The sequence below is a fragment of the Podarcis raffonei genome, chromosome 12 (genome assembly GCF_027172205.1).
Source record: "Podarcis raffonei isolate rPodRaf1 chromosome 12, rPodRaf1.pri, whole genome shotgun sequence".
Lineage (NCBI taxonomy): Eukaryota > Metazoa > Chordata > Lepidosauria > Squamata > Lacertidae > Podarcis > Podarcis raffonei.
The window spans coordinates 12,557,685-12,628,952 of record NC_070613.1 but is presented as its reverse complement, the minus strand read 5'-3'; the positions used below and the strand labels follow the sequence as shown (position 1 = coordinate 12,628,952).

At 46.2% G+C, this 71,268-nt stretch overlaps 1 protein-coding gene and 2 long non-coding RNA genes across 3 annotated transcripts in view; 1 reads left to right on the top strand and 2 right to left on the bottom strand.

Annotated features, from left to right (window-relative positions):
- Positions 1–2,279, bottom strand: part of LOC128398271 (uncharacterized) — a 2,612-nt gene extending 333 nt beyond the window's left edge. Inside the window, exons 1-2 of the long non-coding RNA XR_008327082.1 lie at positions 1,945–2,279; positions 1–627 (exon numbers count right to left, since the gene is read on the bottom strand). The exon at positions 1–627 is cut by the window's left edge and continues 333 nt beyond it. This is a non-coding gene — a long non-coding RNA (uncharacterized LOC128398271). The remainder of the gene's footprint in view (positions 628–1,944) is intronic.
- Positions 2,280–35,708: 33,429 nt separating this feature from the next.
- Positions 35,709–40,341, bottom strand: LOC128398270 (uncharacterized). The gene is made up of 2 exons (XR_008327081.1): positions 39,584–40,341; positions 35,709–36,178 (listed from the first exon to the last, which is right to left on the bottom strand). It is a non-coding gene; the product is annotated as an uncharacterized LOC128398270 (long non-coding RNA).
- Positions 37,234–69,954, top strand: SHH (sonic hedgehog signaling molecule). Its single transcript, XM_053359131.1, has 3 exons — positions 37,234–37,648; positions 45,916–46,177; positions 68,010–69,954. The coding sequence occupies exons 1-3, from the start codon at positions 37,346–37,348 to the stop codon at positions 68,711–68,713; spliced, it is 1,269 nt and encodes a 422-aa protein (XP_053215106.1). The 5' UTR covers positions 37,234–37,345; the 3' UTR covers positions 68,714–69,954.
- The last annotated feature ends 1,314 nt before the right edge of the window (positions 69,955–71,268 follow it).

Here is a 71,268-nt window from a genome sequence, read left to right as displayed (position 1 = left end):
TCTTAATGACAAGGAGAGGGGAACAACTGAAATGCATATAAAAAAATGAAACCAAATATTCTTCATGTGTTCAATGCATTTAAAATATGTCATTTCCTCAATCGGCAGGGGACTGGGCTGGATGAATGCTGGAGTCCCTTCAAACTCATAGGATTCCATGAAATTAATATTTTGTAAATGGCAAGACAGCAGACAAAGCAGTACAGGAAACACCACAAATGCAAAATATTTCCCACAGCTTGGTCCCCAAATCCTTTTTTTTTTTTTAATAATAAAAAAATCTTCCTCATGAGCCGAACTGGAACAAACTCCACTATTAAGTTCCTCTGGTTTTTTCAGATGTGAGCACAGTGGAAAGCCATTTGTTACAAGTCTCACACCCCTGCTCCATCCAAGCAAACAAACGTCCTCTTAATATTGCATGAAATCAACTTATATAAAAGTTTTACAGCTCTGAGTGAAGGGAGATGAAAGAGACTTTCTCAGCTATCAGAAGATGAAAGCTGGAGGTGGAGTGTCATGGGGACTTCCTGCCCAATTGCCTATCCTTCTGTTCTTCAGACATTACTAACTGGACATCTCTGTAAGCACCTGCTGAGGGCGATGAGTCACAGAACAAGCCAAGAGCTGAAACAAGTAATAATCAGGAAATATAATCATTACGCAAGCAAAGTTCCAGGTTGAAGAGGCGGCCTTTTTGCCCTTCTTGTTGAAATGGACCAATAACTAGCCTGGGTGAGCAGTTGGCCAGCCCAGTACCTGGAACCCATCCCCTGCTCTAGCCCTGCCTTTCTCAACCTGTGGATCCCCAGATGTTGTTGAACTACAACTCCCATTATCCCTGAGCTCTGGCCTTGCTAGCTAGGGGTGATGGGAGTTGTAGTTCAATAACATCTGGGGACCCACAGGTTGAGAAAGGCTGCTCTAGCCCAACCTTCCTCCACCTGATGTCCTCTAGGTTTTATCAACCTCAGCTCCTATCAGTTCCAGCTGTTGTGGCCAATAGTCAGGGATTGTGGGTGTTGCAGTCCAACAACATCTGATTGCACTGAGTTTGGGGAGGTTGCTCTTATGTGGTGGCTCACAATTTGGGGCACCTGCACAAAGAGCTTGGGGTTCTTGGAAAGCTGGTGAGATGGGAGCCAGCTTTAAGGAAATGGTAAGTATACTTCACCAGTAACTGGGCCTCGCTGTCCTGATTGATAGACTGTGTACCTAACACAGAACATCACAGCTGCTTTTCTAAAGAAGATAGGGCCAGCCCTAACATTAGGCAGAGTGAAGTGGCTGCCTCAAACAGCAGATGCTGGAGACAATGGTGAGGTGATGGAGGGCAGGGCAGTGTGTGCCATTTGGCCTGTCCTAAGCTAGCCTGCTAGGGATGTGGGTGGCGCTGTGGTCTAAACCACAGAGCCTAGGACTTGCCGATCAGAAGGTCGGCGGTTCAAATCCCTACGACGGGGTGAGCTCCCGTTGCTCGGTCCCTGCTCCTGCCCACCTAGCAGTTCGAAAGCATGTCAAAGTGCAAGTAGATAAATAGGTACTGCTCCAGCAGGAAGGTAAATCGTGTTTATGTGCGCTGCTCTGGTTCACCAGAAGCGGCTTAGTCATGCTGGCCACAGGACCTGGCTCCCTCGTCCAGTAAAGTGAGATGAGCGCCGCAACCCCAGAGCCGTTTGCAACTGGATTTAGCAGTCAGGGGTCCCAGCGTGGTGTAGTGATTAAGAATGGTAGACTTGTAATCTGGTGAACTGGGTTCGATTCCCCGCTCCTCCACCTGCAGCTGCTGAGTGACCTTGGGCCAGTCACACTTCTCTGAAGTCTCTCAGCCTCACTCACCTCACAGAGTGTTCGTTGTGGGGGAGGAAGGGAAAGGAGATTGTTAGCCGCTTTGAGACTCCTTAAGGGGAGTGAAAGGCGGGATATCAAGGCCAAAACTCTTACCTTTACCTTTAAGCTAAACTGTTATCCTTGGGTGCAATGGAGTAAGCTGTCTTGTCACTAACTTTGAAGACTTGGCGGTCAGTCTGGTCAGCTTCTGGGTGTGGAACAGCTGGAAATCTTGTCCATCTCAAAGTTGGTGTTGATAAAAGGAAGGATCCAAAGCTCTTCCTAGAGTGAAATGTAAAGTGAGATGAAATTCACTATTGCTCAAGGACAGTAATAAAACGCAGCAGGAAGGAGGGTTTCAGAAATGCTCTCATGCTTAAATCTTCACAGGGAAAGTCCACCAGAGCTAAGTAACCAAATACAGGGAAGTTTTCCACTGCTGAAACCCACACAACCCTGTCTGTCCTGGGAAATGCAGCATTCCAATCTTTTGTGCTTTAACCACAGTGAACAAACAGAGGCTGTGCTTTCAAGTTGAAGGTTTCTTTTTTAACTGTTTTTAATTGCAAAGAGAAGTTTATAGTCTGGTAATATATAGCCCCGTAAATCATCATTAAAATGCTTTGAGTCATGAAACAATAATAGGAACAAAAATCAATGTGTATATCAAAAGCAAGAGATTTATACATGACCTGGGATGATAGGACAGGAAAGCCAATGTTTACCATCTTTAAGAATAGCTGTGTCATTTGGAGGGGGTTGTTTGGGGGGAAAGCATGACTAATAGAATCAATACAGACAATATTTAGAAATTCCTGGGTGGGATTTGTGTTCTTAGACTTCAGGTGAATTTGCAAGATAAGAATGAGACTTTCAGTAAATATAAATCCACTGCCCAGAATTCTAACTTTTTAAGCTGTTTTAAGAATACACAGTTATGTTGATGTTTCCATGGTTGGTGCCAGAGACCAGACAAATCCAGCAGATTCTGCTTCAGTCTTGGTTTCTGCATTGTTGGAGGGGTCTTGTAGGCATCTTGTCCAATCCCTTGCTTGAGGCAATGAATCCTGAGCTACAGCCGGCTCTACCGTGAACCAAAATGAGGCAACTGCTTCAAGCAGCTTTCAACTATTTTTTCAATAATTTCTGATTGCCATGACACAAGCAATTTCCTTTGCTGCTTTGCCCATAATGCCTTGCTTTGAAGCACACCTAGGCCTTCCTCAGAGCAAGACAGAGGGGAAAGGCTATCAGCATGGCCAGTGCTGACACCATATTAGCAATTGACAAGTAAGTGGAGGGGGGAGCAAATAGGGCAGTTGAACAGTGGGGGGCTGCCTCAGGAGGTGCAATGTATTTGTTGTTGTTGTTGTTGTTGTTGTTGTTATTTAGTCATTTAGTCATGTCCAACTCTTCGTGACCCCATGGACCAGAGCACGCCAGGCACTCCTGTCTTCCACTGCCTCCCGCAGTTTGGTCAAACTCATGCTAGTAGCTTTGAGAACGCTGCCCAACCATCTCGTCCTCTGTCGTCCCCTTCTCCTTGTGCCCTCCATCTTTCCCAACATCAGGGTCTTTTCCAGGGAGTCTTCTCTTCTCATGAGGTGGACAAAGTATTGGAGCCTCAGCTTCAGGATCTGTCCTTCCATTGAGCACTCAGGGCTGATTTCCTTCAGAATGGATAGGTTTGATCTTCTTGCAGTCCATGGGACTCTCAAGAGTCTTACACTGGCCTTATAGAGCATCTCCTCTGCCTGAAAAGGAAGGGCTGTGTTGGGTATCTGCAAGATGTATAAAGCTGCTCCATCAGGTTTTATGTATCCCCATGCCCTTCGGCTGAGGAAGACCGCAGATCTCTCTGCCTCCTGAGGTACCCCAAAACCTTGGAGCTTCCTTTTACAAATATCTAATTTTATGGGAATGGCCTTTGTCCAATGCAGACCCTCCAAGTGTCCCTATTTTCCAGGGACAGTCCCAGATTTAAAGAAGCCATCCTGGTTTTTTATTTGATCCTGGAATGCCCTGTTTTTCCTTAGGACATCCCTATTTTCATTGAAGAAATGTATGGAGTTATGAGACCCCCAAGCCAAGGAGATAACTAAATTACAACCTTTAGAAGACATCTGAAGACAGCCCTGTAGAGCGAAGTTTTTTAATGTTACATATTTTATTCTATGTTTATATATGTTGGAAGCCACTGGGCAACCCAGTCAGGGGGGGTATAAATATTAGTATTAGTATTGTGGATTAGGACGTCCCTATTTTCACTGAAGAAATGTTGGAAGGGTATGTTTGTCCAATGTACAGAATTTTCACTTCTCTGTCTCATTAGGCCTTCAAATCTTTCCTTTTCTTTTGGCAATAAATAATATATAGGCCAGTATCTGATGAGATGGATGAAGCTGTCTGTTTTATATATATATTTATATATTTTTCTTGCGTATGTGCCTAGCATCGCAATCATTCCTGTGTGTTGAGAGAGCTGAGTGACACTTTTTAGCAGCTCACTATTTATAGGGTTGTGGAAAGGATGTCTATTCCAGAGGCTTTTACCTTAACCTAAACCAGGAAGGCACTTATAAAATTGAATTGGCTGCTTAGAGAGCTCATATTCTATTGTAAATTACAATCTATAGTTCTGTCTACTGCCGGACCATCAGGAGATCACAAAACTGCACTGATTCTTGTTTTCTGATTAAATTTAGGCTACTATCCTTCTGTGCCAGATTTCTTTAAAAAGAAAAGAAATAGGCAGAAACATTATCAGGAAATATATTTTTATAGGAACAAAATTCTATACATAACGCTAGAAACATATCTCAAATTCAGCCTGCTATAATTTGGGACTAAGTGTTATGGAGATAATGCAAATTTATTTTTGGTTTAAAGAGAAGGATATTTGGTCTGGCATCCTTCCTATGAAAGTTGATCATGCTGCTCAAATGTCATTTGTCAGGAACCTGCGGTCACCTTGTTTGTCAATACTCTTGCAATGTTCCTGATCTTAAAGACATAAACTGTTCTATTGCTGGATTTGACTGCAGATACTTGCCTCCAGAGATCATTACAATGATTTCTAAACAAGCACTGAAATGCTAAGTACCTCAAATTACCCAACATTTCCTACAGAATGTGTGATTCTTAGGAAATACCATACATCTTATTTGTATTGGAAGTACAAAAGCCGAGATCATTCAGTTAGTAACCTAAGAATTAATTCTGTTAATAGTCAACCAACAAAGGGGTGGTGGTGGATGTGCTGCCTAGCAACTGGTCAGAATGGCATGATCCTTGCTGAGGTAAACTGAGTTCTGATTGGCTAATTAGTGTTGAGGGAGTTTTCATTTGAATGTTAGTTGTATGGACTGACAACTAGGCCTGAATTACTAAGGACAAACACTCCTCTGTTTATTTCTCCTCATATGATGTACCATACTTTTATTCTTCCATTTACCCAGTAAAGTATTATGCATTTCTCTTCTCTCTGTATTCCATCAGTGTTATTTAAGGGACTTTGCTAACAAGTGGGGTTTATGTCTCTCTCACTGTACTTCCCTCATTTCGTGACATCCGTCCCCGCCATTTAGGACAAATGCTTGAGATCTTTGTCCCATTTCTGTAAGTCACACGTGCTATATACTGGCCTCAAAGGAACGGCTGTGAGGAAGAGACCTGAGATAATCACTGAACAATATTAGCTTTGAAGTACAGTATGGTGAGGGGTCCTTTTGTGATACATCATATCTTCCTTTTCAAGTGACTCCCGCCCTCAATTTTGTCCCTGTGTTCCTTTTTTCCTTCCCAAAAGCAGAAGAAAAGAGGCATGCCCCAAGGCACAATAATGTTTTTGCACGATAACAGCTCGTTCACATTTGCTGAGCAGAATCCATATATCTCCCCCTAAGTTTGCACTTCCTTAATGGAGAATATTGCACTCCAAGCACTCTTTGGTATAAAAGGCAGTACTTCCTCCAGACAACACATACTTGGCAGATGAGATTGTTGGGTGGAATTGCTGTGCGAGAATCACAGGCATGTATTGGACGTTATCTGTGATGTCATGGTACAGATAATGAGCGGTGCAACTTCCTCCCTCAAACGTGTTCAGTTTTGCGAAACCTAGCCAGCTATTGGCTATGTACACCCCTGCTGTTCCAACCCTGAACACTATAGTGATCAAAGCTGCTTTGAAGCAGAAAACAAAACCCAACGGGGCTTTGTGAGTGCAGTCCTATGCATGTTGATATGGGGGAGGGATAAACCCTGTTGGACACAGTGTGTCTTCCCCCTGGAATTCAGTTGCAAATGGATCTATTTGTTCATCCAGCCTGGTACTGTCTACTTTGACTGGCAGTGGCTCTCCAGAGATTCAGGAGGGGCTGTGTCACTCACCTTACCTCTGTCTCCCTGAGTTTCACACAGAGCTCTAGTGTACAGCACAGACCTACCATGCCATCCACTGCTGACAGGAACATAAGGAGAGCCGCTGGATCAGGTTAATGGCCCATCTAGTGCCACATCCTGTTCTAACAGTGGCCAACCAGGTGCCTGTAGGAAATCTGCAAGCAGGATTCAAGCACAAAGGCACTTTCCCTTCCTGCAGTTACCAGTAACTGTTATTTGGAGGTATTGCTGCCTACAGCTGTAGAGCTAGAAAAATGCAACCTGTGCTGCTGATAGAAGTAGTACGACTCATGCAACACATTGGCGACTAATATACACACAATAATTACCAAAATGATTATACATTCTTTATCAATCTTCCGAGAAAAATACAAAAACCTTATGCAAAGCCACAGAGACTTGTGAACTACACAACCTAAGATGAACTTATAATGTCTGATTTCAATGGATTTTTCAAGTGCTTTTTAGGTAAGTTCATGAAGATACCAACAAAAGGTAAGTTTGGGGTTGTTCACAATACCGAGAGATGCTAGTGAAGTTGTAGATGGATGTGAATGAAGTTGTACCTGTTTTGCACCTGTTTGGCCCTGGTAGTCTTCGTGAACTTACCTAAAAAGATAAAGAAAACAAAAGACAGAGTTAAGCCCTTGAAAAGTCCACTGAAATAAGACATTCATATAAGTTCATCTTAGGTTGGGTAGTTTGCAAGTCTCTGTGGCTATGCATAAGGTTTTGTATTTTTCTCAGAAGATTGATAAAGAATGTATAATCATTTTGGTAATTATTGTGTGTATATTAGTCGCCTACAGCTGTAGAGGCAGAGCCTAGCCATCATGGCTAGTAACCATCAATATCCCTCCCCATGAATTTGCCAGATCCCTTTTTTAAAGGTTGTTGGCCATTACTGGCTCCTATGAGAGTATGATCCACAGCTTAACTATGCTCTGTGTGAAAAAGAGCTTTCTTTTATCTATCCCGACACTTCCAACATTCAGCTTCCTTGACTGTCCATGAGTTCTAGCGTCATGAGATCGGGGGAAAGCTTATCTCTACCCACTTCCTCCATGCAATGCATAATTCTATAAACTTCTTTCATGTCCCCTCTTGCTTGTCTTTTCTCCAAACTCCAAAGTCCCCTTTCTTCATAAGGGACTCACCCCGTCCCCTTGATCATTTTGGTTGCCATATTCTGAACCTTTTCCAACTCTACAATATCCTTTTTAAGGTGAGGCAATAGGGTTGCTTATGCCCGAGTCTCCAGAGAGCCTCTGCCAGTCAGTGCTGGATATGGACAAATAGTCGGCTTCCTGTGACCTCTACACAGACTTGACCTCCCTTGAGAACCTAGACTTTGGTTTTTACTCATGCCTGAAAGAGAAAAGAACACAGTGCTGTGCCTTTAATCATGAACTTCCTGATCTTTCACCTGTTTGTATGGTGAGGTCACACTAGAATTCACTGGGTGTAACACTTGTTTTGCTTGAACTTATCTACAGTAAAGAGTCTGGCAATGATCTACTACTTGGAAGCCTTTTTATTGTTGGAGATTATCCAACACAACACTTTATTTTTATATTTTATACTTTTTGAAGAGAAGGAAGAGGAGGAGGAGGAAGAAGAAGAAGAAATCAACCACCTCATCTAGATGGGCTGCAAATGGAGCTGAAGATTCAATCCTACTTTTTGCCTTGAATTGCAATGGTTGCTTTCCCAGCAAAGACAGAGACCAGCTTCAGATGCTGCACATAGTCACCACTTCATGCAAGCACTGAATTGCTTTGCCCTTGTAGGTTTGATGTGAACCACCAGAACACTGATGTGCTCCGTTCTATCCTGTTGCTACAATGGATCTCTTGTCCCTCTCACAGCTTCTCCTACCCTGGTCCTCCCTTTGGTCTATCTTCTGATGGAACAAGCAGGGCCCAACAGCAGCCAGCCCTACCATTAGGCAGAATGAGGCAACTGCCTCAGGCAGCATATACTTGGATGGGAGTAGCATTCCCCTAAACATAGTGCGAAGATCAAGTGACTAGATTTACTGTCTAGGTGCTGTTGATGGGTAACTCCAGGTGCCCTCTGCTTTTCATCTTTAAGCCAGACTTGGATCAGACAACCCATGAAATAGACAATATCTTCAGACATAGAGGAATGTCCTCCAACAGCCCTTCAAATAGAGGGCTGGCCTCTGTAAAGTTGGACACAATGACACCCTAAATGGTAGAGACTGCCCATATCGTCTTACCTTTAAAACGTGTGTTTGGAACAAGTGCATTAAGATGATATCAGCTATCAGAAATCCAGGTATTTGTTTTGTGGTGTTCTGTTGGTTTTTTTCCTAGACAAATGATTTAGAAAAATAAAATCAATGCAGTGCTTTTCAGCTTGCTGGAATCTTAGGGAAAGATGGTGCTCCTGTTTATACAATAAAAACCACTGTGAACCTTTTAGACCTCGACATAGCAATGAGCTGTTTAAAAATAAAATGCTGTGGAGCTATCCATTCTGCAAGCAGACATGCAGTTTTCAAGAACCGGTTTCATCCTGATGAGATGGCATGAGGCTCTGCTCATGTTCAGCAAACCAGGAAGGCAAGAGACTAGAAACATGAAAGGCACACAGGAGTGGCCCACCAGATAGAACAGACGTACTATACCAGCAACTGGGTTGCTATTGTTTACTAGGAAGCAGGAGACAGGTGAGGCGGTAAGTAGGTCGGCATGGTGCAAATGCACTGATGGATACAATCTAGCCCTTCTGCTGGTGTGCTTACAGCATGCCGGTCTCCCCACCACCTCATGCCTCTCCTTCCCAGTAAGCAATTGGGCAGAAATTGGAATTCACCCAAGTAACCTCCAGGTCTTTCGTTTTTACACCTAAAGTTACATATGTCATGGACTGGCTGGATGCAGACCAGTGGTGTGGGGAACCAGCTGGGGAAGCCCAAAGGGAATCTGCAGGGGAAGAAGGCTCAGAGCCAGGGGATTGGTGGTGGAATGACAATGAGTAGTCAGAGGGAGAAGAGGAAGCACTCAGGGAGGAGGAGGTGTCGGAAGCTGAAGAGGTAACTGGGTTTTGTGAGCAGGAAGAGGCTGTGGCAGAGGGCAGTCCAGAACCAGAGGCAACAGAGGAGGGGCCAAGAGAAAGAGATGAGGCAGGCTGCTGAAGAAGCCAGGGAATCTTCCCCTCCTGCTGCGACCAGCTCCCCTCCCTGCTGATCTCCCAGAACACGAAGAGGAATGAAGAAGGTGGAGCAAAGAGAGACAAGGTGAAGGAGCCTTAGGCTGCAGTGGAAGGAATCAGGGGAGGAGCCTTAGAGAGCAGTGGGAAGGCAGGAACCTTCAGTCCTCGCAATTGCCTCATTGGGGCAAAGGCCTCCTGGGAAGAGTTGCTATGATCACTAGGCCTGATCTGTTTTGGTTTCTTTGAAAAAAAAAAAAGAATTAACTTCACTGACACTGGGTGTTTTCTTGTTGACTTGCCCCTGACAAGTTACAAAGGTAACCTCATCACTGCGAAGTAAGAATCTCATACATACAATTCTCAAGGGAAAGTGGGATAAGTGAAATAGACTTTAATCCCTGCTTGTATAGTTGGCACACATATATATATATATATATATATATATATATATATATATATATGTATAGTGGGCTTGTATAGTTGGTATAGTTGTGGATACGCCTGGAAGCGAAAGGAAAGTCCAATGCTATGAAGAAAAATATTGCATAGTTGGCATTCATTTTAGTTTTATTATGTCTGCTGTCTTGTCTTTTTATTGCTATTTTTGAAATAATATTTTATGTATGTGTATATTCTTATTTCTTGAATTTATATACCACTCTTTCTCCCAAAGGAGCCCACTGATTATCATTTTTGATTAAGCAGTATGTAGATCTAAATAACATACATACATACATACATACATACATGCTGGCCTTGGGCCAGATAGCCATTCAAATAGAGGATTTATTTGAAATAGGGTATTGTCCTCTAGAAACCAAAAAACATGGCCAGACTACTCCCTGGTCACCATCAGCTGAATCTCCAAAGGCAAGGGAGACCAGTTATTGATGTATCTTAAATACCAAGCAGCTTCATGCAGGAGAAGGTGGGCCTTCAGGTACCTAGGTTCCCAGCCATGCAGGATTTTAAAGGTTAACACCAGCCCTGTGAATTGTGCTTAGAGTCATACTGGCAGCCAAAGCACCTGCCAAGGTGAAATGGGTTCCATGTACCTGTTGTGGCCAAGAACCTTATAGCACCAGTAATTTGAATCCACTGGAATATCTGGGAAGTCGTCAAAGGCAGCCCCAAACAGAATACATCACAACAGTGTGACATGGATGTTTCTAGAGGATGGCAAAGAATGGGCTGGACATCTGGTCTGCTGGACTGAGTTGGACATTCAAAGCTAGGGCCCAATGTAAGAGCATCCGCAAGTTGCAAACTTGAACTTTCTACCTTTAGGTACTGGTTCTAACACCACTTCTCCCTCCATCAAAACACCACCTACCAACAGTACTTCCATCATGTTGAGATGGCACTTCAGTTTGCACTCATTCAACCCATTACCGATTCCAGCGCTGATTCCATACATGTTCCAGTCCATAGTTTCTCATCGCAGGCATTGCCTCAAACTTCCTTGTTATGACACTGAAACACAGACATGGGCCAAGCAAACCTCTCCATATAAGCAAAGCATAGGCAACAGGAGGTTCGTTTCAAACAGGAACATTATTTAGAGAGCTGTAGAGGGCAAATTCAGTCATATCCATTCATGCCACCAGGTTTCCCTTAGGGAAGATGCAAATCATTTATCCCCAGACAACCCAACCAAACAAAAGAGCAGAAATAGGAAAGCATCGCAATTTGTAGCTTTAAAAACCACACATGATGAGGGCAAAAGATTCAGCACTGAGTTTCACAATAAGGACAGCAACCGTTATTATGTCCCCATAATTAAATATGCATCTGAAGTCTTTTTAGCATAATCTAACGAAGGACGCGGGTGGCGCTGTGGGTAAAAGCCTCAGCGCCTAGGGCTTGCTGATTGAAAGGTCGGCGGTTCGAATCCCCGTGGCGGGGTGCGCTCCTGTTGCTCGGTCCCAGCGCCTGCCAACCTAGCAGTTCGAAAGCACCCCCAGGTGCAAGTAGATAAATAGGGACCGCTTACTGGCGGGAAGGTAAACGGCGTTTCCGTGTGCTGCGCTGGCTCGCCAGATGCAGCTTTGTCACGCTGGCCACGTGACCCGGAAGTGTCTCCGGACAGCGCTGGCCCCTGGCCTCTTAAGTGAGATGGGTGCACAACCCCAGAGTCTGTCAAGACTGGCCCGTTCGGGCAGGGGTACCTTTACCTTTACCTTTAACGAAGAGTTTGCCCTCTAGCTCCCTCTGGGGAATTGCCACATGTTGTTGATTACAGCCACAGGACAACCGAGAACAACAACAAAAAATCAGAATCCACCTGGAATGGCCATGCTGATGTCATAATTCACAAGAGCTGACTTTTGAGCAAATAAGTTAGTGAGGTGTTTTTGAACTTGGAGAATCTGGGAACTAATGGTTTACAAAAACCAAGTTTCTAGTTCTCATTGTAGTACAGAAAATCATGAAATACAAAAAGTAGACTTGGATAAAGGCTCCGAAAAAGTTCTTTTCATTCTTTCTCTACTATTATCCAAAATCTGGACAAAGAAAACCAATTAGGAGTTTTCTAATAACAGAATTTTAACTCTGCATTCCACATGCTCTGGGAATAATAAAGATTTTACATGCATATTTAGATATCAAAGCAAATGTGTTCCTATCTTGCTGATGGACTTGACTTCAGAAGGGTTTAGAGGAGTTTAGCAAAGATGGTAGAGAATTTAGGCCCCAGTGTGGTGAAGTGAATCAAATTGGGATTCAAGTCTTGGAAGCTCACTGCATTACTTAGGGCAAGTAAGCACTGCTTGGCCTCACAAGGTTGTTGCATGGATAAAATGGGATAAGCAGCACCATGTCTGGGCAACTTGGAAGAAAATGGAGCATGAATGTGATAAACTGCCAAGGCTGAAGCAACTGGGAAAAGTAAGAACTAGGGAGGTGGAAAGGAATTAGAGATCAGAGCTGTATGGTTATCAGGCCCAGGCAGACGTATGTAGACTTCTGAAGGCCTCATCTGCTCTGCTACAGAACGTTCACAAGAGAGCATATACTTGTATTCCTGTATATTTTGAATTGTTTTCTTAAAAAGGAAGTTTTCTTTTAAGAAAATTAAAAGGTCTTAAATTTTCAATCTCTTCCATTGGTAGAGAAGTTATTTGGAACATTAATCAGGAGGAGAGCAGGGAACACCTAGAAAGTTATTGTTTAACCCAAGATAGTCAACAGCGCTTCAGAGCAATCATACCTGGGCATAGCAGACTCCTTAACTTATAGCCTTACAATAGCTTCTTGGCAACAGACATTGCAAATGTGAAAGGTGAGCCAGGCTCTGGATATTATTATTATTATTATTATTATTATTATTATTATTATTATCCTGCCATAGGGTAATGGGCACAACAGCATTCTCCCATCCCACAGTTTTCATTTTTTTTTAATATAAATATTTATTGGAATTTTCAAAAAATAAAGAAAAAACAGAAAAAAAACAATTAAAAACACATAAAATTTACATTTCTTACTGTCAATGACCAATTTCCTTGACTTCCCCACACCTCCCCCTCTTGTATTCCAGTTCCAATTTTTAGCTCAGCAAGTTCTTGTCCCCAAACTTTACCTTATTTTCTCTAATTCATTTTAGTTAACCAATTTTAACTTATAAACCTCAATCTTTATACATCAATACTTATTCTTAAAAATCTTTTTCTAAGGTCGGCCCCAATTCCCTTCCCCGAATTCCCCATTTTTATGTTAGTGGCAAAACAAAATTAAATGAAACAGAATATAATTGTACACCCTTTGGATTCCCAAAGCCCCACCACCCCCTTTCCCGGTTTCGAACCCCAACAAAAGTCCATCAGTCCATCTGCAGTCAGCCTGGCGACGTCACGTCCGAGGCTCTTAATTCTCTCTCAATTCCTCTCTGCCGGTTTTTTTGATAGTCCTTTATATTGAACTCCAAATCTCGAAGAAGCTCTGTCTCAGTAAGGTCCATGTTTCTTCCAGCCAGGCCTCCATATTTAAAAGTGGAGCCAAAATCTTGTTTCTTACTTCTCTTAAGTCCAAATGTCCCAAAAGCTCCAGTTTCCACTTTAGCCAGGTTTGTATTCCATAGGTCTTCAGATCTCCACATAGGGAGATCTCTCCATTCTCCATTCTTCAATTCAAACCAGATTTTCATCATCCTGATCTTATTTTCCTTTATATCCATCTTAACCAGCCTCTGGCTCTCCTCAATCATCTGTGGCATTATAGCTCCTCCTTCTTTTTCCTTCAAATCATCATGTTCCTCTTTCATCACATTCTCAGATTTCTCAAATTTCTTTTCTTGTTCAGCTGCAAAAATTTTTAGTTCAACTGCAAAACTTTCCTGTTCAGCTGCAAAGACTTGAGTCAAGTCCCTCCCAGGCTCAGTAACTTTATTTACTGTTCCATTCAATATTGTAACATTTGTTGCCAAAACATCACTCTGTTCCTGCAACTTTCCCAAGAGAAAAAAAGTCCTCTCCAGTTCAGCCAGTGTTTTTCCACTTACAGCCATTTTTGTAATGTCCTAAACCCCCTCTAGAGGGATTCTGGTTTCTTAGTATCTTCCAGTTCCAACCCAAAAGTCAAGTTAGCCTTTTCTTCTTTATTTTTAACAATTTGTTACCAAATTGTAACGAATATAACCAGCAAAGACAACAGAAACAAAGTTCTCCTTTTCCCCCAACTTTGACAGCTAGTTTGACAGCTGTCAAAGTCTTTATATCTCTTTCGCAGGCTCTCTCACCGATCGCTCCCGGGTCTTGGGGGAGGGGTGAATTCCGCTCTCAATGTTAGCTCTTATCCTCCAGCACAATCACTTATATTGCCAAAACGTGGAGTTAATTGCTTTTATCCACAAAAAAGAAAGGTATTCTCTCAACCTTAGTTATAAAATCCTTGCTTTAAGATGTTTACAAGGCGGGTAGGCGGACTTCCTCTTTACACCTTACCCGGTCGTGCCTAATTCCCAAGAAATTTTTTTCCTTTTTAAGTCCAATTTCTGTATTACTCACGGGTTGTTGCTTTTAATCCAAATGTTCAGAGAAAGAAGTCAGCGCTCTCCGTCCATGGCATGCGGCTTCACTCAGTAGGGGAAGCAGTCGACTCACAGCACCGCACCGCTCTCCGTCCCCCGTTCCGGAGCCTTTAAAAAGGCTCCTTTGCGGGTCGGGGGGGCGCAAATGGTGCCCGCCGAGTCACCAGGTCCACAGGCTTCAGCGCCTGTGGTTTCTGAGGGTCCCTGCGTCGCCGCCGCGGCAGGACCCGACTCCTACTAAGCCGATTCCCTCCGGAGCTCGGAGGGAATCCGCCATTAGGCGATGGCACTAACCCGGAAGTCCCCCCATCCCACAGTTTTCAGCACCTGGCTTTCAGAGGCACGCCGCTCCCACAGTGAGAGTAGAACACAGCCATCAGATTTAGTACCTACTGATAACTTTATCCTCCAAGAATTTGTATAATCCTCTTTTAAAGCTGTTCCAAGATGGTGGCCACCACTGCCTCCCCTGGAAACAAGTTCCATAGTTCAACCCAGCAGCTTTGTGATTGGGTCTTTAGAGCAGTTTGGATGGGTGAAGCACCACTTTAGCTAATGGGGCCTCCTGCTGCTGCTGCGCCTCCGGAGCACGATTTCTGTTCTCATCCTGAAGCAAAGTTCTTAACCTGAAGCACTATTTCTGGGTTAGCGGAGTCTGTAACCTGAAGCGTATGTAACCCAAGATACCACTGTACTAGGGACGTGGGTGGCACTGTGGGTTAAACCACAGAGCCTAGGACTTGCTGATCAGAAGGTTGGCGGTTCAAATCCCCGCGACAGGGTGAGCTCCCGTTGCTCGGTCCCTGCTCCTGCCAACCTAGCAGTTCGAAAGCATGTCAAAGTGCAAGTAGATAAATAGGTACCACTCCAGAGGGAAGGTAAATGGCATTTCCGTGCGCTGCTCTGGTTCGCCAGAAGCGGCTTAGTCATGCTGGCCACATGACTCAGAAGCTGTACACCGGCTCCCTCGGCCAATAAAGCGAGATGAGCGCTGCAACCCCAGAGTCGGTCACGAGTGGACCTAATGGTCAGGGGTCCCTTTACCCTTTACCTTTTACTAATACTACTATAAGTGTTCGGTGTTATGTAAAGCACAATCATAGAAGTGTACAACAAAGTCATTGGTAGCCTTATCCTCCGAACAATGGCTAATGGTCAGGAATGATTACAGCTGTAGTCGAGCAGGTTCTGGAGGGATTCTCCATCCTTGTGCTAGAAGATATTGCAGATTGGATGTCATCTGATTCCCAGATTTGAGTCACTGACACAACATAAGCCGAAATAAGTTGGTGACTAAGGCTGCAACCCAGTGTATGCTTACCTGGGAGGAATCCCATTTGAATGCTGTGGGACTTACTTCTGAGTACATATGCACAGGATCAGACTGGAAGAGTCTCACTTGGCAGCCTTAGAGTCTTGGCAAAACCTTGGCTTTTCATCTGCAGTATAAGGCTAATGACATGAGCTTATATTGCAGAGGTGTTGTGAGGGTCAGGGTGGCCAGCTGAAAAAGAGGACACTTTTAACAGGTGTGTTGAAGAGGTTAGTTTGTCAGACTAGGGCCTAGGAGACCAAGGTTCAAATCCCCACTCGACCATGAAGCTCACTGGGAAATTCTGGGTCAGCCTAACTTATTTCACAGGGTTGTTGTGGGGCAAAATGAGGGGGGTGAGAACCAGGTACGTCACCTTGAGCTCCTTGGAGGAAGGATGAGCTATAAATGCAATAAATAAAATAAATAGATTCAACAGGTATCACTTCTCTTGCCTCTTGCCCTCTTTTTTGGTCCATTTGTTCGTTCTGTGTAAGGCAGCCCTCCAGGTGTCTTGGACTACAAATCCCATCAGTCCCAGGCAGCATGATGGGAGCTGTAGTCCAAAGCAACTGGAGGGCACCAGGTTGATGAAGGCTAATGTAACAGCTTCCTAAGGCTAGAGAACAAGAACCATTCCTCCATCCCCGCCACCCATCCTCTGGAGGGTTTAAGGCATCTTGAGAGAGAAATAACTAACAACATAGTCTTCCCACTTTTGCTCCTGGACATGCAGGTTTGCCAGGTTTTTTTCATGGTCCCATAAACCTGCAAAACCTGTTTCACCAGAAGCAACAGTGCGCCAAAAGAAGTGTGTGTGTGTGTGTGTACACAATGAGAAGCAAAGCGTCTCTCAAAGCTCTTTCAACTCTCTTAAAAACCATTGTTTGCCTCCCACATCAGATAATGTGTGGGGAGCACTTTCAACTCGCAGCACACTCCATAAATGCAAAGTATTATTAAACTTCATTCCACCCTCCCCTCCCCTCCCCTCCAATTTCCCTTTCCAAAGCAGACCCCCACCCTCCCCACCCCACCCCATGCAATTCAGAGCGCACCCTGGCTTATAAACTCAAGCAGCTTAAAGATTTTAAAAGCTGAATCTATCTCTGCAAACAGCTGTAAATGAACTTTATCAAAGCTCAGGCAGAGCTCAAGCCTTCAGGTAAACAGGAGCATTTGCCAAGTGGAAATCCCAGCCCTTTGTATATTTAGTAATGAGTGAAGATAAGATTTCATTTTTGACAGCGTGACGGATACAATCATAAAAGGAATCACACCGTTACAGCAGCCCATAGACATGAAGAGTGAATTTGATGGTTACAGCTTTATACCTGGACGTGTCTTACCTTTCCTTTATTTAATACACATGAAAGCCATTTTTTCCTAGTATGTGAGCTTTTCAAGGGATGTGTGTATGCGTGTGTTGTTGTTGTTTAAGAATGCAAACAAGAGAGATCTGACATCAGGTGCAAAACTGCTGCCCTCCTCAATAGTCACTTAAAGGATATTCATTTCATATATTTTACAGACACTAGGATACAGTAAACAATGGTTTGCCAGTTCTTGGAAGAACATTGGGATTTTGTTGTTCTCCTTGTTTAAGAAGAATATGACCATTACTGCAGTTTAAAACAGACTGATGAGGTGCACTGTTGAGAACAACTCATAAACCAGGAGACTGAATTAGATGTAGGCTAAACTGACTTTATACAGCAGGGACTGGGAATATTAGGCCCAGGGGCCAAATGCAGCTTCCCTTTCTGGCCCTTAGCACTCCCCCAGGCCACTCCCCTTACCAGCCCGGCTTCACCCCCTCCTGGAATGTATTTGTCTGGCTGGAATGTGTCCTCGAACTCTGATGGTGCCTCCTGCTTGCCTGAATAGAGGATCAAGAGCAATTTGTGAGTGTGGGTTGTTAAACTAGCCTCCTTGTACAAAGGTAAAATGAACAGCAGCTCAATTGCTCACTACCAACCAGGCATCGGGGATAAATTTATTTCAATTCACATTTGGAGGTGAATTTGTCTAATTAGTACTTTCTGAAACAATATGCAGGCTGAAACACAATTTTGCAACACAATTCTCTAGCCAAGTAGGATGTACAAAAATGCATATGATAGGGTAAAGTGCGAATATAAATTAGGGTTGCCATATTTCAAAAAGTGAAAATCCGGACAGAAAAGTTGTTGAAATTTTTTGGCAAAGTTGAAAAAAAAAAGTATTTAAAAGCAATTTTTAAGGAAAATCGACAAAAACAACATGGGTTGCCATACGTCCAAATTTTCCCGGACATTTTTGCGATTTCCGCCTGGACACTGCTTCCAACTACAGTATTCCATATATGTCCAGGAGATTCTGGATGTATGGCAAACCTATAAATGTATATATTATTGAATATAACATAGAAAATGCTTGCAAAAGTGTATATATTTGTCAAACCTGCATTTCAAAAATTTGGTTTTTTGAGAAGGTCCACTGTCTCCTTATCTGTGCTGTGTATACTTTTGATATTTTCAGCTTAATGGCACTCTGCAGCACATTATGAAACCATTACTCCACTGAATGTTGTTGTTGTTATTATCATCATCATCATCATCATCATCACCATCAGGTTCCAGGGTGTATTACAACAATGTACAAATGCAATAGTTAGTCAGGCTGATGTAAGTTGTCTTCTCAAACATCTGGAGTGCAACAGGTTGGTGAAGACTAGTGGAGGCAATATTTGGCTAGATGAACCAATGCGTACATTTGTGCAACTATTGAATGGACAACGTAGTGGCTCTCCAAGGTTCCAAGTAGAGAGCTCTTTCCCAGTTGTTCTACCCTAAGATCCTTAAGTCAAGATCAATCCAGAAATGCCAGAGACTGAACCTGAGGCCTTCTGCAGGCGAGGCAGATCATCTGCCACTGAGCTTTGAGTGGGAACTTGAACCTTGGAAGAAATCCAGGCACTAGCTGATCCACAGCTGAAGTGGGAAAGTAGGGTTCATGACTTCAACATGATTCACTACAGTGAGGAGAACTACTGCCGCTGAAAGCCACTGCAATGTATCATCAAGAGAAGCAGTATGAGGACCTTGTCAGGCAGCGATTTCGTCTCATTAGACCCTGTCAATGCCTTTTGTCAATATATGCCTGGGCAGAACTTTGCAGTGATAGATGATATGAATGTGCCAGGTTTGGAACATCGCTCTTAATAATTATTGGTATGAGCCGTTAAAGATGGCTTCTTTGAGATCATTAACCATGCAAGCTGTCAATCCACAAGGCTTTTTCAGGCACCTAAGCAAAGTTCCTCCAAAGGGACACTGCAAAAAGCATAGTAAAGGAAGAGAAGCCAAGTCAGTTTTCAGATTTTGCCCCAACTATGTCCCAAAGGCACAGGCTGGGTTACAATGAGGACATAAAGAGAGCCCTGCTGGATTAAACTGAAGTCCACTATCCCGATTTCTACAGTGGTCAGTCAGGGCTTGAAGGAAATAGCCCTCACCCACTGTTGCTCTACAGCAGGCTTCCAGATATTTTGAGACTACAATTCCCATCATTCCTGACCACTGGTCCTGCTAGCTAGGGATCATGGGAGTTGTAGGCCAAAAACATCTGGAGGGCCGAGGTTGAGGAAGCCTGCTCTACACCAGTTGGCATTCTAGGAGCAAACAGTGGCTGAATACAGATGTTATGACTAATAGCCACTGGTGGAGGTGTCTAAACTGTATTTATTTGTTCAAATCAGCATGAATCTTGGAAAGCGGGCATCAGCAAAAAGGGTTCGTTGTTGAAGGCAACCTGATGAGCATCCTAAGAACATAGCAAATGACCTTATGCTGAGTGAGGCCATTGGTCAATCTAGCTCACTGCTGAGCCTCTTGGGCCTGCTGATCAGAAGGTCAGCAGTTCAAATGACGGGGTGAGCGCCTGTTGCTCTCTTCCAGCTTCTGCCAACCTAGCAGTTCGAAAGCATGCCAGTGCAAGTAGATAAACAGGTACCGCTGTGGCGTGAAGGTAAATGGCGTTTCCGTGCGCTCTGGTTTCCGTCATGGTATTCCGTTGTGCCAGAAGCGGTTTAGTCATGCTGGCCACATGACCCAGAAAGCAACCTTTATTCTGCTTCCTGCACTGCAGGGGGTTGGACTTGATGACATTTTGGGTCCCTTTCACACTCTACAATTGTATGATGCTATGAACCTCTGAGCCCCTCCCATGCATTCTAGACATGTAGCTCTTGATGAGAGCAGTGGACCTCTAGAGGTGTGGCTTCAATAAACATCATCTATGCAAGTATTGACCATATTGCATTGCAGTGGTAGTATGGTATCATGTTGCCCAAAAGACTTTTTTGGATAGTATAATAATAATAATACTTGGAGCAAGAAAAGATGAGGGCATTTCTGAATTGCTGCCTAAATGCAATTACCGATTAAAATTGACTAAACTTTCCAAACAAATCTGAGCAATGCATTAGTTGTCACATTACCCTAGATTTGAGCCACACTGCTGTAATTACTCAAAAGGTATCACTGCCTCAAAAAGTTAATGTAATTTGTGGCGATCCCTGCTATCCACTTGCTGTGACTGGATGCTTTTGCTGAGGTTCTCGAACAGCTCTCTGCTTGCATTAAGGTATCACATTCTATTCCCTTAGAGCAAATATAAGAAAAAAGAGAAAATTTCAAGACCAAACCTGGGACATATCTCATGCCCAGCTGCTTCTGAACAAAACAAAGGGAACCCTTCTGTGGTCAGTCTGAGGATAATCTCCTCTTAATATTAAGAGATTTTAATATTTTTAGGATGCCTGCAACAAGCATTAATCAATAGTCAAATCAATGAAATCACTTTAGTTGGATAATTGCAGAAAGGCCCATTTTCATTGACGGACCTTGAGACAGTTAAGGACACACTTGTTTAATGTTGACATTATTATGAATCTTTTAGGCTGGTGAGGGGGAACCTGCAGCCCTCCACAAATTGCTAGATTACAGCTCCCATCATCCCTGACCATTGGCCATTCTGGCTGGGGCTGATGGGAGTTGGAGTGCCATTTTTGGAGGGCTATAGGTTCCCCGTAAGAAGATCAAACCTATCCATTCTGAAGGAAATCAGCCCTGAGTGCTCACTGGAAGGACAGATCCTGAAGCTGAGACTCCAATACTTTGTCCACCTCATGAGAAGGGAAGACTCCCTGGAAAAGACCCTGATGTTGGGAAAGATGGAGGGCACAAGGAGAAGGGGATGACAGAGGATGAGATGGTTGGATAGTGTTCTCGGAGCTACAAACATGAGTTTGACAAAGCTGCGGGAGGCAGTGGAAGACAGGAGTGCCTGGCGTGCTCTGGTCCATGGGGTCACGAAGAGTCGGACACGACTAAACGACTAAAGAACAACAAGGTTCCTCCATCCCATTTTTGTGCTATCGCACTAGGGAATAAAAAAGGCAACATAACAGAGAGCCTCTCCCACTAACAGTGAACAGAAACTTTTTTAAAAGGGGAATTACCTCCTACTTTCTTCCTACTCTCAAATGCCCCCTCAAATTGGCAGGGGGCTGTTTCTAGGACCAATGCAAAACTGTTAAGCTCCCTTGTGCTTTTTGCTATATTTATAGTACTGAGATGTTCTTTTTCGCATGCTGCCATATTTGCTGTTGTGCTGTTGTTTTATTATGTTATTATGAAATTGTTCTCGCAATGGCTGGTTTTCAGACGATACATGCTTGTTTTCTTTTCGCCAGCTTGAACGTTATTCTTTCTTGTGGAAAAGCAGAGTACAAATACAGTGGACCCTCGGGTTGCAAACGTGATCCGTGCGGGAGGTACGTTCGCAACCCACAGCATCCGCAACCCGCAGTGCTGCATCTGCACACACGCGGGTTGCGATTTGGTTCTTCTGAGCATGCACGAGCGCCAAAACCCTGAAGTAACCCATTCCGGTACAGTGGTACCTCAGGTTAAGTATTTAATTCATTCTGGAGGTCTGTTCTTAACCTGAAACTGTTCTTAACCTGAAGCACCACTTTAGCTAATGGGGGCTCCTGCTGCCCCTGCACCATTGTTGTGTGATTTCTGTTCTCATCCTGAAGCAAAGTTATTAACCCGAGGTACTATTTCTGGGTTAGCAGAGTCTGTAACCTGAAGCATATGTAACCTGAAGCGTATGTAACCCGAGGTACCACTGTACTTCCGGGTTTCGGTGTGTCTGTATCCCAAAAATGCGCAACCTGAAGCATCTGTAACCTGAGGTATGACTGTATAATTATGAAGGAGTGAGTGAGTGCAGGGGGCATAGGAAGGAGGGGTGGGGGGGTGGTCTGCCCCAGGTGTCATCCCTGGGGGGGTGACAACCCCCCCCAGGCGCGATCACCCCACCCCCTGGGCAGATCGCCCTGCCTCCGGGTGCAGTGCCTGTGTGCCACTCTGGGTGCCTGAGCAGCTAGTTCTGCCACTGAGTGAGTGAGTGAGTGAATACCTCTCTGAGTACCATGTTGGAAATGTAAGGAAACTGAAGGTACTTTCTATCACCTTTGGTGGACATGCCCAAGGATTAAGGTCTTCTGGGAGATGATCTATAATGAAATTAAGAAGGTTCTTAAGTGTACCTTTCATAAGAAACCAGAGGCTTTTCTCCTGGGCATGGTAGGCCAATTGGTGTCAAGGAAAGATAGGACGTTTTTTATGTATGCTACAACAGCAGCAAGAGTTCTTTTAGCAAAGTACTGGAAGACACAAGAACTACCCACGCTGGAAGAGTGGCAGACGAAGGTGATTGACTATATGGGACTGGCTGAGATGAGGGGCAGAATCCGTGACCAAGGAAAAGAGACGGTGGAAGAAGACTGGAAGAAATTTAAACTTTATCTTAAGAACTGTTGTAAAATTAATGAGTGCTAAAATGTCATAGGTGATGTAAAACAGATTTGCAGCGGCAAATGATTGGGTAAGAGAAAAACGATTAAAGAAAGTGAATCATAAGTAATTGAGATCAGGGGTTGCTGAAAAAGTTTGAAATAGGGATGCAGAAAAGGGAGGCATGGGGAAGTCATCGAAATTTGGCTCAAGAAAAAGAGGTTATGAAGTTATACGCGTTTATATGTTTGTTTGTTTATGTATTGTGTGTTGTGATGTGTCTCATTTTATGTTGGAAAACCAATAAAAAATTATTAAAAAAAAAAAAGAATACCTCTCTGAGTACCAACGTCTGGGAATCAGAAATGGGGGGTGTGGAGTTGCAGGCAGGATTTGCTTGTGGCTTTCCCACAAGCATCCAGTTGGCCACTGTGAGAACTGATGCTGGATAATGTGGTCCTTTGTCCTGATCCAGCCCAACACTTCTTATGTTCTTATTAGATGTAGATCTATTAAATGAGTAGCATTCAGATGAATAGCATTCAAAGTGATCTACTATGCTACCATGGATGAACCGTGTTCTCATCAGTCTTGCAATGTAGATAAAATATTCCTTGCAGTCAGCTGTCTTGGGCCACTGATCATTACAACCCCTCACATGCTAATCCACTCATTGCCGCAGTTAATATATACCAACAAATTAGGATCAAGGCTGGCTCACACTGGGGCTAGTCAGAATTCATGTATTCATAGCAAAGCATCGGGATGCGTATGCCTACCATCAAACATGTGAGACAGTGTTAAAATTTACAGCACACTATGGTATAAGAGATAATTATATGAAAATGTTATATATATGGTACCTAACACCTAGTAGATTGGCAGAAATGTATAAATCAAAATCAGATAAGTATTGGAAATGTAGAGAGAAAGAAGGTACCTTTTTCCATATGTGGTGGTCTTGCAATAAGGTTATATCTTACTGGGAAATGATATATAATGAACTGAAAAAGATGTTTAAGATAACATTTGTTTTAAAAAAAGGAGCTTTTCTCTTGGGATAATGGGATCAGAGCCCCATAAACAATATAGAAACTTATTTATGTATGCAACTACAGCCGCAAGAATGATATTTGCATAAAAATGGAAAGAAGTAGTCCCGGCGAGAGAAGAATGGCTGCAGAAATTAATAGAATATGCAGAAATGGCAAAACTTACCGGAAGAATAAGAAATCAAGATAACAAACTTTTTATTAAGAAATGGAAATGGTTTATTGAATACCTACAAACAGATCAAGACATTAGCAGGACTATTGTAAAAACTTGCAGTTTTTAAAAAAGATATAATAACAGATTTATTTATTTTTTTAAAAAGAATAGGTTGAGACAATTTGGGATATGCAGGGAAAGACAAAAACAAGTTTAAGGAACCCCAGAAAGCAGGGAGGGAAGTCGAGATTCAAAATGACTGAATTACTGTTGATAGATGTGTGAAATGTTTTCCTTTTTGTTATAATTGAAAATTATAAATAAATATAAAAAGACACTAAACTAAGTAGAATTATCACATTATTATTTTTTTTAAAAAGTGAGACAGTGTGGTAGCTGAGGCATGCATACATCTGCATCTGCCTGCCCCCCCCAATAATTCCCTCTAAAAGTGGGGTGGATTAGGCATATGTGCATTCAACTGAGATTAAACTGTATCTTGCATACGTGGAAGAGATGTGTGTGGAAACATGTATTTGTCAAATGCTGCCAAGACTCAGGTTGGGGTTTGTTCTCCCACCCACCTGCAGTAATAAAGTAAACCAAAACTTCTTGCAAAACGCAGAAATTGCTCCATTATCCAATTTCTTACTCCACAAACCCACCCAGTGTGTGGTTCTAGCAACTTCCAGCCCAGCTGTTGGGCTTTCAAAAGCACAGTCACATGGGAACACCCTCCGTTAAAAAGCCATTCCCATTCACATCCCCACATAGGAAAAGGCAACTTTCACACAAACAGGTTGCTAACCTCTCCGCTGAATCCGGCAAAGTATCTTGAAATGCAAGGGTGTAAATATGTCAAGAGGTGAAAGAAATCATGGAAGCCAGGTTCAGAAATGGTCTGCAAACATACGGGAAGAAGAAAACCCCAAGACAATCCTGCACATACCTCGCCTGCTACCATGGGCCAGTGAATACAGTGGTTACCATGGCTGAGTGATGGACTTCAGAGAGCAGGCTTTGTTCCTCCTCCTTACCCAAACAGTAAGTCTTGATCCAGTCTGCAGGTTTGTGTACTTTAGGCAAGCCAACTTTGCCCTGCTAGAGCTAAGAAGATTGTTTCAGGCTGAATGTAACTCATGCCTTCGGGCTTCTCATAGCATCTCCCTTTGAGAGATTGTGTGCTGAAGACGTGGTAACATCTCATCGTTCAGAAAATCCAAAATGTGACCCGGAAAACTTTTTTTTTTTTTTTTGCCTAATCGAAAGCAACTGGAAGCATGACCTGCATGCTAAGCCCACCGTTGCTTCCCTCACCAAAGAAGACAAAGAAGTTAAAATGTAGATCCTAATAATAAACAAACCCTGCTACCATCTATGCTGGGAGGGCTTTTGCCGTTTAGCATGCAGGGGAAGCAGTGGTTTCCTTGAATGTGCATATTGTTACCAGCCAAGGTGCCAACGCCATAGAACCTTGTGCTTGAGAACGTCTTGCAGATGGAGTTGTCAGGGGAAGCAGTGTCTATAGGTGGACTCAGATCATAAACCTTCCAGGGTGTTAGCTGAGCCATTGTATCTCTTTGGGAAAGTATAATAGGCTTCTTGGGCCCAAGTAGTTTTCATGTCTCTGTGCTTTGCTCCATCCTTCCTCATTGTGACTGGCCTTCTCCTAGCCCTCTATAACTCCCCAAACCTCTTAGCAGACTTTTTCTCTGAAACAAAGCACTCCACTTGTAGGGCTCACAGACTCCATTCCTCACTCTGGCCCTGGTCCTGCTTAGCTGTACTCTTTGAAGAGAAGAAGAAGAAGAGTTTGGATTTGATATCCCTCTTTATCACTACTCGAAGGAGTCTCAAAGCGGCTAACATTCTCCTTTCCCTTCCTCCCCCACAACAAACACTCTGTGAGGTGAGTGGGGCTGAGAGACTTCAAAGAAGTGTGACTAACCCAAGGTCACCCAGCAGCTGCATGTGGAGGAGCGGAGACGCGAACCCAGTTCACCAGATTACGAGTCTACTGCTCCTAACCACTACACCACACTGACTCTTACCTGTGGAGGTGCTAAATGTTGGCCTCACACAGGGTATGGTTGAAAGCCCAAAGTCTGCTCCTATCTTGGCTACATGCTCCAGTCTATCCTTTTGCTTCCCTTCTTGGTTAGACACCTGCAGAGATCCATAACAACCTCCTCTTCTCTTAACAACCCCTGTTGATAAGGTGGAGCACAGGAAGTCAATCAAAACATCAAAATGTTCACAATTGTGAAACTTCTCTAATCATCCCTAGATCCTCTCAAATCTTGCCCAACTCACTTCCCCAAACCCAAACCACCAAAAAGGATCCCAAGCATGGACTTGCTTCTCTAAATCCTACACAGTTACATGCCATCACATCCTACGTTTCCTCCACATCCACACACACACCAATATCTTTCCCAGGGTCTGAACTCTACATAAGCCACTCATCCTCAAGCTTCCTTCAAGTGGCTATTGTTGTGTGGTGAAGTCAACATGAGTGTCGTCATGGGAGAGGGCATGTCTTGTGAACATATTAAGGGTACTTTGCGACTTGCTGAGCCTACATATTTATGGGGGGGGGGAACGTTGAGTGAAGATATCGAGGAACAACAGCTAACTACTGTATCATGTGTTGTACAACTGTTGGCACATTTCAGAGGTGCACCCAGCACAGCTAAAAGCTATAGCTTTCATTTTTGCTAGTCTTCTGCAAAAGTTATTACCTGACGTTTTGTATTAGTCACTCTAATTAATATCCTGAAATAATGTAATATTTTAAGTCAGGAATGTTAAAGAGCAAATGTTGTACAGTGGGTAGCATATTGGAATTGGACCAAGGAGAAGGCGTGTGAAGATCACTGGGAAACCTTGGTCCAGTTACTTTCTCTTTTTCTAACTTCCCAGGGTTATTGTGAGGATAAAATGGGTTGTGTCTGTGGATGTCTCTTTTATCACTGTTATGAAAGAACCATTTGGCTACCGTCAGTAAGGATAGCACATTAATACTTACTATGACTCCGCTGAATAGTCTCCCTTTTCAGTTTTCAAAAACAGAAATTTCAGTTGAATAGAAATATATCCTGAAGAAGACTTCAATTATTTGAATAGCCATCTCTCTCTCTCTCTCTCTCTCTCTCTCTCTCTCTCTCTCTCTCTCTCCTCTTGAACAGTGTTGTTGCCTTTTCCTCTTGCTGTTCTATATTCCTCGTCTCTTGGGTCATCGTAGCCAAGCAAGGATCACATAGGCCAAAAGAGGAAGACACGTTTTGAAACTCTCAAAAAATATTGTGAAAAAATTGTGAATAGTGAGTATTAAAACTAATCTTTAAGATTAAACCACAAAGCCAAGGACTTGCCGATCAGAAGGTCGGCGGTTCGAATCTCTGCGACAGGGTGAGCTCCTGTTGCTCAGTCCCTGCTCCTGCCAACCTAGCAGTCCGAAAGCATGTGAAAGTGCAAGTAGATAAATAGGTACCGCTCCGGCGGGAAGGTAAATGGCGTTTCCATGCGCTGCTCTGGTTTGCCAGAAGTGACTTAGTCATGCTGGCCACATGACTCGGAAGCTGTACGCCGGCTCCCTCATCCAATAAAGCGAGATGAGCACCGCAACCCCAGAGTCTTCCGCGACTGGACCTTAAAACTAATCTTGTTGGTGGAAAAAAAAATTTGTAGATTAAGCTTCTGGCATGGTTCTTTCGTGCTAAATTTTACACAGCTGGGCACAACTCATTTAGAAATGATCGCACTCATGTCCCATTGAAATAAATAAGAGCTGCTCAAGGCCATTCATGTGCCCCTTTCACAAATCCCATTCACTTCAATGGAGCATGTACTGGAGACATTCCCAAAGGATTGTGCCTAGTGTTAATACATTGCTTTCACTTCAAATGAGAGAAGAATCTGGCCCAAGCTCTTTTCATGATAAATATCACAGTTTTTTAAAGGTTCCAAAAATCCAGCTTTAACACTCACTTAAAGTGATAATTGTTATCTATAGGAGGTGAGTGCAGAAGGCGTGTTTGTTAGGAGAGCAATTAAACTCCAGTCTTAGAACTACACAAATATAGTGTCTGGGGTTGCCCCCCTCCCTCTGCAGAGAAACCATCTTCATCCACCGTGTTGCCACTGCATTCATAAAAGCAAATTAAATCAAGGCATTGAACCTTAGAGAGTTTAAAAATAAGACTTTTGCAAACTCCACTACAAGGGAAGATGCTCCAGCGCCTCTCCCTGCCCTTAAATAATGCAAAGTAATAGGCTACCAGTTCAGTTATTTTAAACTAAAACAGATAAAAATAGATGAGATCTCTCATCTTTTTTTATTACCGAATCATGATGTGGAATAATGAAGACAAAGTATAGCTGCTGAGGTCTTTCACAGTTGGGCTTACCCAAGGGGCGGGGTGGGGAGACTCTTGCAATGATGCAGTCAGGCTAGCAGTGGAAATTCACTGGGAAAATGAGCAATGAGGTTTGATGGGGCAACCTGTTGAGTTCCACCAAAGCCACCAGGTTCAGTTCAGATGAACCTTTCTATAAGGTCTTTCCACCTTATTCCACCATGTGCCGTGGGCTGAGGCTACAGAGAGGAAAGAGATACCAGCTTTCCAGAAGTATTGCACAGCAGTAGCCCAGAAATGTGGATTGTTCCATAGTATATGTGTTTCGTACCCATTTCTCTTTAATTTCAGAAAACTCATTTGACTGACTATAGGTAGGCTGCAAAGGGTGAAGAACTAAGTTGAGTTCTTCAACTTTAGAAGCAGGTGGTCCATAGGAAAGGTGGTCTTGTTTCCATTGTTCTCAATCACTCTAAAGCGCTCTGGAGGCATCATAGCCCAAGATGGTTGCCAATATGGTACCCTTCAGATGGTGCTTGACGACAACTCCCCTGAGCCCCAGCCAACATATGAAGGACACCACATTGGTGAACCCTGTCCTAGCCAATCAAGAAATACAAAGAAAACAGGGTGATATCACATGGTTGCGTAAGCCTGCTGTGGACCTCCAGAAACAAAAGAAGTCCAGGTTGCCAAATGCCTGAGCAGAGCTTCCTTCCAGAGTCCTAATGCTCAGAGAACAGCAAGTTCATTTGGAGAACAGCAGAGATCACATGGACTTAAGAGTACCACAAGGTCATGTGACTCAAGTCTCTTCCTTATCACTGGTGGAGAATGGCTGCTGCTACCATTTCCATGACCATCTTCACCCTCGTAAAAATCTTGATGTCTTCATAGCATACAGACTGCTTCATCTGAGGTGGTGCCACCTCATGTTGCCTTGTGCTAATAGGAGAGTCAGTGTGATATAGTGCTGGACTAAGAACTAAGGAGACCCAGCTTCACTTTCTACCTAGACATCCAGTTCACTGAATGAGCTTGGGCCAGCCACTGTCTCTCAGCATAATCTCTTTCACAAGGTTGTTGGGTGAGGAAAGAACAAGGCAAATCCACCTGGTTAAACGTGATAAGGCCGCCTCCAGATAACGCTCAGCATTTTGAAGACCCAACAATTATCAGGTCTTGCAGAGCATCTTTCAAAGCACCCTCTTGCACAGTGCTTTGGAGGCACCACTAATCAGCTGATCTGCAGTATCTGCAAACCCCGCCCCCTGCTTTTGGCTCAAGCAGATTTTTTACCTGTAGGGCAGATGGGCTTGGCTTGGCCAAAATACCCCACCCCCAATGGGCCCTGATAAGCCCTGCAGCCTGGAGGTCTCCCACCACTGTCTTGATAATACACAGAAAGAAACGCTGCACTGGAGAAAGAGAAAATGGAGAACTTTTCAAATACCTGAAGGATTGTTATTTGTTGTTGTTGTTTAGTCGTTTAGTCGTGTCCGACTCTTCGTGACCCCATGGACCAGAGCACGCCAGGCACCTCTGTCCTCCACTACCTCCCGCAGTTTGGTCAGACTCATGTTTGTGGCTTCGAGAACACTATCCATCCATCTCGTCCTCTGTCGTCCCCTTCTCCTTGTGCCCTCCATCTTTCCCAGCATCAGTGTCTTCTCCAGGGAGTCTTCTCTTCTCATGAGGTGGCCAAAGTACTGGAGCCTCAGCTTCAGGATCTGTCCTTCCAGTGAGCACTCACGGCTGATTTCCTTAAGAATGGAGAGGTTTGATCTTCTTGCAGTCCATGGGACTCTCAAGAGTCTCCTCCAGCACCATAATTCAAAAGCATCAATTCTTCGGCGATCAGCCTTCTTTATGGTCCAGCTCTCACTTCCATACATCACTACTGGGAAAACCATGGCTTTAACTATACGGACCTTTGTTGGCAAAGTGACGTCTCTGCTTTTTAAGATGCTGTCTAGGTTTGTCATTGCTTTTCTCCCAAGAAGCAGGCGTCTTTTAATTTCGTGGCTGCTGTCACCATCTGCAGTGATCATGGAGCCCAAGAAAGTAAAATCTCTCACTGCCTCCATTTCTTCCCCTTCTATTTGCCAGGAGGTGATGGGACCAGTGGCCATGATCTTCGTTTTTTTGATGTTGAGCCTCAGACCATATTTTGCGCTCTCCTCTTTCACCCTCATTAAAAGGTTCTTTAATTCCTCCTCACTTTCTGCCATCAAGGTTGTGTCATCTGCATATCTGAGGTTGTTGATATTTCTTCCGGCAAGAAGAAGGCAGCAAAGCAGGTTTGTTATTTAGAAGGCAGCAAAGCAGGTTTGGGAAGTGGGTTGTTATCCAAGAAGACTATTCATTTTGTCCTGGGTACCTGGGAAGGTGGTTCCAGGAAATTGTATTAAGGCACGTGATTATTCTTTTTCCTTTTTTTCCTTTTGGGGCTTTTTTAGGTTCCTGAAACTCAGTAGTTCTGGGTCTAGTCAATGCCTGGACAAGAGAAACTCATAGTAGGTTGGTTAGTTATAATGTGGTCTCCAGCTGAGTATTCTCCGTTTAATTAAGCTCCATCCCTATGTACAGAAGGCAGGCAGTACATCTGTACACATTCCAGTGCTTCTTGAAAACTCTGAGTTCTCTCGCTTCTGATCCTGCTGGCCATGACTGCGATCCAGCGAAGCCCTTCCCGACAGCCCTACCAGAGAGGACGAGGAAGCGCATCCTTCGCGCATCCCCTGCTGGAGAGGGAATCTCCTTGCGCACCAAGAGGAGGGAAAGGCGGACCTCGCGGGGGAGGATGGCCAAGGTGCCACTCTCCTCGCCCCGAGCGTAGAAAGGACCCGGCTGTGCGCAACGGAGAGGGAATCTTTTGTTTTCTGTTCGTATGGCCGTCCGGCCCAGGATGTCGTGCTGCCTGAGGAAATGCTACCCAGTCAAGGTGCAACCAAGAGCCATTTGATTACAGGGGACTTGCGTGCAGCAAAGCAAATTGAACAGGGAAGGAAAGGCACTCTGCACATTCCCCAAAGCACGCACATCTGCTTGTCCATTGCGCCATCGATCGGGCTTGGGAATGTCTACACGGACTGGCGGCGGCTCTCCAGGGTTTCAGGCAGGGATCATTTCCAAGCCGCCCTGAATATATTATTATTATTATTATTATTATTATTATTATTATTATTATTATTATTATTCTTCCCTTCCGCTCGCAAGGCAGGAGCTGTGCCACTGAGCTAAGGCCCTTCCCGGCGGATTTCCCCATAGATTGGAAAGGGTAGCCTGGCAGCGCCGCTGTGCGCCATAAGGGCGCTTAAGAGCGCACGCTTTTGGAAGCGGAACCTCTCGGAGGGCGCTGCTGTAAACTCCCGGGCCTGATTGCCAAGGAGAGACCCGGGCATGGGAGGGACGAGGGAGCTTCCCGGGACGAGTATGCTCTGCCCAGGCCCCGGGAGAAACTTCGCAGGTCACCAGACTAGCCCCCGCGCCCCGCGCCATCCTGCTACGGCTTCTCCAAATAAAAGGCGCGCCGTGGCCAGGGAGCCTCCTACCGTTTCGGGAAGGAACTGGCAGGCAGGGACCTGGGAGAAAGCGAGGGGTCGGAGTGCTGGGAGTTGGGAGACCCCCCCCCCCAACTTCCTCGACTTAATAGAGGAGAGAAGAACCCGAAGCGACTCCGAGCTTGGCCGTTTCCCCACCAAGGTGGATTCAGCAGTGGAAATGAAAGCGATGCTGGGGATAGTGGAAGGGATTCTGAGAGAGGAAGAAAGGTAGAGATGCGGAGTGCGTGGCTGGCTGGGAGAAACACTGAGGACCAGTAACTTTCCTTTTTAATGAGGGCACGCCCCTACCTGCGGACAAAGGGGAGACCAGATAAACAGCCTTGGCACCAGATAAGAGAGACGGGAAGACCTTTTCAAGCTCAAATGGTTAAAATGCTGCGTTCCCCACCACGACATTGGGATGTCTGTGCAACTTTAAATCAGTGCAACTCACTTCTGAGAGAACTCGTTTTTATTCAGCGCAAAAGTGCCTTGCAATAAAAGGGGAATAATAAAACAAAGGTCGGGGAACATAAATGCAAATGTCTGGGCGGAGGGGTTTTCAGAAGCCTCCGGGATGTGGATATCGGGACAGAGAGGTTCCAGATTTGCTAGCTAGGATCTGCGCCGCTATTACGGGATGCTAGAAATTTCACAGGCAAGGAAACGTTCGGTGGTACTGCGATGGGGTGGGAGGAAGGGGGCGGTAGGTCTTGCGTGGTGTAATAAAGAGAAGAACTATCGCCTGCCTGTGGAAAAGAGGAAGCAGCTGTATACTGACCATTTGTCCATTTAGCTCAGTAATGCCCACACTGACGGGCAGTGGCTCTCCAGGGTTTGAGGCAGCGGTCTCTCTCAGCCCTACCTCGAAGTGTCGGGCCTTGAACCTTGGGCCTTCTGCAGGCAAGCCAGATGCCACGCGAGGAAAGGCCTGAGAAGAGAGCGAGCCTGGTGGACTTTTACGAGTCTCTAAGGCAAATTCAGAGGGACAGGGTTATATGCATAGTGAAGAAGCGCAGGAGTCGGCCTTATACCGGGTGAGACCACTGGTCCGCCTAGCTCCCCCACTCCTACCCCCACCCCCTTTCTTCATCTTGACTGTCCTAAATGGAATAACTATTTGCTGTTATTCACATTTTGAAAGTGCAGGTTAGCAACAGCTACTGAGCTGCAAGCAACCATAAAAAAATCTGACTGGGTAGGGAATTTAATAAGGGTTCAAGTCCAGAACTATGTGTAGCCTGAACAGACAGGTGGGCAGGGAAAGGAAGGGAGGGTCATATTCTTTGCTTGGTTGGGGGGAGAACTCAGGTATGGAGCACCCCATAAAGAGAGAGGGGCAGTCCGCCTTGTGAGGGATTTTCCTGCCTTCAAGACGCCGAGACCAAAGAAAGTGGTGTCAAAACATCTATCTCTTTAACTGCCTCTCTGTATACATAAATATCTACCTCGCTATCTATCTCGCTATATACATAAACATATATGCATATATATCAATGGAAGGTTAAGTGGTGACACGTGCCCCCCCATCCTGGGTCTTATGAGTGGGGAGCCGTTCATCTGAACAATTGGGTCTCTATGGTATATTTTTCATCTCTTCATTCGACAGATATGAGGGCAGCTTTCTTGGGCTTTTTCAGAAGACAGAGCAAACCATAGGGTGAGTTTCAGATCTCAAAGGCAACTGGTTTCCCATTGATTTTCTTTCTTTTTTAATTCAAGCGGCTAAGAGATTAATCCTCACACAGAGTTCATCTAGGCCCAGGATCTATTGGTTAGAGTTGCTTGGACACAGGCAGGCACACACGTTGTGTGTATGGCTGTGGGTATTACATATGCACAGACGTTTTCCCCTACCTTATGGGAAACATCAGCAATTACCTGCTTCAGGTGCCCTTTGAAGGCAAATCCCAACACCACCGCCAGGCCTTCCCTCATCATTCAGCTGCACCCTGTCATTTTTGTACATTTTGCCTCCTTTTTTACTGCTCTTCTGATTGTTTTGCTGCATATTGGTAATTTTTCAGGTTTTTTTAGTCTTTGCACACCTATCAGAGGATTTTCTTGTACCATAAAGCTGTACAGAAATGGTCTTGAACAAAGACATAAATCAGGCTGAATATTCAAAAACTCCAAATATCTCTCCCCCCCGCCCGACTTGAGATGTTTAGCCTTCAGAAGCCTGCAATGAATATTGGGGTCATTGAAGCCAACAGTATTGCAGTGTAGGCCAGAACTCAACATTCACGCCTCGCTTCTGCGATGTCCCCTCTGAAAAAGGAAAAGCGTTCTTCACGCCACCGCTCCTACGTAGGACAACATGAAGGAGGCATATGGGACGGGGAAAAGTTTTATTCAAGTAGCACGCTGTCTTATAAAGTTCCCGTGTAGAAGCAGTTTTAAAAAGTGACATTTACGCACAATCGCTCCTTCGTTGGGTGGCTCTCAAGAATGACTGGGCACGCACCCCTCAATTGTGTGTGTACGGAATGTCCCCTTTCAGGAGAAAGTCCTGGGATAAAGGACACCTTGGGGCTCCGTCTGCGCTTCTCTCTTCCACCTTCCTTTGCATCATTTCTAAGAGATGGGGGGGGGGAGAGAAAGAAGGAGGGTGGAACAGCTGCAGCCCCAGAGCTTAGGTGAAGCTGACTAGACCCAGCCCTAGCGAAGAGCAGCTCTGTTTTCTTTCATCTCCCCTTTGATAGCGGAGCTGATCTGAACTTCCTACCTCGTTACAACTTTTCTTCCTCCTTCCCTCCCCCCGGCCCCCCCGCCCCCACCCACTTTTTATTACTCGCGCGTAGTAATTAATTCCTCCTTGGCGCGTTTCCTCTCCTGCAGTGATCTTTGGGTCACTGGTTTGTACATATGGCGAGCTGATAATGAAAAGGAGGCGACCGCGGGGTGGGGGGGAGGAGGGCGAGGCCGGGATGGAGCCCCCGCTTCCTTGTTCCTGCAGGAGACGCGCTTGGCTGGGCGCGCAACCTCCGCGCCTTCCCGCGCCCCCAGACCTATGGCTCGAGCCCCGTTGTACGTTAAAGAGGAGGGCGGGGTGGAGAGCGGGGGGGGGAGCGATCCAAGTTTTGCAATAGCCCCGATCCTCCTCGCCAGTCAGGAGCTGCTCCTTTTGACTCCTGGCCCCGTTTCATCGACGAGCTCCAAGAAAAGCCACATCAAAAGGCCATACCCGTCTTTCTTGTCTAATAAGGTTCTGTAGACGGAGATGCTTCGGATCTGTTTTCACACACAGGGAGCATATATAAGACGTGTGATTATTATTATTTTTTTTAAAAAAAATGTCAAGCCAGTTTCCAGCCCTCGTGTTTCTCTTTGAAAAGTTAGACGGGACGTCACAAACTTTTAAAGGCTGTCCATTCTAGCTAGGAACCACAACAAGACGTCGAGAGTTGGGGTTGGGTGGTTGTTGACAGAAAATCAATGATGACGCATTAAAATAAATTAATGTAAAGGCAGGGGGGGTTGTGTCTGACTTCTATTTTTGAATTTTCGGGTGAGCGTGATGCATCTGGTTGCAACAGGTTCGATTGGCAACCCAGCGTTCGCCCTGGAAAGCGCCGGTCCCCAAACTGGTTAAGCTGATGCAGTAAAATGATAAAGGAGAGTCATTTCACTCTGGGGCTCACGACTCCAGTAAATACGTTTGGTTTACTTAGGAGTAAGTCCCTTGATTCCCGCCGAGTTTACTTTCTAAGGAAGTACGGGAAGGATCGGGGCTTCGCCCTAGAGCAACTTTACTTGCAAGTAAAAGTCGACATGACGTTTCTCACGGGTAAACATCTGGAAAGAAACAAAGTTCAAAACCAACCTGGGACTTGGGGCTCAACGTGGCAATTCCTGTAGGGATCTGTGCTTTAAAATATACACAATCTTGTTACACCAATGGGACTACTCCAGAGTAAGTAGGGGGAAACCTATGCTTGCTGCAGATTGTTATAATTTTGCAGAATGACCCACTTCTTTCGAAACTTGGGGTCTGTTTGAGATTTTATGATAATTCACTTTTCCCCAAGCAAGGCTTGCAAGTAACGAGAGTCTTGTGAAAAGTCTGGAGACATTCTGTAGATCGTAGTGGGTAGCTTGATAAATAGGTGGTAACTTTTTGATACCCCCCTCCACAGAAAAAAAAGTCCTTATTTATTTCAGTGAGTTGCTGAATTCCTGTGAGATGCTTTCTTTGGAAACCTCAAAAGCGAACAACAGGCACGACCAACCTGTTTGCTCATGGTTGGGACTCGGCAAAGGCCGTTGAAGCTGCTCTTATCTCCAGGCCCATCTCTCCACGATTTTGCTCGTCTCTCAACACCTTTGTCCGACCAGGAGCTTTCTGCAGCCCGGGATAAAGGCGACCGTTGCCAGCCAGCGGGAGACAACCATTAATTTCACATTAAACTTAGCCCCATCCGCGCCGTTCACTTGATGACGCGTGAGGAGTCCCACGGCAACTGGAGGGAGAAATAAACTTGGATAAAGCAAAAACTTATTTTCAAAACTTTCGGATTCCGCCCCCCATCCGTATTTTATATTACTTGCATATATCATAACCTCATCCGCAAAGTTATTTCAACAGAAGCAGCTTTGGTCAACCTTATTATGTAAAAATAAATCCTTTAAAAAATACCCCCCTTCCTTGTCTTCGAGGCCAGGGTGCCGGAGATGCTAAGTCTAACTTTCTTGGGAAGTTGCCCCCCTTAAGTTCTCTTCCCCCCCGCCGCCCCCCCCCAGCGATTTCAAAAGGTCCTTTCCATTGTGCTTCTGTCTAGATGGGCAGATATCAAGGTGTCTCGCTTCCACTCCGCTCTATATATTCCACGGCAGCATCTGTTACTCTTCCTAACAAAATTTACCACTCTGCCAAAAAAAAAAAAAAAAGTTTAAGAGGAGTGGAAGCAGAAAAAAGAAAGGAAAGAAAAGAAAACATGTAATTGATGTTATCCCAAGAAAGCTCAGTCTCCACCCCCTTTCATTTCCAAGCCCTTCAGGTACAAGGAGAAGAGCGAGGGAACGAGAGATGTTCCAAGATTTTTTTTTGTTGTTGATGGTGTTTTTTTTTTTTTTGCCTTCTTCAGGGTTAATACATCAGAAGGCGAGCTTCTCCCGCCTCGGCCAATCAGAACTCAGCCCTGGCAGCTATAATATAGAACTAAAGGCAGGCTCCACTCACAAGCGTTTGTAGCTGAGCTCCCATTAGAATCCAGACCTTTTTTCCCCTCCCCCTTCCTTCCGCCTTCATTCTTGCTTTCCCGAACGTTTTTTGGGGGGGTCTCTGCCTCCCGGTGCCACGATCCAAACTCCGATGAGTTCCGTTATCACAAGCGACCTCCTCGAAGCTGCCATTCCAGCACCTGTCTGGCTAGGGATCGGGGGAGAGTATCCGAAGGAGCAGGCAGCGAAAAGGCGATAGGAGGCTCTGAAAGAACCGCAGATCTCCAGAGACAGAGAGAGAGAGAGGGAGAGGGAGACAGATAGACCGAAAGAGGCAGAGAGGAGACACACACACACATACACACACACACACACACCCAGCAGCCAGGCAGGGAGCCGTGTGCGCGCGTGTGTGTGTGTGCGTGCGTGCGCGCGCGTGGAAAGTGGCCGTTTCCTCCACGGACGGAATGCTGCTCTTGCGGAGAATTGGTCTCCTGCTGGTCTTCGTGGGCGCTCTGCTGCTCTCCTGCGGGCTGGCTTGTGGACCGGGCAGGGGCTTCGGCAAGAGGCGGCACCCGAAGAAGCTGACCCCTTTAGCCTACAAGCAGTTCATTCCCAACGTGGCAGAGAAGACGCTGGGCGCCAGTGGAAGGTACGAAGGCAAGATCAGCCGCAACTCGGAGCGCTTTAAAGAGCTCACCCCCAATTACAACCCTGACATTATTTTTAAGGATGAAGAGAACACGGGAGCCGACAGGCTGATGACACAGGTCAGGAAAAAAATAATACACCCTTCCGCTTCTTCTCGTTCAGACGTTCGCGCTTTGTGTGTGCGTGTATGCGGGGCGGGGTGGGGAGAGGTGGGGAGGGGGGACCCCCTGAGTTTAAGCGGCAGTCGCGGTGGGAGCGTCCTCTCCTTCAAGGCATCCCGGCATCTTCCTCCCATCCTCCCCTTTCCCCGTCCCTAGCTCTGTTTTCTCAATGGGTCTCCATAAGTTTGCAAGAGAAAGGTGGGCGGGTGGGCGCCTCTACCTGTCCGCCTATCTGCGTGCATTTATTCCTTCTCCTGGGCTGTGACCAGGGAGGCTGGAGAGAGGGGGAGCGCGCGCGTGTGACTGGTGTGATAGTTGCAGGGAGAACCACGCTATGCCCTTCCTTGGGAGTTGGTTGGTTAGCTGGTTCTGAGTGCCCCCTGCCCCCTCCCCACCCCCCAAGGGACCTACTTGGATCTAACGAATAGGGTGGCGCTAATGGGGCCCTTAAGTGCATATCGACTGTGCCAAACCCCTTCTTTCCCTTGGGCATATATTTTATTTTTATTTTTTAAATTTAGAGACATACAGTTTAAATTAACCACCTTTCCCTAATTGCACCTTGCAAGCTTCTGCTAGTAAGGTTGGGATCTTGCACTTCCGAAAGGCTAGCTTGAAGTTCAGTGGCAATCATAGTAATAAATAATAATAATAATAATAATAATAATAATAATAATAATAACAGCGTGATCACCGTTATTATGCGCGTTCGACTTATCGCCGTGCTGCAAAACCATCTTTTGCAACTGTGCCAAACAGAGCGTTAATCTATCGATTTTCCTTTAAGGATGCTCACCACCAGAGCTATATTCCTTCCCCGTCCCCGCCCCCACCGCAAGAGGGGGAGGGACAAGTAACTTAACCAGCATTGCATCACTTGTTTGAGAGAAAGGGAGAATATCCGATGTATGGCTGGCGCATCTATCTATCTATCTATATAGCTACATGCATATATAGATATATGTACATATTCAGAAGGCACCCGATTCCATAAATATTGGATATGGGCTAAAAATTGGATCCTGGATCTATTATCCATTAACCATCAACCTTTTACTAGGTGAAGAATTCTTCTGATCATCCTGAATCATAGCTAATGATCGCTATTTGCTCAGGGGTGGTGGTGCTATTTGCCATAAACTCCAAACCCCACCCCCCCCGCGCACCAGCCTCCTAGTTTCGGAGTTCTTCCAACTACCTGCAATGTCATCCAGTCCCTAGAAATGGGTTTCCTTCCAAATATAGGTCAACAGTCGTTGCCCCCCTCCTCCCCGCACCTCAGTCGCTATTAATATATTTAAGCCCCACCTTCGTTTCTATAATAAGAGCTCAGCTGGAGTCTCCACGAGGAGGTGGGGGGGATTTCCTAAACTCTGCCCTCTCCGCTCCTCTTCCCCACCTCCTCTTCCTCCTCCCCATTCTTCTCCCGCGGCCTGATTTTCCGCACGTTTAGGAGATTTATCCGGGCCAAACGGAAGAGCGGCGGCGGCCGCCGCGATCTCCAGCCGACCACCTTAAATCTGACTGCACCTTAGGAGGGTGCTGACGCGCGCGCCGCGCCGAGGCGCGCGAGCCTTCTTTAACCAGGGACAGGCCAGCGCGCGGGGCTTGGGGAGAGTTCAGCGCCCGATCCCGCCTCCTGCAAGGCGAGAGAGAACGAAGGCGAAGCGCAAATGGAGAGGGCAAGGCCAGCAGCGAGGAAGAGGGGTGCCATTGTGGGCGACCTCCTCCTCTGCTCCAGTTCCCAGTCTCCTTCCATCATCTCCCACCACCCCCCTCCCCGCCTCCACCTCCCCATACGCGCACACTTTCCTCATCAGCCAAGACGCAAGAACTGGGGGGTAGCTGTGCGGCGGGCAGTCCAGCCCATCTCGCATTTTCAGCTCCACTTACTCCTCTTGTATCGATCGCAACGGCTAGAATTTCAGTTTGTATCCTTTTGAAAGGCGGCCGAGGCGGCTGCTGCTGCTGCTGCTGCCGTCTTCTGGTGCTGCTGACTTGCTGTGTGGCGCGGAAGCTCCAGGAACAGACGCCCCCCCCCTCCTTCTCCCTCTCTCCCTCTGTGCGCGCATCCCCACAGCACGAGCCTAACATGTTATGTCTAGATCTTCTTAGGCGAAGTCAATCAGAAAAGCAATCGCAAGCAAGTTCTTTCCTTCTCAAGAGAGCATGGGACGAGCTTGGGAACTGGGCATAGATGCATATGAGCAATTGGGGGGGGGCGCAGCAAGGAGGAGATGCCGGCCTCTGTTGCTCGGCTCTAGGTTGCTTCTCTACACACGCCGCCCCCCCCCCGCTCCAGCCCCGCAGCCTTCTTCCCAAGCGCCTTGGGGTCTCTCTCTGAGCGCAGAGCGCAGAGCAAAGCTTCCCTTCCTTCTACTCGGCTGGCCTCCTTTGCTGCATTAGCTAGCAGCGTTTGAACTTCTGACCTTCTGTCAACTTCCCTCAGACGAAGGAAACAGAAAAACAACATCACACACACACGCTTCGCAGTGCCTCTTATTCCCTTGTATACAAAGGGGGCACCTGGGAATGCGAGGTGCGGAGTGTGTGCGCAATGGGAGGAAGGGCAAGGTGAGGAGAGCTGCGCCCGCCAGGCGCCTCAGCGATGCCACTCGTCCAATGGACTTGGAAGGACGCTGGGTGGGGATTTCGAGGGTGCGGGTGAGACTTTTGGGGGTGGGCGGGTTAAAAAGAGAGCAAGAACCAAGCAGGAGAGTGGGATCCCCTTTTGGGTGGGCCGGATAAGCAGACCGTGGTGCCCAAGTCCGTCGAGGCGGAGCGCAAAGGCCGCCTCGAGGGCATCCGCGAATTTGCTGCGACCCCAAGTGTGGATGCGGCGCTGCAGGTTGGGGGGAGGGAGGGGTAGAAAGCGTGGGGCGGGATGTGTCTTTGAGATGCAGAATGTCAGTATGAATGGATCCCAGTCTGGTGGGTCACCTCATCAGATCTGTTCCCCCACGCCTTGCCTCCTGCTTCGTCCCGGCGCAGCCGAGATTCGGCCGAGCGTTTGCCTGCTCCTTTCAACCTTGGGGGAAAGGAAAGGGGGGAAGGCGCGGGGCGGGGAGGAGAGAGAGAGAGAGAGAGAGAGAGAGAGAGAGAGAGAGATCTGACGCCCTGGACGGAATTGTTAAACTTTCAGAGCAGTTGCTTGAATGCATTAGCCGCTGGTTAATATTAACTCCGGGCGTGGGGAGGGGGAGAAGAGCGCAAATAGAGAGAGCTCGGAGCTGGCGGGTGATTCCTAAGTTTACAGGTGACAGAAGCTCTTGGTTGAAGGGTTCTCCCCACCCCGCCTCCCACACCCAGCCCTACACACACACACGGCCAGCCATTGGCTAGATCTGCAGGCAAGATAAGGGTGCCAGCTCTTTTATGATAAAGTTGGAATTCGTCTGAAATAATAATAATAAACCCCAGGGGAGCCGTTAAGGAACCGCCGCCCCCTTCATAGCTCCCGGGAACTCTGAGCTCCCGGGAGCCAAAGAGAGGCACGCAGACCTAGTCTGGAAGGTCGTTCTCGCAGCCCGATCCTATGAATATTTACTTGGAAGTCAGTGCCACCGAGTTCAAGGGGGGCGGGGACTGCTGTTTACCGGGAGTAAATCCTACTGAGCTCAGTGGGGTTTACTTCTGAGCAGCGATATATAGGATTGCAGCTTTACTCCTAAGGCACGCGGGCATAGGGTTGCAGATTTTTGCAGCCCGGGACTCTGTTTACTCGAGAGTAAATCTCACACAGAGTGGGGCGGGGACGGCTCCCCGCAGCCTCGCTATGAAGGTATTGACTGGTGCATAGGAGCGCGATCCTATGCCTGCCTGCCTACTCAGAAGGCACCGCCAGCGGGGCTTACTCTCGGGTAAAACGATCGCTGCCTGGCTTGGGGATAGGCAGGCACAGGATCGCGCTGCGGCGGGCCCGACAGGTGCCTGTTCGAAGTGTGGGTCGGCTGGCTGGGGGGAAAGACGGAGGCGGCGGGCGGCTTGTTGAGCCCCTCGGCACACGGCGCCCACCGACGCGGTCCTGCTGCGCTTCACGGTGGCTGAGCAGAGCGGGGCTTGATCGGCGGCACACGACCCGATGAATTAATAAATAGCTGAGGCTTCACGGCTTTTGACTCTGACAATCCCGGCTCAGCCGGTCTTTCCCTCCCCCTCCTCTCTGCGCTTGGCAAAGAGGCTGCTCGGAGCTGCCAGAGAATCCCCGAAGCTGCCCTTTCCTCCCTGCCGGCCACCGTGCGCCCCGTCCCTTCAAGGGAGTTCAGGTGTCTGGGCTCGGAGGGTGTAAGATTTTCCTTACGCCCCCCCCCCAGCCTAGCCTGCGATGGTCAAAGTTTCAGGTCCCCACCTCCTCTTTCTGTCTGTCTTTCTTTCTTTCTTCCACGGTGCAAAGGGAAAGGGAATAGGCCGGCCAGCGGGGCGGAATGCGCCACGACTCGGGCCACGCTGCGCAAGGAGTTTGCGCCAAGTCTGGGCACTTTCTAGTCATTGCGTGATCAGCTTCTCGCCTCTCCTTCCACAATTATGATAACGGCGGTGATGATGTCACTGTTAATACAAAGCCCTTCCCGGCAATGCTAAGCGGTGGCGTTTTGCTCGTAGGAAGCGAAAACCTAGGCCTCGGCTGGCTGCTCTCACTCTTGGAAAGGCTGGAACAGACGCGGGAGAAGCTCCTTCTGAGCTGCAGAAACGCCCCCCTCCAAAAAACCAAACAACAACAACACCCCACCTCTCTCCTTTCTGAAGGACCTGAAAAGGGCACTCATGTCTTTTGCTACTTATTGCAAAGTTTGCTACTTAGTGGACGCTCTCTCCAATGTAGGGGGAGGTGCTTTTCCCCGAAGAAAGGCAAAGTCTTTCTGAAATTCGGAATGCACAGAAAAGCGGGTTGCCCGGATTGTTGTTATTTAATTGGGGGCAGATTATACATTTTCCATGTCTGGAGGGGGGGGAGGGAAAATATAATCGAAAGAACGACCTGTGTTTTGGTATGTGTCTTTGGACTTTTCTTTGCCCTTCAAGCAATCTCTCCTCCCCTGGACAATCCAGGCCTGTGGCAAAGCTTTTTGGGACTTCGATAGCTGTAGTGAGGTCGGGGAAAGCGAGCGCCAGGAGGTTCCCCGGCTGCCGATTGCAGAGAGAGAGACAACGGAGGCGTTGTAGGGCTGTAGATGACGCAGAAAGACCTCGGCCAAGAGTCCCTCCCACCTGGAGATGCTGGGGACAGTCAGAACCTGGGACCTTCTGCATTCAAAGCAGGTGCTCTTCTGACGACCTACGGCTCTCTCTCTCTCTCTCCCTCCCACAGGCATCAGCACCCAAATGGGCCCCAGAGAGCACATTCTGCAGTAACTGCTGAGCAAGATGCAGGAAGGAAACGGCAGTCTTGGCACTTGCCAGTTGTGTTAGTGGTTAGGAGGCCAGTATAGACACTGAGCAGAATCAAGTGGCGCAGCGGCTCTTGGATTTTATAATCTCAGGCTACAGGTGGGGGTTTGCATGTTTGAATTTCCTCCACACAAAAGGGAAATAATCTTCATGCAGATAAGAAACAGCATTTCAGGAAGAAGATGGGTTTGGCCTGGTCTTATTTTTTCTGAGTGCACAGAGAGGATTTGGTTTGTTTGGAGAAAGAAGCCGTCAGACCTGCACAGAACTTCAGCTTGAAGTGGCACAGTCTAGCAAAGGCTTTACGGTTTGCAACTTTATTCTGAATAAGGTGGTAGGTAGAGTAGATCCAAGAGCAGAAAATGTGGGGCTGAGTCCTCAATGCTGCTTAGCAAGGGATAAGTCCCATTGGCCATTTGTGCGCTTCTGACTGAACCTCGGAATCAATGCTTTTGGTATATTGGTATACTTTATAGAAAGTTAGCCTTCCGTCAGTTTGCTTCAAAAGCCAACCCCACTGAAATAAACGGGACTTTCCCCACTTAGCACCCTGATCTTAACCTCAGTTCTGCTTGGGAGTAAAAATATTAGGATATGCGATGGCCAGTCCCATGGACACCTGGGAGGATTCCAGCAGCTGCTGTTTTAAGCGTACAAAGGGCAGGACCCTAGTAGGCATGTCTACTCAGAAGTATGTCCTATTGTGTCCAGCAAGGCTTACTCCCATGTAAGGATCACAACTTTACTTGCAAATAGGTTCCAAGAAGGCGAAGCGAACTGGCTTCGGAGTAAACGCATTTAGAGGTGTCCTCCTGGGTTATCAGATAACCGGGGCTGTTGGTAAGACTGGCCTTGTGGGTGCGTTTTCCAGTGGGGCATAGCTTAAGCCAGCCTCTGCGCCCACCTCTTTTTCCCTGGGGTGCACCTGCTTGTTTTCTGGGAACCGTGTCCAAGGTTTCAGTCCTGGGACTCCTATCTAAAAGGCACATTTTTAAATTTGCGGGTCCGCGCGTGAGTTTCTTGGCCCTACAGTAGCTGGATCCCGTTGGACCGAACACACAAGATCATGAGATGCGGGGAGGTACAGAAGGCAATTGTGTCCCCCGGTAAACTTTGCTCGGCTGCCAGTGTGGAGAAAGGGGTCTTGCCCTCCCGCAACACACTAAAAGCATAAGGAACGAACGCCCGTGGCGCTTGCAAGGGCCGGGGACGCGAGCGGGAAGCGTTGCCGGGGCTTCCATACTCAATTCCGCGCATCTCCAGGGAGGGCTGGGAGAGACTCGTGCTGAAATTCTGGGAGAGGCACTGCCAGTCAGTGTAGACGGTCTGGAGCTACAAGGACCCTCAGTGTCCGCTGCTTCCTATATTCCCACGGTCCAATTATGGGATCCAAAACGATTCTTCTCGGGAGATTCCAGCGTAGGGTGGCGCAGAAGCGTATCTTTTTGTGCCTGTGAGCGATCCTCCAGGCAGAGATTAGAGCCTATGCATACGTTCTCCGTGATGGGTTAAGGGTTAAGACCGCAGCACACACACACACGTTTCGTGCAACTCGATCCTATCCACGTTTATACAGGAGCAAGTTCTACTGGAGGACTTATTCCCAAGGAAGTTTCCACGTGATCCACAGCCTCCTTTTCATGCCGTTGGTCTCTGCCCGGTAATTCCTGCTCCCGTCTTTTCTACCCACCTGCTTCTTTGCCAGCCCCAACTGGAGCCTTTGCTCGCAAAACCGACTTGCGACGTATCCTAAACAGGCAGAAACGTTCAGGATGAAATCATGGGTGCGCACGGGTTTTTCCTCCGTAGTGAGTGGGCAGAGGAGATAGCTTAGGAAGTAAATAAGCCTTGTTGGTTTTCGGAGAGATGATGGGAAGCTTTAAGGCCGCGATCCTAAGCAGATCCCCCCCCTCCCGGTTTCGAAATCAACGCGGTTCTTTCTTACCTGCAAAAGAGCTTTTCTAAAAAAATGTTTGCGATGGAATGCTTCGGTCACTGGAGGATACCACCCACAAAACATCTGTGGATCGCACCTTTCTCCCCGCCCTGCCTTCTAAGATGTTCTCATATTCTATTCGCTCTGCTCTCAAACGGTCCCTAGAAATAAGCAACGTGGGTATGGGTCTAGTAAAGGTGTGTGTATGTGCGTGCGTGAGTCAGTATCCCTGGGGTGGGAGCGGGGTGGGCTTAGCCAGTTGGGCAACAGGCTGGGAGACACGGGTAGCCGCTGGGATGGTTGCCATGTATGCCCTCGCAGTCTGAATCTTCCTCTTGGCTCTGCGTGGAAATCCGGAGTCCACGCAGAGTGGGAGAGCGCATCAGCGCCCTACAGCAGTGAGACTGCTGTGGGGTGGGGAGGGATTGGAGCCCATTTAGGGGTGCAGGAGGAAGAGGAGCGATCCCTTCCGGATCCTGGCCTTGACAGAAGCGCACCAGATCCATATCAATGAATGCACCGATCTGTTTTAGGGTTGAAGGATGGAGAACCTCCATCATGTTGTTGCTGGGCTCCAGCTCCCCTCACCCCCAGCCAGAATGGCCAGTGGCGGGGAATAGGGGCCCCAGCAGCTCCTGGGGGGGCACATGTTCCCCATTCCTGATGCGAGGAGCAGGGAAGCGATACGATTCGGGTACCGGAGTGCTGTTTAACCCTTTGCAGCCTTCGCGCGTCTCCAGAAAGATGCGCGCGGAAGGGAGGTGTGGATGGGTCGCTGCTGCTGCTATTACTACTCTGGGATGGCGGGAGTGGGGAAGCAAGGAGCGGCTGGCCTTCCTTTCCTCCCCTCGCGATGCTCCTGTGCTCTGCTTGACCCCCCCCCGCACCCCCCCCCCTGCAGCGCTGCAAGGATAAGCTGAACGCCTTGGCGATCTCGGTGATGAACCAGTGGCCTGGCGTGAAGCTGCGCGTGACCGAGGGCTGGGACGAGGACGGCCACCACTCGGAGGAGTCGCTGCACTACGAGGGCCGCGCCGTGGACATCACTACCTCGGATCGGGACCGCAGCAAGTATGGCATGCTGGCGCGCCTGGCCGTCGAGGCCGGCTTCGACTGGGTGTACTACGAGTCCAAGGCGCACATCCACTGCTCGGTCAAGGCCGGTAAGAAGGGGCTGGGGGCGGCTCATTCGACTCGGGAACCGACCCTTAACACCCCCTCCCAATAAATATAGATGTTGCTGTGTTATTAACCTCTTAGCAGCATTTCACGATAATCATAGCTTGGTCCCCAAGACGTTTGGATGGCGCCTTGTGCGCTTCCTTCGGGTAACTCCTGCAGCCAAACTGGTGTCAAAAGTATTGCTCTGCTTTCCTTTGGAGGCATCAGCGAGGTCCAAGGCTTGGTCGCCTGGGCAGCCCAGGACCTCCAGACACACTGCCCAGGCTTGCGCCCCACTTCAGTGCTGCTAAGGCAGTGGTTCCACTTCAATCCCCTCCACAAACGCACGCCATTGTCTCTCTATAGACAGACGGATGCCAAACACACATAGCTTGTTGGCCTGTATAGAAAGAGAAGGGGCAGTGCTAAGCTCCAACTCCTAGTAGTAAGCAGGTAGTAAGTACAGTAGTAGTTCACATCTGTTTCTTTATTCCAAACAACATAGCAGGCACTGTATAGATCACGCAGAAGGGATTGGTCTTCGATCCTAACAGCTTGTTGTAACTGTTGCTGCTAGTAGTAAGCAAATCCTAGTATTAGTAGTACTTGACATTCACTTTGCGCCAGGGACATGCTAGTTGAAATATTGAAAAGGACTGGTCACTGGTTCTCACAGCCAACAATTAGTCCTGCTATAGGACAGTTGCGACAACTACAGTTATTTAGGATTAGTATTCCCAATACTGCCTACTCTGTACTAGGGGGAGAAGCAAGGAATGGAGAGGTGGAACAATCCCATGGCAATTGGCCAGATAATTTAAGAAGCACCAGTGGAGCTATAGCACCTTAAAAGACAAAGGGCTTTGTTGTGATGTGTGATTTCATGGGCAATGCAACAGACGTATCTTAACCCAGCATACTGTCGCCAATAGTGGCAAGGCAAATGCCTCTGAGAAACTCACAAAGCGGGTGTAAAGGTGTTGAGCTAGCCCAGAGTCAGCAATCCACAGGTAGGCTGCCTTTATGTGTAGAGGTTTCTGCTTAGCTATCATGGCCGGTCTGCCAAGCCACTGGCAGGCCCATTCTCCACAAATCTGCCAAATCCTTGGTTGCTGGTGTCCATCAACTTGACTTCATTGTGCCTTGTGTAGAGAATGAATGGAATGGTGCTTAGGGCAGGACTGGGGAATCTGTGGCTCTCCAAACCTCACTGGACCCCAGTTCCCTCCAGGCCTAGCCAGCATAGCCAATGGTTAGAGATGTTGTAGTCCAGCAACAGCTGGAGGTCCACAGGTTCCCCAACCAGGCTTATGGAGAAGTGGCGGTGGCTGTTGTCCTGTGGAAATGGTAGGGCAGAAGGCAGGGAGCCCAACCATAGTTGGGAGCCAGAGCCAATGAAAGGAGAACTGACTAGTTTTGGTCTCCACTGTCCTCCCTGCTGAATTGTACAAGCCCAACGCTGAGGCTGAGGTCCAGGCAGTGTCACCTGCTGGGCTGGGTGTAAGAAGGCAAGCAGATGGGCCAGGAGGAATCAAGGCTGAGCTTGGTGGGACAGGGCCCCAATTGCCCTCATGGACAAAACTCCAATGTGAAGCCTGCATTGAATGTCCATTGAACCCATAATGTAAGGGAGAATCCACCTCTCATGGACGGATCTGTCCTTCATTGCCATGGGGAGACCTTGACCACTGAGATGTGGCTCCCACCCTCCTCTGGAAACTACCTGAGAAAAGGCTATCCCAGACTTGCCTGCCAGATCTAAAGGCTGCAGTCTTGCTGCCCACTTGAAGGCAGCTCCATTTAAGTCAGTGAGACTTACTTCCATGGAAAACTGTCTAGGAATCTGAATACAGAGAGCTTGTCGAAAACCTCTCTCCCCAAGCCAATTAAGCCCTTTGTTTTTCTACTTCCAACTCCCGAGTACAAAATCTGCACAGCCTTATTTTGACTTGTTTGCAAGCAACAGCATTTTACTTTCCAGGACTGTGTTTAGACAGGGAGATGCTGGGTTCTCACCAGAAGGAAGGAGATTAGATCCCACGCACCCTACCCTATCCCGAGGAAGAGTCAAAGCGCACTGGTCATAGGCCAGGCTTGCCCCTAGCAGTCAGGATTCCTTCTCTGCTGAATCACTGGCAAATGCACTTGAAGCTGCGAGCCAAAGTTGCAAGATGGATTTAGGTGCAGTGAGAGAGGCTGGTTTCGAAGGGCGCAGGCTTCCAACTCAGCGTGGCTACAACATGGGTCGCCCTTGATGCGGTTTAACTCACTCCTCAGCACACTTTTAACTCCCTGGTGAGCACCAGCCAGTTGAGCTGGCCTAGTGTTCAGTTTATCCAGAGTAAATGTAACTGGAGTAGTAGTGCATTGCTGCACCTGTAGTAAGATTAGAGGCTTGACAATCCAATTCCAGCTCCTTCAGACTGTCTTAGAACTGACTCAGCCCTTTCAGGCCTGACCTAGATAGTTCCTTGGGATTGTAAGCAGCTGGCACCCCCAACTCAAGCCCATCAGTCGCTTCAAATGCAAACAAATGCAGGGACAGCTCAGTCGTTTGCTGCTCATCCTTCAGTCTTGTAGGCAAGCCAGGTTTTCCAACGACTCAGGAGCAAATGCAACTTTGGCACTGGGATTTGGGGGTTGGGGTGCATCCCCTTTGTGGCTCTCCTGGGAAGAAGAAAAAGATTCTACTAAGAATTCTCAAGTGTTTGACTCTCCAACAGGCAGTGCGACCCACAAACTAATTTACCCGGCACAATTGCTCTTACATAGGGCCAGGGCTGTTTTCTGACAGACAGGGTGTGCCAAGACCCCATTTTCTTTCGCAACGAGCTGGAAGAGGCCAAGTCCTGTGTCGACTGGATTTCAAATGCTTTCCCACCACGCCTCGCCCTATATTCATCCTCAAATAGGTTAATTAGTAAACTCCTTCCTCATTATTCTTCTTGTTCCTGCTTCTCTGTCATCTGCAATAAAACCACCCTAGTTCCGATGAAAAAAAGTTGTTTTCTCAAATCCGGATTGTAAAGCGGCACATTTACACGAGGCAAATGCTTTTAATCTGGATCACAAATGGCCACCGTTTAGATGAGCCCAAACCTACAGGGTGTAGGGGCCAAACACACAAACACACACCCCTCCACACACACACCTTCAGCTTCCTTCTTACAATCCACCTGGCGGTACTGGGAATCCCCCGTGCTTGCAGCGCCACCTGCCGGTCCGGCGGAGAAATGCACGCATGTGGCCGGCCCCCTCCCCCTCAAGCTATTTGCATAAATTGTCGCTTTTTAGCAAAACAGTTAACGGTGAATTATTTCGGAGGAGTCAGGCCGCTTGTTTTGCCACCTCCTCTCGTTTGTTTGTTGCCTGGCGTTTAAGCAGTAGTTCAATGGCAGCTTTCAGCTGGGGCAAAAAACCCAACCAAACAAAAAAACAACAACCCACCACCACTTTAAACGTGCCAAGAAACATGCATTCGCGAAAGAAAAATAATGAACTTGCTCTAAATATATCGATTGACATAAGAAACAAGAGTTAACGGCGCGCCCGTGTTTGGGAGGAGGGCGGGGAGCAGCCACCCATTTAAGTCAATGGAGATGATTTCATTGAGAAGAGGATGCTTGGAGCAGCTGGGGTTTCTTCTAACTAGCTTCTAATGCAGGCATCCCCAAACTCGTCCCTCCAGCTGTTTTGGGACTACAATTCCCATCATCCCTGACTGCTGGTCCTGTTAGCTAGGGATGATGGGAGTTGTAGTCCCAAAACAGCTGGGGAGCTGAGTTTGGGGATGCCTGCTCTAATGTCTAATGAAAAGAGTTCCTATCCCTAAATATATCCTCTCCCACTTCTCCCCTTCCACACCCTCACACACAGAGTTCCATCTCTGCCCCTAACCCTACCATGAAATGAGTAGGAAATTCACTGCCTCTGTTTAAATAACAATTAGCAGAGGGTCCCTGCTCATGTGCAGACAGCATATCCCACATTTCTTTGGCTTCAGGCTATGAGAGGTAACATTTTAAAAGGCTTGAACAGCATCAACTTGTTTAATTAAGCAGTGAAAACAAAGCACCTGAGTCTTACGAGGCTAGTTTATGGGAAGAAGATGAAAAGGTGTGTGTATTTTCATGTATGCGTAAGAATATGTGCATAAGCCAGGGATGAGGAAACTGCAGCCTTCTAGATGTTGTCCAGCTCTGTCTGCTTCAGCCAGCCAGGCCAGTGGTCAGGGATGATGGGCATTGTAGTCCAATAACATTTTGAGAGTCACTGGTTGCCCTCCCCAGGCAGAGGACGTGCCTAAATATTCCTTGTTTTTCTGCCACGCCAAAAAAATAAAAAATAAAAAGCTTAAACAAAGAGGAAGTGGCAGGAGGGAGGGTTAAGTTTCCTACTCAGGGAATGCTCAGGGGTACTCATTCATAACTTTCAGAATCCAGCTGGATTTAAGAACATAAGAAGAGCCTGCTGGATCAGGCCATGGTCCCATCCAGTCCAGCATCTTGTTCTCACAGTGCCCAACCAGATGCCAGTAAGAAACCTGCAAGCAGTTTCTGAGCGCAGGAGCCACTCTCCCCTCCTGTGGCTTCCAGTAACTGGTATTCAGAAGCATTTATGCTTCCATCTATGGTGGCAGAATGTAGCCTCTGTGGCTAGTAGCCATTGATAGCCCTCTCCCAGTTAATGATTATTACTATAATTAACAACTGACCCAAATTATTCATTTCCCTTCAAAAAGGCACTACAACTGGATTTCCTGTAGCTCTTGCAAATTATCTATCTTTACACATTTGTATTGTGGATATGATAGTGTAGACTTTCCTATCCCCCAAAACCTGGCTTCCAAAACAGGAACTTAAGTCCCTACCCTCTCTCTCTCTCTCTCTCTCTCTCTCTCTCTCTCTCTCTCACACACACACACACACACAGGATAGTTTGATCATTATTGTGGTGCATGTTGGGTGCTGTAGGATCACTGGAAATCCCCAAAGGACTTGGTGGTTTATGTTGGACAACGTCAAGTTTATATATAGGTACCATTTACATCTAAAGGTGCTTGAGATTTAGGCTGCCGCCTGGCCCTACTTACCTGCAAGTCAACCCAATTAGATTGGACAGGATAAACCTCTGGGAAGGCATGGTTAGAATTGCAGCCTTAATCACTGAAGAGGGCATGGAAATGGTTAAAATCTGGACCTAGAGTTAATAACAACTAGATTGGTCCATAACAGCATCCAGAAGTCTAGGACTTCCTCATTGCAGATAGGAAGAATAAAGGGCTGTGGCAATTTCTGTTTCACATACTTTTCATGATCCTCATAGTGAGCATGGAACATCTTGTGGTGGCAGCCAAGAACCATCTTGTAAGATATATGTACAAAAATAGTTCAGGAGATAGATAGATGATAGATAGATAGATAGATAGATAGATAGATAGATAGATGATAGATAGACAGATAGACAGACAGACTTGTACTGTAGTTTGTAGATTAAGGAAGATTTTTCCAATGCAATGATGTCCAGATGTTGCTGGACTACAACTCCCATCAGCTCCAGCCAGTGTGCTGGCTAGGGCTGATGGGAGTTGTAGTCCAACATCATTTGGAGGCCACCAGGTGGGCAAAGGCTGAATTAATGAACAAAATGGACTACTGAGTTGATTCCAACTAGTGGGAGTAGACCCACTGAAGTGCAGGGACTTGTCTAACTTAGGTTTATCCATTAGAATCCACTCTGAGTAGAACCTAGTCTGGTTACAAACCATGAATTTCAGTTGGTCTACTTTGAGCGGAGTGTAGCTGGAGGGAAGCCATAGAATCTAGATGGTGTGAGGGTTAAAAGGGCCTTCCCCCAAGACTCTTTCGGAGGTGAAGGACAATTGCAGTGCAATAATGTGGAATGGTAAAGGTAAAGGTACCCCTGACCATTAGGTCCAGTCGTGACCGACTCTGGGGTTGCGGCGCTCATCTCGCTTTACTGGCCGAGGGAGCCGGTGTACAGCTTCCAGGTCATGTGGCCAGCAGGACTAAGCCGCTTCTGGTGAACCAGAGCAGCGCACAGAAACGCCATTTACCTTCCCGCTGGAGCTGTACCTATTTATCTACTTGTACTTTGACGTGCTTTCGAACTGCTAGGTTGGCAGGAGCAGGGACCGAGCAACGGGAGCTCACCCTGTCGCGGGGATTTGAACCGCCAACCTTCTGATCAGCAAGTCCTAGGCTTTGTGGTTTAACCCACAGCGCCACCCGCGTCCCTAATGTGGAATGGTATAATAGTGTTATTCTTATGATGTAATAGTGTTTGCCAGTTCCCTTTGTCTCACTTGTGCACATTCACTAGCTCCAATGACACGGGGAAAACTCAGCACATATAGCTGTGCCCATTGCTACAGCTCTGTGTTGAGAAAATTAGCACCTTTTGAAAAATTGTCCTGTCCTTCAATTACTAGAAGCACAGGACCTGTGATAGGGAACTGGCAGGTTTTCATAGCATTTGATCTCCGCTGTAGTCTAGAATACCGTGGGCACAAAATAAGTATTGAAGAAGTTGTTCATTTCTAAGTAAATGGAACCCAAATAGTTTTAGTTTATAAATATTTATTTGTAGTCTGCTTATTTACAAATGTAAATACAGCATTTCCACCCTATAATTGTTCAAAGATGGATCACAAGATAATGATAATATTAAAATTAGGCAACTGGGGGAACTGCAACAAAATCTTGTCCAAGTTTGGAACTAAAAATTCCCATTGATCTCAGAATTTCTATGGATCTCTCGAACATTTCCAGGTTCTCACTGAAATTGGTCTTTCAGAATTACTTTTTAAATGAAACTTAGATTTGAAGTCTTGCTCATTTAATTTTAAGGCACTACTTGATTTAATATCAAGGTGCCAAAGTTACTACTTTTACTCTCACCCCTGAAAACAAACCTTACTTTCATGTTGTTGCTGTTTTAAATGGAATTAGGAAAGCATAGTTTTGATGCCCAAATTTTTACATAATGAGACCTGAAATAGGAAAGGGGATCAGGGCAGATGGGATATGGAGAACTTATTAGGTCTGATCAACAGATCTTGCTGCAGCTTGCTCCCAGCATGGGCATAGCCAGGATTTATGGGGGGGACGGGACCTCAGTCAGTTAAGTATTTATATTGATTTACTTGATTTAGGGGGGCAGCTGCCCCCACCCCCCTTTTGGCTACGCCCATGTCTCCTAGGTCCAGTTCTAAACCCCCACTTACGCAAGATTTCTTTTTTAAAGTTTGGTTTCTGCCAGAGGAGTCAAATCAGCTCTAATCCAAGTTTTCAATCTCACCTGCCTTCTGGAGTGAATTATCTGTTAGCCGAGCTACCACCCACAAGGTCAACACAAAAGGAACAATACTACAATAATAAATGGTTTTATAGGGCCTTCACATCAGGGAAGAATTCACCCTTTATAGATCTTTCAACAACCATTTCAAGTGCTGTACTCCAAAGCAGCCTTTGCCAACTGGGTGCCCTCCGAAGATTGTTGGACTACAACTCCCATCAGCCCTGGTTTGTAGCATGGAGGGTGCCGTGTTAATAATAATAATAATTTATTATTTATACCCCTCCCATCTGGCTGGGTTTCCCCAGCCACTCTGGGTGGCTTCCAACAAAACACTAAAATACAATAACCTATTAAACATTAAAAGCCTCCCTAAACAGGGCTGCCTTTAGATGTCTTCTAAAAGTTTGGCAGTTATTTTTCTCTTTGACATCTGGTGGGAGGGCGTTCCATAGGGCGGGTGCCACTACTGAGAAGGCCCTCTGCCTGGTTCCCTGTAACTTGGCTTCTCACAGCAAGGGAACTGCCAGAAGGTAAAGGCTGCTCCCGGCCAGCCTAAGCTGGGTGCCCATACTCATCTTCAGCACCATCCAATTCCATCAGAAGCAAATGGCCCCACCAGGCTCAATCTGGGCATTGAAATTCAGGGCACACTCAGGATTTGGGAAGGGAGGGGGGTAACCTGGAGGGCATGTCACACGAGGTCGTGTGACTGTACAACGTGGATTTCCCCAGCCCTGGCTTGAATCCCGTCTGCTCCAGCTGGTTTCCAATGGCCAGGCTCTGGTTTCATGACTGAGAATGCAATGAGGAGATTAAAAAACCAAAGCGGTCCAGGCAGGGGAGGTTCTCTGAGTCGCCATCTCTGTTTGCCAAAAGTATGATCCCGGAGATTGGAATGCAAAAGAGGCGAGCTGCCCCCCCCAGGCCTGAATGACTGTCAAGAGGGGAAAGGCACCGTATAAGAGACAAGACGGATCGTGGGGGCTGGTGCGGGCGAGGGGGGCGGGCGGGAGGAGAGGGAGACTGAGAGCAAGCTCCTCCATTTCAATTTCAAATACACATCTTGAGTGTTTTGGAAAAGTGTCTTGGTCTGTGCAAATAGCTCTTGGAAGGCCTTTGGTGGGGAGGGGGCAGCAGGGTTGTATAGGGTCTTCTTTTTGCAAAAGTATGCGTGTGTGAATTGGCATAGAGGCCCCCCCCCACACCTGAACAAATAGGGGGCCCGAGGGGGCGGCAGGGTGGAGTGTTGGAAGTGTCCTCTCTTCTGAGAGTGCCTCCCTTTTATTGCACAGATCAGAATGACAATGCTGGCCTTTTATTGGATTTTAATTAGAGAACCCAAATAAGGGCCTGCTCAAAGAAGCAGATTTTCACACCTCCGCCAGCTTGCTGGCATGTTTACTGAGTTGCTACACAACTGGACCTATTCATCAGGCCCCTCTGAGTGTGCAAATAAAGCCTAGGCTGAAGAAGACGGGACTTTGGGGGGAATGGGTGGCTGGGGGGGTGGGGAGGGGAGGGAGGTTGTCTGAAGGTGTCAGGAACTTTTCTTTTCGCTTCCTCGCAAAGGGTGTCCTTGCCTCCTTTCCGAAGATTTCTGTTCGGTTCCTTCCCCATCCTCCACTCCCAAGCCGGGGAGATAAAACTGTTAGCCGATCAATACCAATCTGTTTTGTTTTGTTTTTCCTATTTTACCCCTTCCTGAGAAAAGGCATTAGGAAAGGTTCCAAGGGTTGATTTCAAAATGTAATTGCTCAGCCGTCTAGCCACAGAGAGAGCTGAGCCACTGGCTGCCCCGACCCAGCCTGCTTTTAGGAGGAAATTTGCTCTGGAAATAGCCCACTCAGGAAGGAAGAGGGAACTTGAAAGACAGAGAGGGAAGATGGGTTTCAACATCCTGGCTCCGTTGAAACCCAGCGTGGCACTTGACTTCAGCCAGCTCATGCAGCTTATTTTGCAAAACCTCTTGATGCTGGAGGGTGAGAATGTGAGGTCATTTTAGATACTGGACCGAATGGTCATATGGGGAACCCTTGGCAAGATGTATCTGGGAATCTTTCCCTAGTGCATCTGAGCTCCTTCCTTCTTACTCAGAGTGAGGCCCTGCACATCCTCCCCAGACACTACACCTGGTGTTGGGGTGGGGCAGGATGTCGTTGGACTCCAGCTCCCATCATCCCTGACCATGGACCATACTGGCTGGTGGTGATGGAAGTTGGGGTCCAACATTAGACGGTACCATGATATCTCATGTCTGGAAAGTATGGCAGAAGCAGTCAGTTCTACTTTTTCCTTTGGAGAGAAAGCTGTGAGGGCAACTTATGCCCACATCCTGCCTTCTGGTGCTGTTTTCTGAGAGTCCGGGGTGTCCAGCGATCTTTAGATGGGTCTTCTTGGCCCACCCTTTGAAACTCTTTGTTGAATTCCAAATGTAAACCAGTTTAACTGCAACAGCTTTCCCAGAGGATGGTGAGAATTGTAGTTTTGTGGGGGTACTTGATAATTCTCTAATTGATACCCTTAGTCATCCCTGTTCCTCTTCCTGACTCACCAAGATTTCTGGGGAGATGGAGTAGTCAGTCTAAGACTGCAACACTATGCACACTTACATGGAAACAAAGCTGGTCCAGGAAGCTAAAGCCACAATCTTTTGTTTCAAGTCCGAAATCTGCCTGCTTCCCTCCCCTTTAATATTTTTCTGCAGTTTGGATGCACTTGCAAAGTGCAATTCTGGTAAGATCCAAACTACCTGCAATCACGTGCAATTTTTATATAGATCTGTGACAATGTCACGAATGTGACATGTATCTCAAGTCCTTCAGATACCTACTGAGAGCAGTGCCCCTTCCCTGGAAATGGTGTTCCCTACTGAACACCATTTATATTTATTGGTTTATTAACTTTGTGACTCACTTCCCACAACAAAAAGTCCTGAAGCAATTTACAACACTGTGCAACTTACTTGTGAGTAAACACCTACAGTATTGCACTGTTTGTCTTTGGTGTAGAAAGGTTGCTGCTTCTATGACATTCAAGGATGATGGTACAGTTCTTGTGTCTTTCATTCCAGTTGACTGAGAAAAGATCTGGCAGCTGCTAACTGTTCCTGAGGCTGCCCTCTGGTGCCTGGCTACCACCTTTCTTCACCTGTCCAAGCCAGTTACCCCACAGCCAAGAGCAGCTTTAAACATAGCAGTGAAGCTGGAACCCAGATCTCCTTGGATGGAATGTTCTGACTTGTGATATGACTCCATTTAGATTGCCAGCAGATGGGCTGATCCAGGTGGTTCTGAAACTGTGGTCCATGGACCACCAGTGGTCTGTGAGCTTCATTCAAGTGGTGTGTTTCAACAAGTGGCTACTTGGTTGGGCCAAAGGTTACGCAGAAAATGTGGGTTTGGAGTTGGGTTTTTTGAAGTAGGAGAGAGAGGCACAGTTCCAGGGATAGGAAGTGTTTATGGCACCAGATGCATTAAAATTATCATCCTGTGGTGGCCTTTCAAAGAACTACATCCTGGTGCATGTTATTTCTGAAAGTCCCAGTGCGTTAGTACTCAATAGTGGCACCATGGAAATGGTATCTCTATGTCATGGGGAAAACACTTGTTTCCAAACAAGTGTGTTTGGGATCATGGCGTGCTTTTTATGTTCTCTCTTGTCCAACTCTTGCAACAAACTGAGTGTTGACTTTGAAGTAGGGATGCTTGCTGAGTTCAAATCCTTTTTCATTCACGAACTCTCTGTGTAACCTTGAGGAAGTTCCTCATTCATAAAACTGTAGTATCTGTCACCTTCCTTGGAGATCTTCTTTGACCATGAATAATTACTAAGGAGAACTTGTGATGGACTATTATTACTATTATTATTCCTGGTCCTATGGATACTAAGGATTTTATTTTTTTTATGTTGTCAAATTGGCCCATGTGAACTATGCTGATCCAAAGCAAGGCTATATTGAGGGCACAAGGTTAAGTATCTCCTCCAAGTTTTCTAAGGAACTGGGATTTCATCTCACAATCCCTGGGGGTGGCTGCTGTGTCCTCCGTGAGAGAGTAGCTTGACCCTGGGTGAATTTGGGGTGTCTGTAAGCAAGAGAAAGTCCTCAAAGCTTTTTGATCTGAATACAAGTATTCAGCAAGAAACAAAAACCTACATTTGAATCTGAATTTGAAAACTGCTCCTTGTTTGAGCTTGAAAAGCATTTGTTTGAGCACTGATGTTTAACTTCCTGGGTAGAGGCAGAGACCCACCCAATATGTTTGGTTTCTTTGGAGAAAGGTGTTAAATTGTTTCAGGCAATAAATATGTCCAAGGAAGTTGGTATATTACAGTAGACATGGTATTGGCTGACGTTTATGAGAAGGAATTGAGGCTTCAGGTTCTGTGAGAGACAGAAGACTCTTTATTTTCTTTGTTCTCCTGCCCTTCAGTATTGAAAGAGAATCAGCTCAACACAAACGTAGTCAGTCAGCTCAAGACGAACACAGTCAGTTTAGCTTGGGCCTGGCCTTATGTTACAAGAGAGTGAAAAGACTCATGTCCAGGCAAAATGCAAGAACATTCAGTCAAAAATCCCTGCTCCAAAGATCTTGCAGTCTTGATTTGGTGATGCAGAGGACAAGGCAGACTTGGGGTTGGGGGAAGGACAGGTCACAAAATGACAGACCAGGATAAATAGGGTCTTTATTTCAGGGATGAGTAGGAAGAAATCTTGGTGTGTACACCTTTTAGTGGCTGCATTCATCTTCTCTGAGCTGAGAGATGCCTGTTCAAACTGGGCCAGTAATGAGTCAAATTAAAAGTGTGCTGACATGGGACCTGTGAAGCCATTAGGAGGACCACAGATTTTGTCTGCTGTTTGAAGCAAATCCGAGGGCACAAGGTCCCTCTTCTCCCTGGCAACTGCGTTTCCATAGTAACAGAGTTTCAGTGGCTACTGCAGAGTACAGCTCCCTAGTTTTATACTGTCCCTACATTATTCCAGCAACAGTTGCACAGGTTTTATGTACATATATATGCTTATAAAATTTATCGCTCTTATACACACACACACACACACAATGTAAGGGTTGTATTCAGCTAAGTCCTACTCACTGTAGAACTATTGGCATGACTTAACATGTCTATTGACTTCAGTGGGTCCTTAAGTGTAGGTGGTGCTCATGGATTTGCTTGCTTTGGACGAAACAGAAATATGAGCCCCTACAGTCAATGCTTTTACTGCAGCTACCACCCAGCTGCACTCAATGGCTGGTGCAAGGATGATGATAATTTATATTTGGCAGATATATCTGATAGAGATGGCAAAATGACCCTAGGGTGAGAGTTGCCTCGCTGTGGTCATTTGGCCACACCTTTTTGCTCTTTTAAGACATTGCAGAGTGGCAAAAGAATGTTTATACTATATTTCTGAAAGATGTGTGTGTGCATTGTATAGATACAGATATATAGGATGTGATTTTTACATGTAGACTTCATATATTAGTGGGAGAAGCTGTCTTTTCTCCCATGTAAGTTCTACTTTTACACAAGAACAGGAGCATTGCTTAGTACTTAAAAACTCAAGGCCCATGATCCAAATTTGCATCAAATTTGCATCAATTTAGCAGGACTGGAGCCCTAATCTGCAAAGGTCAGCCCTCTATCTTGAAGAGCAATCAGAAGATGGTCAATTTGAAGGACTAACTGTTGCATAGGTAGAAATCCATCAGAAGGGAGACTTGCAAAGGTCTTTAAATTGTCCCATCAACAGTTTCCGCACCTGGATGGCAAACTAAGCAGGGATGGAGGTCACCTGTCCTTCTGCAAATTTTACACCCATTGGGGTCTTCATTTTTTGTGCTGGTGAATCTTCTCTTCTTTGGCAATGTGTAAATGGCCACCCTAGCAACTTTATATGCATAAAGATTGGATCTGGAATTAAATACAGTGGTACCTCGGGTTACAGACGCTTCAGGTTACAGACGTTTTAGGTTACAGAGTCCACTAACCCAGAAATAGTACCTCAGGTTAAGAACTTTGCTTCAGGATGAAAACAGAAATCGCATGGCAGCAGCGGGAGGCCCCATTAGCTAAAGTGGTACCTCAGGTTAAGAACAGCTTCAGGTTAAGAACGGACCTCCAGGACGAATTAAGTTCTTAACCAGAGGTACCACTGTATACAGATAATAAAAAATTGTTACCAAAACCAAAGCAAAACAAATCACAGAGACAGACACAGAACCACAAATGTATAAATTATATTTTCACAGTACAGATTTAGCTGATGGAGTGGAGTAGGAGGCACCTATTTAAAGTATGAGTTGTTCTGAAGAATAAACAGCAAATTTATTTGCTTTTTATCCTCCTGCCTCATCAATCCTCCCTCCCAAACTTCCTTGATTCCAACAGTCACCCATGTATATTATCTGCCACAGGAAGTATGGCAGCAGTATAGTTTTATTTGTTGGGCACTGGAAAGGCAAACATGAGTCTTGTGCAAAACCGTGTGTGTGTGTGTGTGTGTGTGTGTGTGTGTGTGTGTGTGTGTAAGTATTGGACAGCAAGCAGTTGAATAGTCTTCTACTGGAGTCGACAGAAGGGGTTTCTTTAAAGCCTACCGTAATTGCAGCAGGCTGGGGCAATTTCAAAGTACAGTGGTACCTCGGGTTAAGCTCTTAATTCGTTCCGGAGGTCCGTACTTAACCTGAAACTGTTCTTAACCTGAAGCACCACTTTAGCTAATGGGGCCTCCTGCTGCTGCCGCACCGCCAGAGCACGATTTCTGTTCTCATCCTGAAGCAAAGTTCTTAACCTGAAGCACTATTTCTGGGTTAGCAGAGTCTGTAACCTGAAGCGTATGTAACCTGAAGCGTATGTAACCCGAGGTACCACTGTAGGCTTCAGCTAGTGGGGAAGTGCTTGAAAAAAGTGTTCTGTTAGCTACAAAAGAAGTCTTCTTTTGAGCATAAATTTCAGTGGGGAAAGGGGTGGGGTTGTGGGTCCCGTGGGCACCAGATGAGGTCTATATAGGCACAGGCGCACCTGCAAGTGCAGCACTGGTGACTCCTGGTTTATAGGATGGATTTTTGCATGTGCAAAGAACTGGTTGTCTGACAGAAGGGGAGAGCGGGCAGGGCATATGTGCTCAGCCTGTTTAGGAAGATAAATCTCCTGCATGAACGTATTATGGCCTCAGACCCCAGGGTTGGCGGGAAACCTGGCCCAAAATGTTTGCTCTTGGCCATGGGCCATTCAAGCAGGGCAATAGCTGAGGTGAGGCCAGCAGATGGATGTTCCGGCTAAGGAATGTTCAGAAACAAGCACGCAACCCAAATGTGGTGTGGTGGTTAAAGTGTTGGACTAGGACCTGGGAGACCAGGGTTCAAATCCTCACTCATGAAGCTCACTGGGTGATCTTGGGCCAGTCACTTTCTCTTAGGCCACCCTACCGCACAGGGTTGTTATGAGGAAAAAATGGGGAGTGGGAAAACCATGTGTGCCACCTTTGAAGAAAGGTGGAAGAGAATTCTAACGACGTTTTTAAATTTGTGACATAACAGTTTTTGTTTAAAAATGAGGGCTTCGTTTTAGAATTGGAACATTTCTGGTTTAAAAAACAACAATACAGTGGTACCTCAGGTTACATACGTTTCAGGTTACATATGCTTCAGGTTACAGACTCTGCTAACCCAGAAATATTACCTCAGGTTAAGAACTTTGCTTCAGGATGAGAACAGAAATCAGGCAGCAGCAGCTGGAGGCCCCACTAGCTAAAGTGGTGCTTCAGGTTAAGAACAGTTTCAGGTTAAGAACGGACCTCCAGAACGAATTAAGTACATAACCAGACGTACCACTGTAATAATCAGCAGCAACTGGTGCCCTTGATATTGTTCCAAACATTACCCACTTGGCAGACCAAAGCAGCACCCACACAAATGTTTCCTTGGCTCAGGGTGGATTTTTCAAGATCACTATCTACACGCTTGAAGTGTTCATGGAAATTAAAAAAAAATCCCCTTTTGATTTCTGTGAGTGGCATTCAGCTCTGTTTTGCTCAGAGTAGACCTGTTGAAATTCATAGGCCTAACTTAGTCATGTTCATTCATTTCAGTGAGTTTAGTTCAGGCATAGGCAAACTCAGCCCTCCAGATGTTTGGGACTACAATTTCCATCATCCCTGACCACTAGTCCTGTTAGCTAGGGATCATGGGAGTTGTAGTCCCAAAACACCTGGGGGCCGAGTTTGCCTATGCCTGGTTTAGTTGAATAGCTCCCTATGATTGTGAGCATGGCAGGGTGCTTATAGGGGTGGGGGGATAGTGTGGAAGGCTAACTAAGGGGGGCACTTTTCCATTAGCAAAAGATGGAATGCATGGCTCAGAAAAAGGATAGATTTGCCCATTCATATGTATAGATGCACATTTAGAAAGCATTGCTAAAGCTGAAATATAGCTACAACACATGACACCACCACAATCAGATACCCTGTGTGTCTGATAACAATTACTGGGCATTTTCCATCTTCTCTCCCTTTTTACAGTTCTTGATGGACTTGAAACTGAGAACTCTAAAAAAGAGTTGTAGGGCGCATGTTCACCTGGTGTTTCCTTTTGACTTGATTGCAGTTAAATCAGCTTGGGATCCAGGGCTAATTCAGTCCCTCTTCCTCTCAAAATGACCCGTGGTTTTTTTTTAGGTGGGGAGGTTCTTCCAGTGCCCTTCCTGCTTTCCAGCCCGCCATAAGGGAGTCTGGATTGCTCTGACCCGCCTGAGTTGAGATGTATAGGGTTTCATTGTGAGGGAATATGTTCATTATATAACTAGGTTAAACCTTATGAGCATAAAAACTGGCCTATTCAGTGTACATGTTTCTGATTATAATCTTTAAAAATGCACAGAGCAAGACAGACAGTGTTAAGCATTGAATTTTTGTAGTTGTTGCTGTTAAGACATTTTAAAATATAAGTTCAGTCAACAAATTCCGGTCACCGGGGGCCTGTTTTTGATATGATTCATCATATCCATTCACACGCAACTCTTAATTCAATGATAATAAAATATTAAACTGAGGGAGGGGGGAAATAAATGGATCCCTGGACTTGAAACCCTGTCTATAAACTCTAGCTTAAGTGAGCTGATTTTAGACTCTGGACTTAATGCTCATGTACAGACCCCAACCCCACCCTTTTGATGTGTTTTCCTTCACTTACTGAACTCGAAAATGTGGTGAGTCCTGCTCTCCTACTGAGTAGGGCTCATGACGTCTGCCTCACGATTGTTCCCTGACAGCACCATTGCGTAGAAATGCGGCAACCCAACCTTAGAAGCAGGGCTGGATTTAGGTTTGATGAGGCCCTAAGCTACTGAAGGTAATGGGGCCCTTTAGATGTCCAGCTGTCCTTTGTCAACAACAAATTGTCGCTGTTTTTTGTGTTGAATATATGCTATATGGTAATTTATGGACCAAATAGGTATCTAAAGCCATTTGCACATGAAAAAATATGTATTTTATCAACGTACTTGTTGAAAAGTCCATGCAGAATGCAGAGTCCATGCAGAATGTAGGCACCCTATACATAGAAATGGGCAAACCAGTGATATTTTAGGGAGCAGGCGAGCAGGCGGGGCCCATTACTTACATCACAGGAGCCTACACATCACAAAACACTGTTGCTGTGTGTAGGCTTTATTTCATTTGCTTTTTATCTTATATTTTGGAAATGTACATCCAGGTTGTTTTTCCTTTAATTTTTGGGGGGCTTCCAAGAGAGTGGGGCCTTAAGTATAGCTTGTTTAGCTTATACGTAAATCCGGCACTGCTTAGAAGGACAGCTGGTTTCACATCCTTGAGTTCAAGCCTGGGATAGAAGAGAAATTCAGTTCCCTTTACATTTTAAGTTGCCCACAGCACCAAAATGCAGCCATCCTTAGAAACGTTTACTTCCCTGAATTTTGCAATGCAGTTCTTCAACCCAAAAATGCGTGTATGAAGGGGCAAAGGGCATATATGAAAGAGTTGCTAAAATAGGGAAAATATAAACATTTTCAAAATGGGGTGGGTAAATGTTATTAATGGGGACACCTGCATCCAAAGATACGAACACTAAAATGCTGGCTAATTTTCATGAGTTGCGAACTGCTGCAGAAATGAGCTGAGCTTAAGAGTGGGAAAACAAGAGACATCAATGAAGACAAGCTGACAGGTCCTCCCGTCCCGAGTGAAAGCCAATCTGTGTCCCCATTGCACACCTTACACCGGCAACCCCGGGGCAGGTGTCTCCAATGTGCAAACTTTAAAGACAAAAGGGAAAAGGGCAAAACGCTGCCTTGGGTTGGGTTGCCCTCCCCCGCTGCTTTTCATTCTAATCACTTTGTGTCAGTAGCATCTGGGCAGCTGAGAAAGGAGGAAGAAGGGAGAGCCCCTGAACACTTTCTCTGCTCCTTCTTTCATTCCACTGTGATGCGTGCTAACTTCATAGGTAAGGGAGCAGGTGTATAAACATGCACGGGTGGGAAAGGAACAAGGCGGGAGGGAGATTAGATTTCAAAGCTTCCTAGCCTGTCCTGGGAAGGAGGCAGGCATGTTTTGCTAGAAACTCCTCGTCTGGCATTATAATGCACCTCCACTCAGCCCGGCATTGTTGCCAATGGTAGGGATTTTCCCAGCATTTAATCTTAAAAAAAAGAAAAGAAAAAGGCGTAGTTGCAAGGCTCAGAGCTACACTCTTGGATCTGGAAGCTGGTCTCCTCTCCCCAGATATGCAGAGGTAGACCATGGCTATTCTGACCCATTTTAATTTAGCTGGTGATTTAGCATTTAGCCCAGGCATCCCCAGACTCAGCCCTCCAGCTGTTTTGGGACTACAACTCCCACCATCCCTAGCTAACAGGACCAGTGGTCAGGGATGATGGGAACTGTAGTCCCAAAACATCTGGAGGGCCAAATTTGGGGATGCCTGATTTAGCCTGTTCCAACGTACCAGTGAGGATAAAAGCAGGAAGGGCTGCGGTTGTGGCAAGAAGAGTTTTTGTGGGAAATGACGGCAGCAAGCTCTGAGAATCAGTAATGTGGCCGCAGCTGGGATTTTCCCAGTCTCACCTAGGCACCGAGCATTTAAATACAAAAAGGACAGGCAGGAAATAATCAACTCGAGATATTTAATACCTATGTCCAGTGGTGAGGAGACGAGGCTTTCCTTACGCACGTTCCAAGCACTCCCTTCTTAATTATTCCTCTGGCATTCAAGGCAAGTTCCTGGGCTGATCCCTACTCAAATTAAACCCTGGATTTTCCCTTGCACTTAGGAATGTATTAGAATCATAATTACAAGTAGTGATCTAGGAGCAGACATGGACCTGAGCCAGGAGGAGAGGGAGCTTTGCAGAAGCAGCTCCACTTTGGTGCAAGATTAGCAGCAAGGTGAATAAGCTGCAGGCCAAAGTGAAGGCATCTGCTTGCAGGGCCACCTGAAGGCCCATTGGCCCATATATACCATATACGATATCTTTATTGTCATTGTCCCATGCAGAACAATGAAATTGAAAAACTACATAAAACATTTAAAAACCCCTAAAAACTCTGAAACCCCATTTTAAAATACACTATACTATACATAAGACCCCTTATGCTGCGTTTAGAACCAGAATTGCATTAGCGTAGAAACTGTTTCTCAGGCAGCTAGTCCTGGTCTTTATAACCCTATATCTTCTTCCAGAAGGCAGAAGCTGAAAGAGATAATTTCCGGGGTGCGTACTATCCTGTGCTATCTCTGCCGCTTTCTTAAGGCACCTGACGGCATAGATTTGATCTAAGGTGGGAAGAGTGCACCCAGTTATTCTCTCTGCAGTCTTTACAACCCTGGACAGCATTGTTTTTTCCCTGGCCGTGCAGCTCCCAAACCGCACACAGAGACCATAAGTTAATACACTCTCCCCAGTGCAATGGTAAAATGCCATCAACAGGTCCCATCACTCTCCTGCTGCAGAGCAGAGCCCCCCCCCCAAAGACTCCTGCACCTGTTATCTCGCTCCCCCCCACAGGGGATGCAATAGAAGCAGCACAGTGCATTTGTCGGAGTCACACAGAGCCTCTGCCCCAGCCACAAAAGGATGACTGTGCTCTGCTGGAGGGGATTGAATGGCAAAACTCTAAGTCAGGGACCATTTTCAGGAAGGGGTAGTGAAGGATGAGTTAGCCCAAGTCTCTTAGTGAGCTGCCAGAAAGCCCTTTTCGTCACAAACGTCAGTCCTTCCCAGGGCCAGCTCCAGGTTTGACGGGAGCCCTGAGCAAAACGACAACAGTGGGGCCTCCTGCTGCGTCAGTGTGTCGTGGTGCGCTCGGTTGTGGTGGCAGCTGCTTCGGGCAATGCTGGGCTGGATCTAGACACGTCCAGAAAGTGTTTCAGGAAAATGCATTGTAAACCTCAAAGTGGGATATATCATGTTGGCGAAAGCTGGGAGGCCACAGCGCCATCTGGTGTCACAGTCTTATAACGCATATAAAATGCTTTTTCTTTACTAATGTAGCAGAGTCCCTGGACGGCTGTATCGAACCACCCTTTGGACTTCCCCCAGTGGTCTAGTCTAGAGCACAGGTGGGGCACCTTTCCCACCAAGTGGTACCAGAGGCAAAAGTGAGCTGAGTAGACAATGTATCTCTTTCTAGTGCACCGTAGGCTGGTTTCTACACAAACTCTCTCTCACACACACACACCCTCTTTCCTCCATCCTCACCACCAGGAAACACTACTGAGTTCAAGGATACATTCCAGGCAACCACAACCCACCCTCAAGGAGGGTGGGAGGCAGGGCTGACTAGAGGGAGAGAGTGTGGCTTGACCTCAGGATCCTCCGGCCATCAGTCAGCATTCTGTGACCTCTGAGGATGCTCGGCCCTCATTTTTCAAAATATCTATTTTATTGATTTATAAGAAACATAGAATTGTTGGGGGGTTTTTTTTAGACTCCCCCACTTTTTAGGGTTCCTTCCCCACAGAATTTATGTACTTCTGCAAATATTAGGTACCCCTCACCCCATATGCCTGCTGATATTGACCACTTGTGTGTGGAAAGTTCCATTTTTTATTTGTAAGAATTGGCTCTCACAGCCTGAGCATCAGAAACTCTTGTTTCTGGCTTTGAGGGACAGAAAAGCTTGCAGCCAGGCTATCTTGTAGGAAATATCTTCAGCTGTGCTTTGTTGCCATCTTGTTAAGTAATATTTTTTAGTTTTAATGCTGTTGTTGTGCTTTATTGGAATATTTGTACCCTGTCTTGGGAAACTTTGCGTTGAAGGGCAGTTTAACAACAACAACATCAACAACATTACTACTATTATTCTCATCACCATCTTACTATTAGAGAAGCCACAGTAGAATTAGTTCTGATGCTTCCAATGTTTGTTTTAAATTGAGCCAAATTTGAGAGGGAGCTACTGACTTTGGTGCACATTATATCAGAACAATTGGCTAGAGAGTTACAAAAGCCTGTGTCTCTCAGATCCCTCTTCCTTGTAAATTCCACTGCAGGAATGGGGCTTGAGGGCCACATTTATTCCTGGGCAATTTTTCTGGGGCAACTTGCCAGTGGTGGTCAGAGCAGATTTAAAAGTCAATGAATGTGAATTTTGCCTTTGTTTGGTAGGCTAGTTTCTACACAAGCCCTCTATCCTCAAGCCAGTCAAGCAAAAAGCATTAATGGGGATCAAGGACTCTTTCCAGCCAGGCAAAAACACCCAGGTAGAGTGCAAAGCGGCACCAGTGAGGTGTATGGCCTACGGATAGCCCTGATGGCTGGAGGGCTACATCTGATCTCCAGTGACCAAGTTTCGCCATGCTTTACAACACAATGCAAGAAGTTCTGCCGTCACACTGTACACCTCCCCACCCCATTCTAGCATGATTGGCTGGCTGGAGTAGGGAAACACACAGGCAGGATGACATCACGTTGCACCATGTGATGTCATAGAAATTGTGCGGAAGGAGGAGCTAGAGAGATATGGGGGGGCAGGGCGGCGGCAGTTTAGTATCCCTGATAACTCCGAGTTTCACTTGTGTTGTTGCTAGGAATTGCTTGTTGTTGTCAGGCTTCCAGGAATTGGCTTCCTCCCCCATGGCACTCAGAACGGTGGTGCTCCCAGTTAAGGATCCCACCTGCTTCTGTCCCTATTAATCTACGTCACTCCATCTTGTAATCTGAGCTTGTACCCTCTGTACTTTCTGTTCTGCCACTTTCTGAGCTCTCTGTGACTTTGGAGAAGGGGTGTGTGAACGCTGCCCAGAGGCTGTGAATCTGTTAACCCTCTCTCTCCCAGTATTTCATCTCCTAGCTGTTGCCCATCCAGTATTTCCCAGCTTCTGCCTTCTGAACTATGTCCCTCTGCAAACCACCGTTCCAAATCTATACTATCCTCCTGCTCCTGGTAAGATTCAGGATCTGGATTTTGATAGGTCCCTGACAATTGTCCTGATTCGTTCTGTTTCTCGTTGGTGCCCTTGCTCTCTTCTAACACTCCTTCCCTTCTTCCATCTCCAGAGAACTCAGTGGCGGCCAAATCGGGCGGTTGCTTCCCTGGATCAGCCTGGGTGAACCTGGAGCAAGGGGGCACCAAGCTGGTGAAGGACCTCCACCCTGGAGACCGGGTCCTGGCGGCCGACGTGCAAGGGCAGCTGCTCTACAGCGAGTTCCTCGCCTTCCTGGACCAGGAGGAGCCTCCCGTCCGCAAGCTTTTCTACGTGATCGAGACCCGGCGGCCCCGGGCGCGCCTCTTGCTCACGGCGGCTCACTTGCTTTTTGTGGCCCCGCCGCAGAACCACTCCAAGCCCCAACCTGTCTTCGCCAGCCGCGTTCAGCCGGGTCAACGCGTCTACGTGCTGGGCAAAGGGAGCCAGACACTGTTGCAGGCCGAGGTGCGCAGCGTGTCCCTGCGGGAAGAGGCCTTGGGTGCCTACGCCCCGCTCACTGCTCAGGGCACTATCCTCATCAACCAGGTGCTGGCATCGTGCTATGCGGTCATTGAGGAGCACAGCTGGGCCCACTGGGCATTTGCCCCTTTCCGAGTCACTCACGCTCTCCTGGCGATGCTGTACCCCAGCGGCCTCTCCTCCCCGGTCCTTTTCCCAACCGCTGCCCTGGACGACGCCCCAGCAGGAGTCCACTGGTATTCCCGCCTCCTCTACCACATTGGCCGCTGGGTATTGGATTCTGAGATGATACACCCACTGGGCATGGCCAGCTGAGGGGGACGGCTCTCCACACCCCACCTTGACCTGTCATAAGAACAGAGAATCACCTTATGTAAACTTCTTGGTGTTGTGAGCCACTTTGAGCATGGTTTACCATGGGAAAGTGGCCTGCAAGTGAACAATGACAATGATGAAAATAGTACAAAGGGCGGGGAGGGGAGAAAACTAAGATGAAGAAGGAAAGAAAGAGAATGAAAGACTTTAAAACAATAATAATAATAGTAGGACAGTCCAAAGTAGACTTTAAGGAGCAGGAAGAGCCCAGGAATATCCCCCCCAGTTTAGTTGAGAAATATATATATTTTTTATTTGATTTCTATTTTGTTGTCTGTTTGATTGTTTCGTTGTCCTCATCTCCTGGATATTTATTTGTTTGGTATTTTGAAATAGATGTTTTAAAGGATATGAACCCGACCTTCAAGAGCCTTAAATAGTTTCTTTGATAATTTATTATCATGTGAACTGTACACTCAACGGGGAGAAGAAAATTATTTTGCAAGGCCAAGCAAAAGTGCACAGAGTTCTATTTTTCTATGTGTGACACACGTCCAGACTTTCCAAAAGTAAAACTTCTGTCCCTCCCATCTGTACGTTGCTTTGCTCTTCTACAACAGCGAGTCCTGGAACAAACGAAAGACATACTACTCCATAGACGGGGGGGGGGGAGGGGGTCCGTAAATTATATTTTTATACACAGAATTGTAAATTCAATTTTTTTTTAGAGAGAGAGAGATCAATACTTAACAGTCACATTTCATTTTTTTTGGAAATAGTGTAAAATATAAGAATATATTATTTTAATTTAAATAGTATCAAATGTAATGTCAGCTTCTGTATTGTTTCTAATTGTCTTTGGAAATATTTTGCTTTGTATAAAAGATAACAGCCACCCCTTTTCAACCACACTCTTGGAACGCAAGACTGTTACACACACCTTAATTCATTTGCAAAACTCTGGGGAGGTGGGGAGAAACTCTCTTATTTTTACCTTCAAAATCAAGAAGAAGAAATTTATGAGAAAATATTTTTTAAAAAGCGCACATGTTGGCTATTATGTGACAATGGAGAATAGTTTGTACAGAGGAGGGGGGGAAGGATGTTTTGCATTAATAAACTGATAAATAACCGCTGTCAATTTACTAAAATGTATTTTTGAATATTTTGTAATAGTTTTAATAGTTTTATAGAAATAAAATGTGCCATGCACAGTCTGGTTAGTATATAATAACAAAGGATTCCTGGTGCATCACATTGTTTTTTTCTTTTTAAACTGTTGTTGAGGTAGGAAAATGTGAATATCTGACATCACCATTCCAAGGGCTGCTGTATGGCCAAAGCTCTCTCGTTATTACTTAGTCACCTTCTCAAATAACGTAGTCACCTTTGAAGACTCCAGTGGCCATTTTGAGCTGTGCTGAAATCTCTGACCTTTAGGTAACTGAGGATGGATGAATCAGTCAATTTCAGTTTCTTTAAATTTCTGCAGCCATCTGCATTTTTTTTATATAAAAAAAATAAAAACGTCCTCGTGAAGATTCATCAGTATTTTAGCACAAATTTATTCCAATGTACACATTTGTATATGCGATTTTGACTAATATACACATCTCTGCAAGCTGTTTCCTCTAGCACAATGCTCTTTTTCTATATTATGCTCACTAATGTATTCCTCTGCACACACACTTTTTATCCAAATATACACATTTTTGCACACATTGATTGGCTGGAGAACTGATTGGGAGATGTGTGAGTTTCAAATAATTGTGTTTTGGTTACTATCAAGATGCAGATATTGCCCTAGACTAGGGGTCTTCCATATTCTGCTGGACTCCAACTTCCATCATCCTTGGTCATTGGCTATGCTGGCTGGGGCTGATGGAAGTTGGAATCCAACAGCAACATCTGTAATAATAATAATAATAATAATAATAATAATAATAATAATAATTTATTTATACCCCACCCATCTGGCTGGGTTTCCCCAGCCACTCTGGGCGGCTTCCAACAAAATATTAAAATACAGTAGGCCATCAAACATTAAAAGCTTCCCTAAACAGGGCTGCCTTCAGATGGCCAATGATTCCCCTAAGGTCCCTAAATCTTATGGGGACCAAGAAGGAATTTGTCATGTGGTTTGGCAGAAGCCACGTGCTTAACGTACTGTGCTGTTTGAACCCGAGTTCATGCTATGGAGGAGGGTTTTTGGATTATCCTCAGTTCACACTGAAGAGGACCTTTGGACCTCAGTTCAATAACAGGCCATAGCAAGACTGGTATCTCTCCTTTCCTCTCTGACTAAGACTGTGTATGCTATTACACACATGGCTTTTGAGTCTGCCAGTAATTTCAGGGTTGTAAACCCACCTTCAAGTGGGGAACTGAGAACTCTCTCCAAACTAAGTGATGGCCTTTAGGCCTGTTAAAATCATTCTCCCTTCACCTGGTGATGTGTCAATATCATCAAGGTTGTAAAGTCTTTGTTGATGGAATGTTAATACATCTGAGGTTATAAACTTAGTTTAGATTATGTACATTTTGGGGTGTGCGCT

What these genes read in the sequence shown, in the direction of transcription:
- SHH (XM_053359131.1), top strand. Translation starts at nt 37,346, where the DNA reads ATGCTGCTCTTGCGGAGAATTGGTCTCCTGCTGGTCTTCGTGGGCGCT. An exon ending in CCGACAGGCTGATGACACAG is followed by an intron (nt 37,649 to 45,915) that starts GTCAGGAAAAAA and finishes CCCCCCCTGCAG; the next exon opens with CGCTGCAAGGATAAGCTGAA. An exon ending in CCACTGCTCGGTCAAGGCCG is followed by an intron (nt 46,178 to 68,009) that starts GTAAGAAGGGGC and finishes TTCCATCTCCAG; the next exon opens with AGAACTCAGTGGCGGCCAAA.